At 38.2% G+C, this 72,089-nt stretch overlaps 2 protein-coding genes and 1 pseudogene across 2 annotated transcripts; 1 reads left to right on the forward strand and 2 right to left on the reverse strand.

Annotated features, from left to right (window-relative positions):
* Positions 1–18,604: 18,604 nt before the first annotated feature.
* LOC113295689 lies at positions 18,605–22,898 on the reverse strand (annotated as a pseudogene).
* LOC113299178 (golgin candidate 3-like) lies at positions 22,883–32,247 on the forward strand. Its single transcript, XM_026548142.1, has 15 exons — positions 22,883–23,320; positions 24,133–24,231; positions 24,724–24,840; positions 25,481–25,645; positions 25,879–26,017; positions 26,101–26,165; positions 26,849–27,019; positions 27,167–27,280; positions 28,164–28,307; positions 29,318–29,614; positions 29,721–29,786; positions 30,382–30,584; positions 30,667–30,721; positions 31,104–31,289; positions 31,714–32,247. Exons 1-15 carry the CDS (start codon positions 23,090–23,092, stop codon positions 32,077–32,079), a joined length of 2,418 nt encoding a protein of 805 aa, XP_026403927.1. The 5' UTR covers positions 22,883–23,089; the 3' UTR covers positions 32,080–32,247.
* A 1,086-nt stretch (positions 32,248–33,333) lies between these two features.
* LOC113295690 (RNA-binding protein 2-like) lies at positions 33,334–34,600 on the reverse strand. Its single transcript, XM_026544017.1, has 5 exons — positions 34,484–34,600; positions 34,052–34,301; positions 33,894–33,955; positions 33,731–33,812; positions 33,334–33,533 (listed from the first exon to the last, which is right to left on the reverse strand). The coding sequence occupies exons 1-5, from the start codon at positions 34,598–34,600 to the stop codon at positions 33,334–33,336; spliced, it is 711 nt and encodes a 236-aa protein (XP_026399802.1).
* Between the last annotated feature and the right edge of the window lie 37,489 nt (positions 34,601–72,089).

Raw genomic sequence — 72,089 nt, forward strand, 5'->3', positions numbered from 1 at the left:
ACAGCTTCAAAATGCAAGAAAAACAGTGAAGGAAAGTAAATTTAGCAGGGAACAAAATAGAACTGAAATTATAAGTGATTGTAAAGGATTTGTGGTTAAGCCAAGGCTTAGAATCCACCTTGTGACCTAATCAAGCAATGCAATTCTAGGTTGAGTTGAAGACCTTGAGCATATATTAGAATGGGAGGAAAATCAGCTTGCTCACTGATATGCCCCTAGTATTGACTGTCTTTTGACAGCACAGTCAATCACAGGCATACCATAGCACTGATTACTTCCCATTGCTCAAGCAAAACAGGCATCAAGATAACTATCCTAGCAATACATCATTCAACAGTGCACTAGGCTTCATCTGAGCCTTAGCAAGTGATAAATTAAAACATGATGAACATAAAGAGCAATTGAAATTGAAAGTGAAACAACAACAGAACATGAACAATTGAGGAACTGGCTATTCCAGTCCTCTTGGTGGTGCTCTGGCTAGTCCAGGCATATCCCCTCTCATACACACCCACACTTCCTATTTATACCCACAGACCCAATTTCCCAAAACTACAAAATTAGGGTTCTTCCCCCAAAAATCCCCAAAATCAATCAGTACATAATTAGGGTTTCTCACCTAATTCACTTAATTCAACCATACCCCTATCATCTCTGTTCTTCTCCATGCTTTTTTCAATTGAAAATTGGGGACAATTTCCCAAATACCTAATTTGGCAGAGAAATTAGGGTTTCGGATTTTACCTTCTTTGATGCGATTTCTCTTCAATCCACACTGACCCATCCTTCCTCTTGTTCTCCTACTCCATTCCCATGTGTCAGTTTGTCTCTAGCTTCACCTAATTTCTCTTCCATGTCCATCAATTCTTTTTCCCTAATTTTCAAAACCCTAGACTAGGGGAAATCAGTGAATAGGAAATGATGGGCACGTTAGAGGGATTTGTGAGTGATGATGATGGTGTTTGTTGGCAGTTGGTGGAAGTGGTGGTTGTGGAAGTGGAGTTGGTGGTGATGATGGCGGACATGGTGGTGGTACGGGTTCTGCAGACGGGGGAAGGAAGAAGAGATGGAGAAGAAAGAAGAAGTCGATAGAGTTAGGGTTAGGGGGCGTTTGGCTAGGGGTATAGGGTGTTCGATACTTGGGTGTTAGGCGGGTGCAGCGAGGTTTGATGATCTGCGACAAGGAGCGATGGATGGGAAGATGGTAGGTGGATACAACGGCGATACGGAGGTAAGCGTGGAGCGACCGTCGGATGAAGGGATGTAGCAAAACGGACGACCCAAGATGGAGATGGGCGTTGCGATGTAAAGCGGGGGTTTCGGAGTTTGATGTGCGATGATGGAGCGACCGTAGGATGCTGAAATGCTTCGATCTGACGGCTGAAATCCGAGACGGTCTTGGATAGTGGAAATGTGTTTGAGTAAGGGTTTTGGGCCTTGGGTATTCCAAGCCCATATCTTCTTTAAGGACAATTCTTCTTCTTCAAGACCATTCCTATCCTCTTGGTTTTGTGCACAACGTTCTTCGCGGCTTCCTTGCGTAACTCCTCCCGGCTTTTCACTACTTTTCTGCTCTATTCCGCTCCGCAATTCATCCAAACTTTATTTATTACCTAAAAATATAAAATTAAGTAAGAAAAATATTTATTCTTGAAAACAATGAAAATACAGAATATGGGATAAAATGTAGAATTAATGCACAAAGGATGAGTTAAATGCCAACAAAAAGGGATAAATATATGCACTTTTTAGCACTCATCACAAACCGGCGGAAGGTCTCTTGCCGAGATTTTCTGTTGGAGTTTGTAAACTCTGTCGGTTGCTTAAGTCCGCGAACCTAGTCTGCGAACTTAAGAAGGTTATATATCTGAAGATGATTTCTGAACTTAAACTTTAAAAAGACTAAGGAATGCAGTTTTCAAACCGTGGCTATAAAAGTTCATGAACCGATTTAAGTGAATCAAATCATTTTTGCTTCAATTGTGTCTTGTGTAGTTACATAAGATTTCCTTGCAATTGAACAACTCTCTAACTAGTTCATTTGAGTCATTTGAACTAGTTATAGTGAAGAAGAACATGGTTGATATGAAATGCTCATATGTATAAACTTTTGGTTAACTATTATTGAACCAACAATGTACACGTTTAAGCGTGCAGTTCATTTGTGTATAACAAGCTAAGTTTTCGATCTAACAGTTGAGAAATATTATCTTGAATCTAAATCAGGTTTTCATCTAACGGTGAATATTGATTTCTTTGTTACCAAGGCAAAACCCTAATTTGAAAGACTATATAAAGGAGACATCTAGAATTGTGCAAAACTAATCCCCACACCTTACGTGTGATACTAGTTTGCGTACTAGAGTCGGTTCTCCTTTAACCTTTGGTTTTCTTCTTCTAAAACTAGGTTAACGACTTAAAGACTTCATTGGGATTGTGAATCCAGACCGATACTACTTTTATCGTAGTTGTGTGATCTAATCTTACATCTTCTATCGTACGAGTACAATCAGATTGATTGGCTTGAGATTTGATATCTCCGATAGGCAAGATATAAAAAGTAATCACAAACATCTTCGTCTCATTGTTTGTGATTCCACAACATCTTGTTTCGCTACCATACGATTAAGATTGTTGTGAGGTGATTGATTAATCTAGGTTGTTCTTCGGGAATATAAGACCGGATTATCAATTGGTTCCTGTTCACCTTGATTATTATCAAAAGACGGAACAAAAACTTTAGGGTTTTTCTGTGGGAGACAGATTGATCCTTTGATAGACTTGTCTGTGTGAGAAAGATTTGTTTATTGTCAAAGCCTACGATTTTGGGTCGTAGCAACTCTTAGTTGTGGGTGAGATCATCTTAGGGAATCAAGTGTGCAGTATCCTGCTGGGATTAGAGGCGTAAGGAGTACAACTGTACCTTGGATCAGTGGGAGACTGATTGGGGTTCAACTACAGTCCAGTCCGAAGTTAGCTTGGAGTAGGCTAGTGTCTGTAGTGGCTTAATACAGTGTGTGTTCAATCTGGACTAGGTCCCGGGGTTTTTCTGCATTTGAGGTTTCCTCGTTAACAAAATTTCTGGTGTCTGTGTTATTTCAATTTCCGGATTATATTGTTTTATCTTTATAATTGAAATAATACAGGTTGTGTGTTAGATCAATCAATTGGAGAATCCGACCAAACGGTTGTTGATTGATATTGATTGACACTTGTATATTGGTCCTTGGTACTATCCAAGTTATTCCTTGTATTTGATTAGTACTCGCAGTTTCTGTTTGAGGAAATCAAATCAAGAGAGAGTTACAAACTCGTTGATACACTTTTAACTGATTGAGTCTTTTTGATTCTCTTAAAAGTATATTCGAGTTTGTCCATACAGATTGCTAAGCGAAATATTGGGTGGTGTTGTTAGACCCCCGCCTTTTCAGTAACTGCTACTTACAGGGTCAGCAAGGTATTCAACCTTGGAGCTTGCCGACGGTAGGTTTTTTTTTATAGTCGACAGTGTTATAATTTTTTACCCTGCCAGCTGTAATTCAATTTTTTTGTGTCTCCTGATGCCTTTTAGTTATTTGAGTTTTTATTACGCCGGAAGGTTATTTGAGTAAGACCCTGCCGGATAAACCATAACCGGCAAGAATTGTAGTTATAGACCCTTCCGACTTTTGTGTCGCCGGCAAGGTTTTATTTTCCGACCCCGCCGACTTTTGATTTTTTTTAAATTGTTCTTGTTTAGGTCGCAAAAGGGAAAGAATAAAACCGCTACTCCTCTTTCAACACATCGAGGGGCATTCGTTTGGCCGGGAACGCCCAAAATCCGTGTACGAAATGATTCTCAACCACCATCAAAACCAAGTGATTCGGATGAAACTCCAGATGAAGACCAATCAATTCCATCTGGTAGAAGAGGTGATGATGATGATGCTGATGAAAGAACTTCGGCTGCTGGTGATCAAGATATGCCACATGTTGGAGGAGGTAATGATGATGATGGTAATGGAGATAAAGAAAAGGATAGAGAAGATGAAATCGTTGAAGAGGAAGAGGAACAAGAAGAATAAGAAGCTGGAGAACAAACCCAAGCTGCAACTGCAACCGAAGGACCAAAGAGGGTTATCACTAAACCAGCTGATTCCCACATGCCTCCCTCTCACTTGATGGTTAGACTGAAACCAGGTGTGCCTCCAAAGGGAATCCCAGAAGATGGTGGATATGTTCTTTTTGGATACACAGACTCATGGGCATGTCAAACCATAATACTATTGTAAGTAATCTCAATCAGTCTTTGTTTTTTTATTTAAGTGTATCTATCTTGAATGTGATGAGGTGCAATCGATTGTCAAGAACTCCGGGTTGTGGCATGTGGTGGAGAGTTCGAATATTGAGCATGATAGAGTTACCGTATCTGCATTCTGTGAGAGGTTCTACGGAGAGACTGATATAATGTTATTCCTACTCGGTGAGATGGCGATAACTCCCGATGATGCTCATCAAATTCTAGGCCTCGAGGTTGAGGGCAAAGCAACAAGTGATGGCTTCGATAATAAAATTTCTTGGGAGGGTATCTTCAAATTGAGCAAAACTTTGTTCGGTTGGGATCAGATTGAGACGGAGTCTATGCTTGCGGTGAAGGATGATCATCTAAGCAAGAAGTTTAATCTGAAGAAGTTGAAGGACACATTATCTGGGAACAAGAAAATCTATAATGAGGAAGGAAGGGTGGACTTGGTGCGAATCAATGCTACCGCGTCGGCTTATTTGCTATACGTCCTGGGCAAATGTACCTTCCCCGACAGTTCCGGAAGCTTGGTCGACGTCAGGTATATGCAACTATTGGATCCCTTAGATAAGATGCATTAGTATTCTTGGGGTACTACGGTGGTCGCCTTCTTGAACAATGAGTTGACAATGGGTTCAAGGGCACTCATTGCGCAAGTTAACGGAAATATATGTCTCTTCTAGGTAATTAATTGTCTAAATCATTTATATTTGCAAAATTCTCGTAAGATAAGATTCTTACTAAACTTTGTGTTTGCATAGGTTTGGATATATGAGTACTTCCCTACTTTGGTGAAAGCCAACTCCTACATCAAAGTGGATGAGAATGTTGCGATTGATAAGCCAAGAGGGCAAAAATACAGTTTTAAGGGTGGTCAGGATAAGGAAATGCCGCAACAGCTTATCAAAATCCGAATCGCCATCGAAAAATTGACTGCGGATGAGGTAATATTTGATCCGTATCGAGATGCTAGAAATCAAGGTTTAATCCAAAGGAGAGATGATGTTGCATTATACTACGGTCCCTTGTTGTGCACCCATGGATATTCAATATACGATCCACAACGGGTAATGCAACAATTGGGTTACGTCCAAGAAGAACCCCATTTCGATGCTGAGCGGACTTTAAAGTGCTAAGGGAGGACTGCACCACGTCCCAAAAAATTATTAACGTCGCTTACGCTCCAGCTCAAGTTAAAGATCATTGGAACGAAAGACGTGGCCGTAAAGTCGATACCAGTCTTTTGGACGAGGTGACACAAGGTCATGAAGCTCATGAAAGATACATGTCGTGGTACTTGGGTTGGGCTCGTCCTACTGTGATTAAGGAAATGACTGCTGAAGAATTGGATCGTAAGAGGAAGATGGCATCGAAAGAGCCATCAACAAGTCTTAAGTTCTTTGTAAGTATTTTAGAGTTGATCTTAATGTTTTAACATTACATTATCGAATCATTATATTAATTGTTTGTTGTTTAATTGAAAATAGAAGGAGCATTTGAAGAGCCTTGTGAGGGTGATGTGTTGCGCGAGAGAAAGAGGAGAGCCTTTGTCGATTGAAGAGCAAAGCAAGCACATGACTCTGCTAGCAATGTTGATAATGAGGATGACACCGAATTGTTCAAGCAAGCTGATGCTGAAGTAAATAGGGAAGAAAAATCCAGGAGGGAAGCACAAGCCAAGATGAATGCTGACAAAAAGAGGGGGCGTTCCCGTGGTGGTGAATGTAGTAGTAGTGGTGGTGCTCCTAAACGAGGTCGTGGTTGCGGTGGTAAATGAATGCATTCCTAGTTCATTTCTTTATGTTGTGGTAGACAAATGTTAAGGTTAATGGTTGGACAAATGTTTTTTTTAAGGTTTATGGGACATGTTTTCGTATTTTGGACAAAAAGTGTTGGATTTCTAGTTGTTGAATGAATGGTTTGTTTAGCTATGTAAAGTTTCAATACTTACGCCGACATGCTTTTGTAAAGTTACATTCCCGACTAAACCACGACCGGGAAGGTTGCGAATTGTCAGACTGCCGGCCCTGACAACGGAATTAGTGTAGTTACCAGGGTCGGCAAGGTAAGCAGATGAATACCTAGCAGACTGTTTTACAGCCGGCAAGGTATTATGTTATCGACCTTGCCGACTATGTGCTGCTGAAAATACCTTCTCCTGATGCCTAAAATCATCATAAGGTCGGCATGGTTATAAATCACGACCTTGCCGACTATATTATAGCCGACACGCTAATGACCAAATACCTTTCTTACGGTTATACAGAAGAAAATGAACTCCTGATGCCTAAAATCATCATAAGGTCGGTATGATAACAAAATTTCGACCCTGCCTACCAAACTTAGTCGGCATATTGGGGAAACAAAAACCTCGCCGGCGAATTCAAAATTTTGCAAGTACAATTGCATTGATTGACTACCATAACGGCCAAATTTGGGTACCATCCTATAAATACACTACTTCTCTCTACAAAACAACACACAACTATTTGCATATACTCTCCTAAGATCATATCATTATACACTCCATCTAACTCACCCAATAGCTCTCTACATACAACAATAGCATCATTTGATTCAAATGAAGATTTGGCAATCACCAAAGCTTGGTACGCAGAAACTTGAGTTAGACATGATTCCTCCGTAAGGGTGGATACCGTAACCTTTTGGGCTAGGGTACACAACAAATTTAGGCAAGAATTTGGGAATCCTAATGGAAGAAGTGTTCAAAAAGTCCATGATAGGCACCTAGTCATCGAAAATGTGATACTTGCTTATTTTTCTCTCCAACCCCAGATTTTCAACGCTACCAACTTCAACTTGTCCATTGAACAATTTGTAAGTGTTTTTGTGGTTTATTTTACGTGATCCATGTTATTTGATCTTCCTACTAAACACCACTAACAAATTAAGTTTGTGTTTTGTTTTTGTAGCATGAAGTTGTCAAAGCGCGCTACTTGGAGGAAAAGGGGAAAGCATTCACATTCGATGCAAGCTATGAATTCATGGTCTCCGAAATACCGGAGTATGCCCCGGACTTCATGCAGGCCGAAGATGACTTTGATTCCTCCAACTAAGATTGATGGTTTTAGTGTAGGTTTTGTGGGTAGATCTCTATGTAAACCCTCACGAGACTATAACTCGTCCACTAGGGTCGCCTAGGGGTTCAAAGGCTTGATGCACATGCTAAGTGCATTCGTTTTTCCGTCGACAAGGAGTTATATTTTATGTTTTAATCAATGTAGTAACCAAAATTGCATGAATAAAGTGAATTGCATCTATTAAAATTCAGTTTTCTTTTTGGGGATAACTAAAGTCGGCAAGGTTGTAAGATTACTACAGTGCCGACTAAATGCTAGCCGGCAAGATAAGAAAGTTAATAAATGTCGACTACAGATAGCCGACAAGGTAAGAAATCAATACCATGCCGAATACCGATACATTTATAACAGTCTTCTATGTGTCAAAAATAATAAAGCCGACATTTTCTTCATTCGTATACCTTGCCGACCGTTTTAAGTCGGCATTTTCTTCATTCGTCGACCTTGCCGGCCGATATTGGTCGGCGTGATCTTCGTTAGTCGACCTTGCGACTTTTCATACTTTCAGAACTGAAAGTGTTGATTTCTTCTTTGATTTTGAGTATGATTTCATACAACAGATTTGCAATCCCCTTTTTAGAAGTGTTTCGGTTGTGTGCTTTCATTTTCGTTGCAAGAGATATTCTCAAAAAAAAAAAAATCATCAAAAATCATCCCACAAAAGTTCAATCAAAACAAAATTTTGTAGCTTAAATTCATAAGTTTTAATCTATTCAATCAATTTAAACTTAATTAATTAATTTAATCAGAATTTTAGTGTTAATTAAACAAGGGTAATTTAGCCATTTAGAAAATACATGGTTAAGGGGTGGCTTGGTTTACTTCAAAATGGCCCAGATTTTGTCTCATTAGGTATACCCCAATTAATCTGGGTATATCCCAATCAATCCAGGTTAATTTAAGGTAGAAAGGATTATATGGAGTTTAATTTTGATTTCTTATAGAATTAGGGTTTTCCCCTGTTCTTCTCCAATTAGTAAATTGGGGTTCCTGAGTTTAATTAAGGTTGAAGAAGAATAATTGGACGATGGTGGTTCGAAGAAGAGGTGGGTTTGATTAAGTGTGAAATTTAGTCACAGAGTTGAAGGGGTTGTAAATTCAAGGAATTAGGAATTCAAGGGTAGTCTGAGAAGAATTGCGTTGCTGTTAATTTGGATTTCTGGAAGGAAGATGATCTGGTGATTTAGAGTTAGGGTTTTGATTGGTGTTTTGAAATTGGAAGAAGTGCAAGGTAATCAAGGGAATTGTTACTGGTGAACTGTAGTTGCTGATGGTGTTATGTTTGGAACTGAAATTGCTGAAGTAATAAAGAAGTTGATGCATATATGTAATTGGTGAAGTTGAGAAACTAAAGTTGTAAGTTGAGTTACAGGGGATGAAGACATTTTAGATGGTGGTTTTCAAAGAAGCTTATAGTTCAATGGATTATGATCTTGGCTTGAGTTTGTGAAGAAGTTAGGCAACGACTCAACTGAACAGGTGGTGCTGGTATTATTGAATAAGGGATGTTTGTATGAGTTGTATGACAAAGAAGAAATAATGCTTGGCTTATGAAGTTGCAAATGAACTGAGATATGTTATACAATCAAGGTGATGTTTGGATTAGCTTACAAGACTTGTAATAAGATACAGATGGGGTTGTAAAGTGATTTGTGCTTAATTGATAAATGGTGGTGTGATGAATGTATGGGTTGTATGTATTGAAGATAGTGTTGCAGTTTAGGTGTTCAATTATGGCAGAAGGTATGCAAGACATGGAAGGGATTATGATAGTATTGTTTAGTGCAAAGAATGGAGCTGATTTGTATGTGAAGTATACTGGTGATATGTTTACTAGTGTTACAAGGTTGTTGTAATGATGTTGTTGTTGAATCTGGTGGTGTTTGAATATGAATTAGGAATGAGGTTTCCGCTGAAGATGAAGTGGGTTTGTAATGGAATCTTGCAGGTGTTTCTAAAACTGAAGTTTACAAGTATGCAGTGGATATGGCAATGAGTTTCTGCCCTTAGCTTTGTACTGGGAAGTGATACTAGTGGTGTTACAGTTGGGGATTACAGTTAGAAGGATTATAGACTTTACCTATCTGCTTTTGTGTTTTGATTATGCATTAAAGTGTTTGGCTCTGTTCTGCTCTTTGTTAGCTGAGTTAAATGTCTGAATTAGATCTTGTTCTGTCTGACTCAGTTTGTCTGACTGAGTCGACTCACCTGAATCAGTCTATATGACTGAGTTGAACCATTGACCCTGGACTTTGACTTGACGTGGACTGCTAATTGACCTCATTGACCGTTAGCAACTGTCAGTTGACTCAGATGGACCGGGCCTTAGATAAATGGACTTGTTTAGTGACTTGGGCTTAGGAATAGTTTTCCTATTTTGATATATTGGACCTTATGGTCTGAATTAACCTTTAGTTCCTTTTACAAAGTTGTAGATACTCTTTGGACTTATCAAATGGATTATAGATTCTACCTAATGGAACTAGTAAACCTTTATCATGTTAAAGATTGATAATGAAAGGGTGTAGAATCATAAATGGGCTTTGAACCATTAGATAGTTCACTTAACCTATAACTAGACAATTGTATGAGATTATACTACGAGCCTTGTGTGAGCCTTTTGGCTAATCTCTTAGAGTGCTTCTGTGATTAACAGTTACTCTTTATTAACAACGATCGATTCAAAAGACGAACCAGTGGATTGTACCTCTCGAGGTGGGCGAGGCTTGTCATCAAAAGAGGTAGGAATTGAAGGAACTCTCTTGTATTCATTATTGTTTTACAAATTCATTTTTTGTGAAATCCATGCATATCTTTGTTACTATATGATAGTGTATGCATGTATTATATGTGTGTAATACAAACTAGTTTTCTTTACATTTTGGGATGGGATTGGATCTTTAGAAACAACTAATATCTGTGTTTTGAGAGTATTTACTTATTTTAAAAAAAGTGATTCTTTCCATTGACTGGAAAAGTGGTTACAATCTTTACTTATTGTTAGCATGAAAGGGAGAAGGTTTCCTTTTGATTGGTGATGTGGTTGCCCAAAAGTTATATCTATATTTATGCGCTAAAGGAGTGAAAATTGCTGCCAACTAATAAACTATAAGGTGTGTACTCGTGTCACTGAATATTATTTTCCCTATTTCTGTACGGGCAGCGCATGTCTCATACATGAATGTTTACTGTCCTTTTAAATTACTTTCAAAAGTTATTATATTATGTTTTGATGTTTGGAGAGAATGATGTTGAGAATCTTATGTCTGATTGTTGGATTTGACATGTGAGAGGTATAGGGTTCTTCATGTTAAAGTTTTTTCCGTCGGCTATAACGTTAACACCATTAGATCTCTTTAGATACTTGCTATGTAGAGTGCGCGTAGAAAAAGGTACTGGTAAGGTACTTATATTTTATGACTTCGAGGCCGGAAAACCTCACGATGCTTTAATGATCATTAAAGCTTCCGCAACAGTCATGCTTTGGTACTCTGAAGGAAGACGTCGGTCAACTATTATTTATGTTGTGAATGTGTGCCGGTTTATTGGTTGGTAAAACTTTATATTTCAATACAATTATTATTATTCTAGTATGTTCTATTTGTATTTCGCGTTTTAACGGTTTTCAATAAAACCTGCATTGTTTTTTTAAATCATTCTAGTGATTACTTGAAAGTTAGTTGTTATTTCTACTGGGCACCCCTTTTAGGGATGATGTGCTCACCCATTCCCACTTTCAGTTTCAGAAACAGATCAAGATGCGTACGTGGCGATAAAAGCTTCGAGGAGTTGGTTTCGTTAGTTGGTTAGCTTCTGCTATGTTTATTTTTGTGTTTATATTCTATTTGTAAACCAACTCATTATTAAATATGTATCACTTGAGAGGAGTTCTTGTATTTATTTCAGAGAGGGTTTAGATTCGAGTTAATCTTTGTTTAAAACTTCTTCCTTATTATTTAAATAGATGTATTAGATCGTTAGTGCCTCATTTTATACTTAATCTCTTGGATTAGTCATCTGCTAGCTTAGGGGGCGCTACACCATAGACGATCACACGAAGTGTGAACCGATTAGTTGTATTGTCTCGACTCAGTCTATAGACAATCACTTTTGGAGAAAAGACTTATAAGTGGAAAAGTTTTAGATTGAGGTATATTTGGGTACCCTCGTCTTTTCACTATCTATTTGATTTGCTGATTACATTGAGAAACATAGATATAACTCTTGGATATATTTTCCTTGATTGAGTCTGACTGTCTAGTTGATTTTCTTGGAATTATATTGGAGTTAGTCTATACAGATTTCCTAACGAAATATTGGGTGTGGTTGTTAGACCCCTGCTTTTTCACGACTTCTAATTATGAGTATATAGTCTAAAGATTAAATAATATTTATGCAAATTGATTATGAAATATAACTAGCTCACTCTATTCATGTTAACTGATCTCTCAACCATAGTATCTAGAATATCCCTCGAACCGAAAGGATTTGGATGCGCCAAGGATGCCGACAAAATCCCAAAGTTCCCATGCAAAGGCATGGGTGATACCTAGTTTATCATATTTTTACATATAAGGATATTTCTACCATTAAAATCTTTTATTTGATGATATCATCAAACATCCTTATCTATATTACTCTTTTTTAAGTGTCATTTTAATAAAGTGGGCTATTTTTTTCCAAATAAATTTCAAGCCAACGGTATTAGGGTAATATAAATTTAGGGGCGAGAAACGGATGGGGGATGCGGATTTGGTACCACTGGCGTCTAGTTTATTGAAATGATGGGTTTCTAAAAATGTACTCGCGTCCATTCCATTAACCGACGAGTTTGATACCCGCAGTCGCAGGTGAACGGATAAACCGAATGGATATGGATGGATTGACGGATTTAAAACATGGTAATAAAAAACTAATTTACTATTAAAACTTAGATTAAGAAATATTAAATTTAAGTAGTACCAATTTGTATAGCACTATAAGAAATCTAAAACATAATCAAACAAGATTAATTTGACGTTTTTCCAACAACCAAAATATTCAACAATATCAATCCTCTTTTGATCAATCCAAAATTGATATTTCTGGAATATATTGTAGGATTTTTACTGCATCATCAAAATGAAAATTCGCTCGTTAATAAATTACCAGAATATACTTCTCTAATCAATTAATATATTAAAGAATGGATTTAAGACTACTCTTGCAACAACAAGATCAACACAATTTTCTTACTGACAAAATGCAAAACTGCAATTAGAAAGATTTTGATCGTGACATAATTTAAGAAAGTGTTTTAATATTAGACTTTGCAAAGTTCACAATTCTTCAGTAGCAATGTGTTATATATAGAGCACCTAGATTTTTTCAATAATATCCTTCGTATTTATGTGTAATAGCAAAAATTATCTCTCGGGATGGGTGACTAACGTATGGATGATGTACCACTCGCATCCACCCCATGAAAACAATCGGTCTTAGAAATTTACCCATTCCGAATCCACTAAAATGGGAGCCATGCATTCACAATTAATATTCAGATGGGGTTGGGTAAAATCCACGAATATGGTCGAACAAAAGACATGTCCTATCTAAGTGGAGTAAGACCACTTATGGTAACATTCCGAAACGTATTTCAGAAATGCAACAAGATATTTCTAAACTTAAAGCAACGAACATGGATGGCAATAACATAGAAGCAGTTGTCGATCTCAAGAATGATATCAGCTCTTTAAATGATATTTTAACTAGCTCCAACGGACAGAAATCCAGAGACAAATTCTTCAATGAAATGGATAGGAATTCTAAATACTTTCATATACGGATTAATAGAAGGAAAGCTCGCAAAAAAATTGATGCCTTATTAGCTCTAGATGGTTCTCGGTGTAGAAATAGAGAAGCTCTTGAAGATCTTCTTTCTAATGATTTTAAGAATATTATGACTTCTTCTAATCCTTCAAATAGTGATAATTTTCTCAGATTCGTTCCTTCTTGTATCACTGAACAAGATAATAGAGCATTGGAAGAACCCCAACAGAACAAGAGATACATGATGCACTTATGACCATGGATCCGTAGACTTCTCCAGGTCCGGATGGTTTCCCACCAGGGTTTTATCAGTCGCATTGGAAAATTGTTAAAGATGATGTATGCAACTCGATTAAGTCCTTCTTTCATTCAGAATTTCTTTTAAAGTAGTTGAACAAAACTAGAGTTTCTTTAATTCCTAAAATTCAAACTCCACAGAAGCCTGAAGATTATAGACCTATTGCATTGTGCAATATGGTGTATAAAATCATATCAAATTTTTTTGCTTTAAGGATGAAAAAACACATTGTAAACATTATCTCCCCAATGCAAGCAGCTTATGTTCCGAGAAGATTGATTTCAGAAAATGTTTATCTTGTTCAAGAAATTGTTCAAGCCATGAAGAAAAAAGAAGGAAAGAGTGGTCATCCCGCTCTTAAAATGGATATGTCCAAAGCGTTTGATAGACTAGAATGGAACTTTTTAATTGATATCCTTAAGAAATTTGGTTTTGGATCTAAATTCTGTCAGCTAGTCTATCAATGCAGAAGTACTACTAGTATTGAGGTGTTAATCAATGGCTCTCCTTCTAAATCTTTTCACCCATCTCATGGGATACGGCAGGGTGATCCTCTCTCGCCATACTTATTCATCTTAGCCATGGAATCTTTCTCAAGATTTTTAGCTCACTACGAAACTACAAGTCAGCTCACTAATGTTAAAATTTCTCGTTCAAGTCCTAAAATTAATCATCTCTTATTTGTGGATGATTGTGTTCTGTTTTGTAAGGCAAATCTTTCTCAAACTAATAAACTGCTTCAAGATATAGATGATTTCAGCTCATTTTATAGACAACTGATTAATTTTAAAATCAGTTGTTTATTTCGGTGGCAATATGGAGCCATATGATTGTCAAGATATTTACGGTTTACTTCAAGTGAGATAGATGGACATAAAGGAAGAAAAATATCTTAGTCTCCCCTTTTTTGTTGGTAGAAGAAAGAAGATTCCTTTATCAGTTCTGATTGATAAATTGAATGCTAAATACTCTAAGTGGAATGCTAACAATATGTCAGAGGCAGCTAGAAGTGTGATGATACGAAATGATACCAATGCTATGCTTATTCACCACATGACAAGCTTCAAGTTGCCTGCTGTCACAATAAACAGGATGAAGACAACCCATCAAGCTTTTTGGAGAAACAAAAAATCAATTAGAGGAAGACACGTTATCACTTGGAAGAGAACCAATAAACCTAAAGAAGAGGGTGGCCTTGGATTTCGAGATATGAATATCTTCAAAAGAGATCTCTTAGAAAAATTTGCATGGAAAATCAGCTCAGATAAAACGAGTATTATGGCTAAGTCTCTTATAGCAAAATACTATCCAGATGGGGATGTTTTTGGTAACCATAAAACGTACTATTCTACACGGTCATAGAGAAGTATCAGTTCTGAATTAGATTTTGTTAAAATACACAGTTGCTGGAACTTAGGTAATGGGAAAAATATTCTTATCTGGAAACACCAATGGATTCCAGAAATTCAAGGTCCTCCACAACCTAAGCAAGGATGTATCTCTCATCAGAATTACACGCATGTTAGCCAGCTATTTTTCAAGATTCTACTTCCTGAGATATCTCTCTTCTTCATGAACTATTTGATCCAAATACTGTGAGTATAATAAGTCTAACTATTCATATAAATCTGGAAGATAAAATTATTTGGATGCTAGAGAGGAATGATAACTTCTCGGTCAAGTCTTGCTATCGTAAAATGTTTGAAGAAACGTACAATTATCAGACAGTTGGCACTATAATGCAGAAGATTTACAATACAATATAAAAATTTCCTACCATGCCGAGAATTTCTCAGTTTTTATGGAAAGTTGTATCAGATTTACTCCCTACAAGAGTTGCTCTTGGATCAACTGTTGTGGGTACGGATGACTCTTGTCCTTTTTATGGGCAGCATCAAGAATCTGTAGCTCATATTATTATGAATTGTGACATCTTTAGGGTGGTCTGGTTCTCCTCCATTGGTTGGTCTTCAATAATTTCAACAGTTTGTCAGAATGGATCTGCAGTTGATTTGACAGTCTTTTCAATTACCAGATCACATAGTTTGAAGTTATTAAAAGACATATAATATCTCAGAGTATATGGACTTCAAGATGCGACAAGCTTTTTCAAAACACTAATCCAATTCTGGAGAAAATTGTTCGTGCTTGTAATGTTCTTTTTGAAGAACATGCTAGTAGACAAAAGCCTATAGACTTTAACATTGTTAGAGTGGACATGGAGAATGTTCGCTGGATTCTTCCTCTCTTAGATCATGTTACAATTAATTGTGATGGTTCCCTTGGGAATACTAACAAGTTAGGTGGTATTAGACTAATTATTCGAAATTTTACAGGAACTCAACAAGCAGCCAAATGCATCCATCTGACGAATATCAGGAGCGCGAAACAAGCTGAAAGTCTAGGTCTTTGGGAAGCAGTTAATTGGACAAAGAACTAAAGTTGGAAAGAGTTAACTTTGAACTTGATGCTAAAGTGGTGGTTGAGGCAGTGATCAAGAACCAGGGAGCAGCAGATTTGAGGCTTAGTAATGTTATTAAGGACATAACTCTTCTTTTTAAAACTTTTACTTCTTGAAAGCGTAATTATGTTCCAAAGGAAAGAAATAAAGTTGCAGACATAATTTCTAAACTAGTTAAAGTAGAGAGGAAAACTTATGTACAGAGTAATAACTAAAGTAGAGAGGAAAACTTATGTATAGAGTAATAATGCTCCAGAATTGTTAATCATTCTATCTAATAATAGAATCTTTCGGCTTCAAGAAAAATAAAAAATAAATATGGTCGATTTGCATTCCTAAATAAAGTGGGGAAAGAGCCAAATACATAATTCTCACCTCGTGGAAAAGATATACTACCAATTTGTAATATTTGGGGTCATCAGCGAAAAACCGCTGAAGTAAGAAACTGGAAGAGTAGTAAAAACAAGGGCGTTTTACACTTTTACGAGAACACATTTAGCGAACCCCTCCATTAATTAAATACACACAATTAGGGTTGCACAACAGGTAGGATGGGTAGGATATGGCCTATTTCGCCACCCTACCCGCTTAAAGGCGGGTAAGAAAAATTTACCCTCCACCCTACCCGCCATTAGCGGGTAAGATCCTACCCAACCCACCAAATGGCGGGTATAACCGATTTTTTTTTGTTTTTTTTTTTTCTGGAATCTGGACCTGTATATACAAAAAGAATGCTTCCCAAAAAGGAAAAAACAAGTAAATAAATCTTGCCACAGCAAAACAAAAGCCTGTCTATCTAAATATGTACCCAATGATACTGCCAATCTAACTAGGTAAAAACGAACAAACAAAAGCATCCTGCTAAGCAGGAAGCCATCTGTAGTCTCGACTCTCAAGAAACAAAAGTTCTATTCTCTTCAAAATCTACGATCAATCCCGGCATAATTCCATGTTCTTCACTTAACCTTCACTTAACCTTGTTCTCCATACAACAATATCATCACCAAAAGCTCTTCATATGATCTTCTTCTTCAATCATCATCTACGATGATGGAATAAGCACTAAGGTCACCAAATAAATCTACATAACAACAAATAAAGCCAATCAACATGAAAATCTTTTTATACACTACATATCAAAGCTGATGAACAAAGATTAATTAAGAGTACTAACAAACCAACAATGCAGAATCATGAAAAGAGAACGAGGTTCAAAAAACATTAGTACATCTGTATATTAGTACAAACAATTGAACCAGGACTTCACCCTCATCAGAAAAACCAAAACAACATCATACAATCAACTACAAGTGCAGTGTAAAGAGGTGCACAATGCACTATCAGGTAGTTGAAACATTTACTGTGATGTGACATAAAGACAAGTATAGCAATATGTCTCCACTGTACTAACTAACCATACCTTAAATGGTATAAAATTCAAATCCCACTCCAAATTCACATCCCACGGCACCAGAAATTTCATATTGTTGATTATGTTTATGGGTTTCATGATGGCTATCCAAATTCAAATCGTACTCTTGCACAAAACCACACTAGCAACCAGAAGTATCTTCGAAATCCAATTAATGAGCAGGGAACGTTGTTGAAGATGTAGTCTAGCTAGTAGTACACCAAACATTACAAATGCTAGATAATGTTGTGTAAGGAAAGCTTACCAATATCACAGATTCAAATTTCTTTTTCTATTTTTCTAATGACAAACTTTCCCTAATTTCAGTTAAAATTGAATGGCATGAAGACAAAAACAAACCCTTTATTTGAAACATCCAGCTCATAGATATCACAAATGTTACAGGAAAATACCACAGAAAGATAAATTCAACAACAACAAGTTTTTATACCGACTCTACAACGGTATCCTCGTTCTCCTCAGCTCCAAATGTAGAAGGATCCATGTCTATAGGTGTCCGCAACCAGTTTTGCAGTAAAATTAATTCTTCTACAGTTCGGGGCCGTAAAGAACTTCGAAAGTAACCAAGTATTCGCTTTCCAGTACTGAAAACAGATTCACTTGCAACTGAAGAGATGGGAATCGCAAGTATATCTCTTGCTATGAGTGACAGAATGTCAAATCTAGCAGCATTACTGTACCACCAAGTCAATATATCAAATTTTGAACCTTCTTTCTTGTCTTTGCTTGGTGAGTAAATCGGCTCCAATAAATATCTTTGCACCTCTGATTTGTCAAAATTCTCAATTGTAGACAGTTGGTTTTTACGTTCTTCTCTACGTGCCTTGTGTTTTTTCTTTCTATGTAACGTAGAACCAGAACTCTCTTGACTAGGACTACCATCAGTTTCACCTTCAGACTCTGGCGAGGCTAACAAAATTAATTAGATTAAAATTCCGACGGAAGTGTTGTCCACCTACTTCTTTGTCGACGCCGTTACTAACGAACGGTTAAATACTTGATATAAACAAAGTGTAACCCAATTTTTAATATTTCAACCAATAAAGTTATGCCAATAAGAAGCGAGGGTTTCATCACCGTTCGATCGTGAGAGCTTATTTTGTCAAGGCTTCTAAGGGAGAAGAAGATTTGGACATTACCAAAAAAGCAAGTAGAATGGGACATTAGGAAACCTAAACCATGTCTGCAATTTCATCCCCACCAAAATTAAAAGAAAAACTGGTAGGATAATCACTAGAAGTCCTTAACATAGCCTAATCAAGAATCATTACAACCCCGTGATATTTTTTCGAGACTGTTCGTCTACAGTTTGATGCCTTGAGAGATCTAAGCAGAAATAGAAATAAAGAATTCAAGGTAATATACACGAAGTCCTCCAGTGTCCAAGTTGCCAAACACCAAATTTGATTTCTTAATATTCTTCACCAGTAGTTGCCACAAGAACATTCACCGTTCCTGAAGTGGTGAAACCGCCTACCATCTCTTACAACAATTTCTCTCTCAACCAACTTTGATATGAACTTGAAGGCAGTGTGACAATCCCCACACATCCTCAAGTTCTTCAGAACTCTGACAGTAGCTCCACGAGGCAACTTTAGAAGCCCAAACCCTACTGCAAGTCTCTCACTATGAGTAGACAAACCATATTCCTTCTGCTCAGATTCCATATCGTGTAACACATACTTGGTATCAGGGACATAACCCAATTTCCTCATCTTAACGCCCAGTTCTCTAAGATAAGTATAGACTTCGTGCACCTGTGGGTGGCTTGTGTCATCTACCAAGAAGACATGAACTTTGTTTGCCACCTCCAACCAACTACAGCCAGGTTCCTTCTTGACCCCTCGTTCCCTCATCATCATCCTTACTTTTGCCATATCTTCCCTCCGTCCGGCGTCAGCATACATATTAGCCAGCAGAATGTATGTCCCATCATGCTGAGGTGTTAACTGAAAGAGCTGATCTGCAGCTTGAATACCCACTTCCATGTTACCATGAATCCGACAACCATTAAGAAGTGCCTCCCATATAGGTGCCCCTGGTTTGAAAGGCAAGTTTTGAATCAAATCATTAGCTTCTGAGATTTTCCCAGCTCGACAAAGTAAATCAATGAAACGGGCATAATGATCTTCATCAGGGGTTATTCCATAGACATTATCCATTGATTCAAAATACTTGCATCTTTCTTTGACCAGACCTGAATGGCTACAAGCAGTGAGAACGATTAAGAAAGTAATACGGTCTGGTTTAATATTCTCTTGCAACATCAGATCGAAGACTTTTAGTGCCTGAAGTCCGTGACCATGTTGTCCAAGAGCTGTTATCATGGAATTCCAAGAAACAGAGTCAATGTAAGGCATCGTATGAAATACTACATGGGCTGCTTCAACAACCCCACATCTTGCATACATTGTTATCAATGCATTTCCTGCTGAGAGGCTTGAATTGAACCCTAACTGAATAAGCTGAGCATGGAGCTGCCCCCCATGTTCCAATGCTCCAAGAGATGCACATGCGGTTATTGCACCTGCAAACGAAAAGGATACATATACATAAGGACTATATCCTGAGCGTATAAATTTATCTCTTACATCTATATGTCCTTTGGGTTCAATTCTATAGCTCCAGATTCAATGATATTGCATTTTCTCTTAATCACAAAGGGATGGGCTCAGCTATAACCTTTACTCATTCTTATATGGTATTGGTTCATTTTTTTAAAAGCCTGTCGTTGTTCCTCTATGTATTCTAGTGAAAAGTTTTAAGCCCCCAAACACACAAATGTATGCACACCTGCGAACGAGTAATCACATGGAGCAAGGCCCTCGGTTCTCATTTGGTCGAACAGCTTCAGCGCATCTTCTCCATACCCATTCTGTGCAAATCCCGAAATCATCACCATCCATGTTAGGAGATCCTTTTCTGGCATAGCATTGAACACATTTTTAGCACCATCAATTCGTCCAACGCTAACATAACCCGATAAAATTGCATTCCACGAGACATGGTCCTTCTCCAACATACTATCAAAAATTTGACGAGCCTGGTCGACTTTCCCACATTTACAGTATAACGTAACCAAAGCATTGTTCACAGGTAGTGCAAGTTTAGATGCTGGCCTCCATCCTGTCCGCAGAATAGAGCCATGGACTTGCTTACCAATAAGAAAGAGTCCAGAATTTGCACAACCACTTATTACACTTGTATAAGTAAACTCATCGAGCTCCATACCCTCCAAATGCATGCTTTTAAACATCTCTAAAGCCTTTAACATGAAACCATGTTGAACATAACCTGAAATCATCGTATTATATGCAACCTGTAAATTTTCATTCATCCCATCAAAAAGCTCCCTTGCAGATTCAATCTCTCCATTCCTAACATAACCAGTGATCATATTCATCCACGACAGTTCATCTCTCTTCTCCATTTGATCAAACAATTTCCTAGCATCACTCATTGGAGATAACAACGAAAATCCACATTTCACATAAAGAGAAATTAATGCATTTAAAACTGAAACGAATAAATCTGCTCCCGCTTTGACTACATTACAATGTAGCTGTTTACACTCTCTTTCATCATGAGCTACAAGCGCTGCCGCACTTAGAAGACTAGTGTTAAGAATTTGGTGTTTCTTCTTCTTTCATATAACGGATTACAATGATTTATATAGGAATCATTACTTGGTAAACAAATAACTTCTTTCCTAATACGACCCTTTCTCAAAACTAACATAAAGAGTCCCAATTACGGCATATTCCATAACAGTCTCGGATTCTTACTGAGCTGGGAAGTCTTATTCTGTAAGACTTTCCTAATCAATCTCTAAGAGACGTGTATAGTTGAGACTTTCCTAATCAGTCTCAGATACGCGTCTCAACACCGTGTCTCAATACCCCCTCAAGACGGAGCATGCAGGTCACAAATGCCCATTTTGGACAAAATAGCATGAAACTGAGCTTTCCCCAACGACTTTGTGAATATATCCGCCAACTGTATTGTGGTAGGAGTATAAGAAGGTATAATAATTTTTTGTATTACCGCATCCCCGACTAGATGACAGTCCACTTCAATATGTTTCGTTCGTTCATGAAGACAGGGTTCTTCGCAATATATATTGCTGATTGACTATGGCTTGTGTATGGTGAACTCCCAAATCTCTGAGTAATTGTTTCAACCATTTTAATTCACATGTAGCCGCCGCCATGGAACGATATTCTGCTTCAGCCGAGCTACGAGACACAGTTTGTTGCTTCTTAGTCTTCCAAGATACTGGTGAATCTCAAAAAAAAAAAAACCATCCCGTCAGTGAGCGCCTAATCAGTCTCAGATACGCGTCTCAACACCGTGTCTCAATAACTAGCAAACGTTAGATTATCCGGTTTAAACCCATATTTTCTCATCTCATTAAAAAATTTGACTGCATTATAACCGTCATTATTATGTGAAAACCCAGTAATCATTGCATTATAAGAAACCGTATCACGAATACTTAAAGGGGCTTCATCAAATATATACTTAGCAAAGTTTACATTTCCTAACTCAGAGTAAGCCGATATTAGAGTTGTTCTTGAGACAATATCTGGTTTAGGAATTTTATCGAACAAATAACGCGCATACACAATGTTATTTGATTTGCAATAAATATCGATCAGACGATTGAGAATGTGGCCTCGTGGCTTGAAACCAGAGGTACTGGGCAAGAGAATGAGATATGGGATTCTGGGTACAAAGAACTGTTGAGATTATTAGTCCCACATGGTTGGGTTATTTAAGATCCTGCGGTTTATAATCTATTAGGGCCTTTCCACTCATTTCCAATTGGTTTTGAGTTGGATACCCGCAGACTTTAATATGGTATCAGAGCATGCTATTTGTGTCGAGTCAGTTGACCGCACCTTTAATCTGCGTCACCCGATTTATTTGTCCACGTATTTGTAAGACCCACCGAGGCTACACGTGAGGGGGCGTGTTGAGATTATTAGTCCCACATAGTTGGGTTATTTAAGATCCTCCGGTTTATAATCTATTAGGGCCTCTCCACTCATTGTCAATTGGTTTTGAATTGGATGCCCGCAGACTTTAATAAGAACTGTAATTGTGCTGCGTACCGGTTTGCGATGGCACGGACATCTGTTTGGTGGAGAAGTATAGAAAGAGGCGGTGACGATGATGTTATGGTGATGAAATTCTTCATGGTAACGAAGATTGTCTAGTATCATGATTCTATAATGGTTCAAAATCTTTTTAGATGGAGAAAACTCAAATCCCCAATCGCTGGAAACAGGCAAAGGGGCCAAAGGGCCTTATATATATATGGGTTTCTGCGTCGATTTGAGGTGAAGAAGAAAGAAGAGAAAAGAGATGGGTAGATGAAAAATCGCATTTCTATTTTACCCCTGATATGTATTAAAATTACGAAAAAAATGGGCAAGAGAAAAAAACAATGGAAGTATTATTTTGTCTTTCAGTATTACACGATAGTAAGTACATTAGTATGAAGAGACCGTCATATATTTAGTTGTTTGTCTTTTTAGATCTACCAAATTACTACTACATTTTTTTTCGAAGAATTTACAGGCCAAATTCACGCGAGAAATCCATAATAATTTTAAGGATACATTAGCAGGACTTTGTCTGGTAAATTAGGTTTTTGGTTATTGGGGGAAATCAAGAAAGATAGATTTGAGTTGAATTGAATTGAATGATGTGGAATTCACTGGCAAATATCAAAGAAAATTTAAATCAAATCGTTCTTGAAGTTCAAGATGCTACAGATGGTGAAGAGTTTGAAATCTATCGATCTAATTCTAATTCTGCTGCTGAAGATTCTCCTATTTTCAATCGGAGAATTTCTCATCGGTTTGCCCAATCTAATAATTCTCCTCTGCGGTCACCTATATCAAGTGGTGGTGATTCAGCTCTCAAATCTGAGGTATTTTTCGTTTTCTTTTTCTCTCTTTCTTTTAGTTGAGGTTAAATGTTTAATTAGTTTGTTTTTGTTTTTCTTTTCCTTTAAACATTTTGAAATTAGAGAAATAAAGCTGTTTTGCTTAGTTTAACTGCATTCTGATAATATTGACCTCTTCAATCAAAGTGATGCCACAAAGCATTCCAAACTTTTCGTTGATGCATCTCTGAGCAGTTTGCAACCTCTTAAGGAAACTGCTAATCATAGGCATATAAACCAGTATGCACTTTTTTGTTTTGTTTTGTTTCAGTTCACTGAAACCTAGATTTTAACAGTTGAGTCATGTAAGAGAAGTTGTGCTTAAGAAGTTGAATAGACATATTCATGGAAGATGTACAGTCTTGATTCTTTGCGACTATGACACAGTTTCCTCAAGCAGAACATATAATGCCTGAAATTCGGTTTGGGAGAATCTGTTATTATTTATATAAGTACATAATTTACTCAAAGAATCATAGGCTGCCAAGGTGCCTTTGTTCATCCAGTATCCATAGATCATTTTAAAGTTGTTCAGATGTGTTGTCTAAATCTTAAAAGTCAGTCATGTGATGTTCCTTTCCGTATCTATCTCTCGACCCTAGTATGGTTGTTTGAAGGAATTTAACAATTTGCTGTTTTTCTTAGTTAACCTGTTTTTTGGTCATTGTGGTCCGAAGAAGTGTACGCGGGCTTCAAAACTGTTTGGTGCACATTAATTACATACATTTGCTGATCTGTTGTTTAATAACATTGTCATGCCCCAGAAACTTATGTTGCTAAGTTATTGTGCTTTGTAGATTGAAAAATACAAAACAGAGATTCAAAAATTCCAGGCATCTGAGGCTGAAATTAAAGCATTGTCGGTTAACTATGTAGCATTGTTGAAAGAGAAAGAGGTAACTTGATGTGGGTCAAAGGGGTTCATTTACATGTTTATTAGCCCGTTTGTAATTTCTGTTGATAAGCATGTGGTGTTTGATCAAGTTCCTGCCGAACTGAGAATTTTGGAATTCCGACTGGCACCTTTGTCAAGAGGCGAGAGTTGGTGCTTTAGGGTGTAGGATCCCTCCATAGGTCCCAATTTTTCGTATTGGCCATAGTCTCGAAGGCCTATTATGCGTATTGGCCATCCTTAGACGTTATATTTTGAGTGGTGTGCGTACGGGGAACCATGTTTTGGGCTTCTTATTTTTCAATAACCAAGTTGAAGGGAGTTTATTTTCATATTTACAGTGGGCATCTATCCTTGTAGCACTTTACTAAATATTAGCAAATGAAAAGGCCTCTTTATCCTTAACATGTACAAACTCCCATTTAACATTTTATTGTGTTAGTGATCGAGGTTTGGTTAAAGCAGTAAATGGTTAGATATTGCTTGTTTGAAACAGGAAAAACTCTCCAGATTGCATGGAGAAAATGAGATGCTGAGAAAGAACTTGGAGGCAGCAAATGCTTCGCAGCATGCATCTAAAAATGAAACTTTCAATAAAAGAAATGTACATAAGGTATTGCATTTTGCATTTATTGTTCTAAAAGAGATCAACGCGAAATTATCTATTTAATGTACATACTCTCATTTTACGTTATTCTTGTATTGTTGCTTAACTGGTTTCACACTTCTGCATAGATTCAAAGCTATCTATCAGCCTTTCCGTAACAATATTTTTTTCTGTTACTGTTCAAATAATCCATTCATTTCGTAATTCTTTACACAGTGAGTGGCCCCCTGTCTCTCTTAATATCTTGTGCCTGATAATTGTAGAACAAAAAAAAAGAGCAGGCTTAACTAATTTCTGTGCTTTAATATAAGGTTTTCACTCCAGTTCCGAGTATATGATTATGCTTAGCAGTCTAGTAACTTTAGTTAGTTCTGTATGTTCTTACCATCTGGTGTTTGTATTCACATACATAATCTTCAGGTCATGATTCCTCGCTACGATTATGCAAATTTTGAAACTTTCAGGCGTACTTTAAAAAAAAAAAAAATCCCATGAAGCTTTAGAACTTTATTCTTTCACGTGTAATGACTGCCTTGTTGAATTACAATACCATTTTTGAAGGTTTCAACTTTCAGGTTCTCACGTCTTCATCAAAATTTATGTACATTGTCAAGTCTTTGCTGATGTCTATTTGATATTGATGTAGGGGGTTGGTGAACAATCTCCCAACAGGCAACACAAGCTGACAGCTCATGTAAACAACCATTCTATTGGAAACCACACACACAAAAGTGTAATTAAACAGGACACTTTTAGCAATGGGAATGCAGATACTTTACGGTCTGTTGAAAACCTTCCGCGGAATGAAAATGTAATGGGAATTTCCTGTTTTTCTTTCGTGTAGCACTGTATATTTTGAGTCTTAAGTTTCTTTTGTTTTTTTCTTCTTCAGCTATTGGGATTTCGTTCTCTGGCTTATTATCGTGCCTTAAGTAAACTATGAAATCTCCTTAAAACTACATATAGTATGAGATGAGTATGAGAGTTAATTTAAATATACACACATATTGATGAGCTTGGTAACAGAATGTGAATGCTTTGTAGGAGCTCGCAGATTTGCTGGAAGAGAAGAACAGATCCCTGGTGGCAATCCAAGCTAATTATGATTCAGAGATAAAGAAGTTAAAGATGGAGCTTGGTAGAGAGCGTGAAAGTTCAGCAAACATACATTCAAAATTTACTGGTACTTTTTGCTGAATGTTAAGATTTAAGTTCGCTGTATCTTTTATTTTTGCTTTCTTGTCTGATTCATCTGTCTCTTTCTAGAGGAACAAAAATTGAATGAATCTTTTCAGAAGGAGCTCCTTGCTTTGAAGACGCAGAAAAACAGAGTGAGTTCTGCCTGAGACTTTTCATCATAGTCTCGCATTCATTTCTCTGTGTAGATATAAGATTCATATATTGATTACTGCTGCTGCACCAGTCATGATATCGCTTTTGTTTGTTTGAGTACGGAATGGTTTTCGAACTTATTTACGTGATGTTAACATATTGTTTATGTCTGGTGCACTAGTCATGGTATTGCTTTTGTTTGATATAGCCCATCATTGCACTTGGCTTTCTTGGACATTCAGTGAAGGACATGTTCATCCTCCCAATCATTATCCATACGGGATTGACATTATCTCAGTTTTTACCAGATATTTAGTGAGTGATCTTCTGCATGATAGACTGTGTGGTGTATTATGTTTTGTGGGTGAAAAAAATCTGTAGTTATCTTCCAATTTGTTTGAGTGACTAAACCACCTTTAGTTAAGCTGTCGGTGCAACAGAATTCATCACACTTTATCAGTCACCCATAGCGTGGGTTTTTACATAACTTGTGTTCTTAGGTGGGAATGAGAAATGCCAAACTTACAGTTCCAGGCCTTCCGGCATAGATCCTCTTTTCTTCTCTTTCAGTCATGCATTAAGAGGCTGACTGTTCAGTTCCACATCTTCTGTTTGTTTGTTTTCTCATGTTTTATATGTTCTTTTTATCATTTTTAACTGGGATTTTGTTATTGGGTTGCAGGATATGACTGAGATGAAACAACTACAAAATCAATTGAATGATAAGTTATCAGAAATCAGACGACTTCAATCAGAGCTGACGAGAAGGGACAATGAAGAAGAAACAAATGAGATTATTGAGCGATTAAAAGGAGTTATTGCCACCTTAGAGCAGGAAAACACCAATCTTAAGGTCGATGAGTTCAGTCTGTTCTTTAGTTGTATATGTGAACGAACACCTTGTTGCTTGTTGTTGCTAGTCTTTTCTTATGAAACTTGTTCTATAAGGATTAATTTTATGGAGTCCTAAGTCTACCACATATTATATCATTTGTTGTAGATAGAGAAGGCTGAACTTCAGGCTGTCGTAGAAAGAAGTCCAAAGTCTTTACGTGCTGATGGTGATGCGGATAACCCAGACTCTTCAGATAGTCGTCCAACTAAATTAAATGAGGTATTTACGCTTATGTTGGGTGTACCAGGATCACATGTACAATTGTATTAGTTGAATATCATTAGTTTTTATGGACCTTATGGCCGAGCATTCCTATGGTTTCTAATTGCCGTGCTTTAGCTCTTTTCATCCGGAGTACATTCGAAAAGAAGTTACTCTCTCTGTAAAGCTTAACCAGAATAAGCATTCATGGGTTCTTTTTGCTATTATGCATCAAATAAAAATTTAATATGCAGATTTCTTGCATTCCTATATATCTTTGAAAAATGGCAAAGATATGACAATCAGCAGTTGAAATTGCTGGAATTAGCATGAGAAAGTTGCCTTTTTGAAATGTTGGGTGTCATGAAGAAGTTATTCTTCAAGTCTTATCCACAATTTTTGTCTCTATGCCCGTGTAGCCCTCTATTCTGTTGATTGAATGAACTTGTTGGAGCTTAAATAATGGATTTGTTCCACGTTGTGCCGCTTGCCGGCTTTCAAAACTGCAAGTGCTGGATTTTTTTTTTCCTCGTAATTTTACTTGTTTCTCTGATTGTTTTAAGATATCATGAGATTACTCTGATTCAGTTGAACTTCACTAAACAAGCGTTATTTTATCTCCCATAGGTACATTAACATGACCTAAAAATTATGTTTACTTTTATATATACGTTCAAACTTATCTACTAGCTTATTACCTTAAATCGCTTGAAAGATACGTATCCCTTCTTAACACAATTTCAGAAAAGCTCAGAAGGAGAAGTTTTACATTCAATTGTAATATGCTCATCATTTTATCAACCCGGCATGTGTGTTGACTTTTTTGGACGTCTTATCCCACATACTAATAATTAAATCTAATTTTTCCATCTCACTCGCTTTACTTTATTTCATCGTGAAGGCACATTCATCTGTACAGTTCCCGCAAAAGGAAGAAATGGAGCTATCCATGCAAAAGTTAGAGAAGGATTTGAAGGAAGCTTGTCGTGCAAGGGATAAAGTTTTGCAAGAGTTGACTAGGCTCAAGCAGCACTTGTTAGATAAGGTTGGTTGTCCTCAACTTTCTTAATATGCGATAAGTGAAAATTATGCTTGTGTTTTGCTTCATTTTCGTATTCTATTTCTCTAGCTTTTATTAAAATTAAGAGTTTAAAGACCGATTGATAGAGGTGGTTCACTTTAGAAGTTGGAACTTTGTTGTTTGATATATATGACAAAGACATGTTTTTCTACTTTGACTCTATCAAAACTTATGGTTTTATCTTGTGTACTATTCCATTAACTTGTTAAAGGATGTTGGCATACTGCTACCTGATATTAGTATATATACAATTTATGTGCAGCCTAATTTGGGACTGTTATGCTTCTCTATTGTTTGAGACTTCATATTAAATATCTAATTTTGATCTTGTTCAAGTAGTGATTTAAGCAACCTAGCCAGTATTATTCTCTTGTGCTAGCAGAATTATCCACCATGAAGTGGTTTGACTGGAGAGTTTTTTTTTGTGTTTTCGATTATGTAAGTCTCATGTTGTTGTAAGTTGGGGTGGTAAAGTTCTCCAATAATTCCAAATGTATGGAGCAGAGCTTCAAGAACGTAGCGCATTAACCCGACTTCATATACCCTTTTTTTCCCAAGCAGCATCCTTTGACTTCATCTTGCTAGGGTCATTCCTGTCCAAATGTTAGTTGTATTGTCTTAGTTGGAGACCTGTTCTTTGAAAAGGTACTCTGATTTGGGTGCTTTTTTTAAAAAAACAAAAACAAAAAAAAACGATGCTTTTGATGTAATACTGGAGACTATTCAGCAATAAAGTTGGTTACCTAGCACTTCTCAGGGGTAAAAAAAGAGCAACCCTTTGTGGGTCTTACGCTGCAAAGTTTTTGGTTTTAGCATGAGGGGCATCTATAAAGATTTTTGGGTACCATTGCCTTGCAATATTTCATGTGCACGCACGAGCAAAATGTTTTGTGAAATCTGGTTCTGCATCTCTTGGTTTATCTTGTTCGTCCAGCTTCAGAGTTGAATTTTTTTTTCCTGCAATCTTTGACTAGGAACTTGAAGAATCAGATAAAATGGACGAGGATAGCAAAATCATTGAGGAACTTCGAGCAAGTTGTGACTACCAAAGTTCAAAAATATTAAGCCTGGAAAAAGCTCTACAGCAAGCGATAACAGACCAGGAAGAGGTTAAGAAGAATAATAACGATGAGCTTCAGAAGTCAAAGGAAATGGTCAACGATCTTAAGGAAAAGCTATCTAGCTGCATGCGCACAATTGATGCTAAAAACGTTGAACTTATGAATCTTCAGGGTGCTCTTGGCCAATATTATGCTGAAAGTGAAGCCAAGGTAAAATTCATATCTACTTCTGTGCATATGTTCTTTATTTAAATGGGGTACTCTATTAAGAACTACAATGTAATTATGTGTTTGCTGGTTTTTTACCTTTGCACAGGATCGCCTAGAAGGAGATTTGGCTCTTGTGAGAGAAGAATTAGCTAGATTGTCTGAGCTTTTGAAGGTATGGTTTTATAGCTATTCTTTCTTCCCAAAGTATCCTTTGCTTACAAATGTGTGAGTGTCTTTTAATTTCATTACTACATTCTTGTCTTTTACATATCCTAGACTAGATGAGCATGTTTGTCACTATCTCATTTTTTCTTTTTCCTGTTCTTTCTTCCATTCATGTTTTACTTTACACGAAGATGGTTTGATTTGTTTCTGTTTTTTATGCTGTGGTACTAAGTACCGTACTAAGTTTCTTGTCTCTTGTTGTGGATCCTTTTTCTGCTCTTTCAACCTTTTTGTACTTCTTCTAAGATGGGTATATGATGCGCTAGTTAGTTACTACTGTACTAGAAGTAGGAATATGTTGCTACCCCTTCACAAGCCATTAATATGTGTACTTTTTGGAATGTTATTCTTATGCGATGATTAATATAGTCAACTTCATAGCAAACAAAAGTAATAAAAAAACAACATTCTATTTTTCACGCTTCCTTTATATACGTTTTGTCTTGGTGTGTAATTACTTTCATTTTTCAGCATTTTAAAGATGACTAGTACCCAAACCGTAAATATTTGATTATTTATTTTTCTTTTTTGGTTTCAACTAGGATGCAAATCAACGGATAGACATTGCAAAGCATGAAAAGGATGAAACACTTGAAAAGCTTTCACAAACTGAAATGTTGCTCTTGGAAGGAAAAAGTAGAGTTCACAAACTGGAGGAGGACAATATGAAACTACGCCGCGCTCTTGAGCAAAGTATGACAAGGCTTAATAGAATGTCTGTTGATTCAGACTTCTTTGTTGACAGGTTAGTACATCTTTTATGATGTTTTCATCCACCTTAATGATGGAAGCCACCTTCTAATGATGGATGGCTAATTCCATTGCAGGCGAATTGTGATTAAGTTACTGGTGACCTATTTTCATAGGAACCATAGTAAAGAGGTAAGGATCGTTCTTCTATTAAAAACTCATTTAATAACACGTATTCAGTTTAGAATGTACATGCTCAGGATTGTCCTCTGCAGCAGATGATGTCATGCGCTGAACATCCGAGGTCCACGATTTCTAACCAGGAGATTTTTGCTAGATTAAACATTACCAGATAGGCAGATAGTTCTGGGAAAAGAATATCTCATATTAGATGCTTGGTCCTTACTTGTTGCATAATAATGTCCACCTTGATTTACCAAGTTGTAGTCAACGTAAAGCAGTTGTGCCGTTTCTTGTTTACCCGCATGATGTAATACTGAATTTCACTTTAAGTTGTGAAAAGAGTGTTAAATTAACATGCTCACAAATGGATGGAAAACTTGGAGATTGACAGGTTTTGGACCTTATGGTTCGCATGCTGGGCTTCTCTGAAGATGATAAGCAAAGAATAGGTATGGCGCAGCAAGGTGCGGGTAAAGGTGTTGTACGAGGAGTTCTTGGTTTCCCTGGACGTCTAGTTGGAGGCATACTGGGAGGAAGCTCATCCGAAGCATCCGCTCCTGTGCCCACTGATAACCAGGTTAGATTTTCTTAGTTGATGATACTGTCTTCACTTGTTAATTTTGTTAAAGTATACGCTACTTGGGAAAAAGCCCATCTGAAGCATATGTAAAGTAGAAGATTTCGACGAATTTTCTCCTTTAAATTTTAGAAATAGTCATCACAAAAGATCTTAGATTTAAGCAAGTGGGCATTTTTTTGGCCAAGGAACCAAAATCACATGTTTTCTAGGCAAGGCAAAAATATGAGAAGGAAATCTCTTATAATGGCCGTGATGTCCAGTGTAACTTGTAACGGGATGTTATGTGGACATGCTATTTTGTGTAGCATGCATGAAAATAACTCTTGTACAGTAGGATGCAATTTCAACATCTAAAGAGTAAATGAAAATACTGATGTAATAGATAAAGGACAGGGACTAACAGATCACCTTTCTTTTTCAGTCCTTCGCAGATCTATGGGTTGATTTTCTTCTCAAAGAAACCGAAGAAAGAGAGAGAAGAGAGCTCATGGAAGCCGCTGCTAATTCCAAGGGCGACAGCGCAGAGGAAAAAAATTCAAGCCTGGCAGGTAGGGCTGGTTCTGTTTTGGATTATAGAACAAAGAATTCTGCCTCTAGTTCTTCAAGGAATTCATCAGTTAATCGCCCGAGCAGCTTAAGTCCACTGCCCCCTCGAGGAAATCTTCTGCAGCCTGAAAATTCAGATACCGAGTTTTCAACAGTTCCTTTAACCACACCGGTCTATCAATCCCCAGGGAACAGTTCTCGGATCTCAGGTTTCTTTCAACATACTGAGAATGGTATCTGAACGTTGTAATTAGTTGAGGTACAGTAATTTTTCTGATATTGTATTTTTAGTTTTTATGTGTCGGGTCTATTTATTTGCTAAAGGGAAAATGATGCTCAGGCCCCACCCATGGATAACCCATAATATAAGGCCCTTAATTAAAAGAAGTTTAAATCTAGGCCCCAAATTTAAAAGATCTTGATACCCTTATGCATATTGTCAAGCCTATAATTAAATAAAATTTAAATCTAGGCCCGAAATTATTAAATCTAGGCCTGAAATTATTAAAGTACATTGCGAATGTGTAAATAGAAGTTACACATGCATATGGCAAGTGTAACCAAAAGTTACACATCCTTACGACATGTGTAATGCAAAGTTACACTTGTATATATATGCAGAAAATAGACATCAAAAATAGAACACAAAAAAAAATACATGTATTACTTTAATATTCATTAACAACAATTTTTTAGCATGTGTAACTAGAATTTACACACACATCTGTCTAATGTAATTGAGAGTTACATATGTGTCTATCTAGTGTAATTGAGAGTTACACATGCATCTGACTTGTGTATTCAGCGTCAACTCCAGTTCCAGCGAGACCATTACCACGTTTAAGCAATTAGCTTTTATGAAGTTATCTGAAACCTGAAATATAACAACAAGCAATCAATATTTATAAGATCAAAATGAACAGTACATACACCAATGTATATTCAGTTTCACAAGCATCTGACTAGTGTAACTAGTAGTTACACATGCATCTGAATTGTGTAACTGAGAGTTACACATGCATCTAACATGTGTAACTAGGAGATACACATGCATCTGGCTTGTGTAACTAGGAGTTACACCTGTATATGGAATATGTCATTCATCATGAACTTGCAAGCCTAAGTTACCTAAAGCAAAGTATGTGTAAGTAAAGGTTACACATCTAATTAGCATGTGTAACTAGAAATTACACATCTATTTAGCATGTGTAACTAGAAATTACACATCTAATCAACCATTGCTGCTCCCCCATTGCCTCAACCATTGCTGCTCCAATCAGAACGTGTATCTATAAGTTACACATCTAACTAACTAGTAATTCAATTAGAACGTGTATCTATAAGTTACACATCTAATTAGCATGTGTAACTCTTAGTTACACATCCATTTAGCTTGTGTACCTAGAAGTTACACATCTAATTAGCATGTGTAACTAATAGTTACACATCCAAAAAAAGTCAGATAACTTACAAAAGAAGACAATAACCAACCTGATTAAACTTCGGCAAGTCCCCAGCTTCTAGAGCAAAACCCCTTAAGGCAGAAACAGAGATTAGCAGAGCACAGTCGCTGAAAGCAAAACTCAGGGATGTCAAAAACATTTGTTGCAATATTTTCAGCATATAGAGGCACAAATGACGAAGCTTCAGTTGTATTTATTTCTTTGTTTCCAATGCTTTTGCAGTCATACCATACTAAGCACATTGCAGCAAATAGGTTGTTTATGGTAAATGGTATATAAAATTATTTAGACATCAATCCAGTATACTTACTGCTTATTGTAGCATGATAAGAAGTAGTAAGGAGACAAGGTAAAATGAATTTGTGTATACAGATGATGCTAAGTTTCACATAAAGTGAAGAAAGAAGAAGAGTAAGCTTTTTTTTTCACCTTGTAAGGTGTCCAACACAGTTGTTGCCTGTGCAGGATTGATAAAATCAACAAAACACGGGACAAGTGGATCTTCTCCAGACTGCAACAAACAAAATTATCCTGAGACCACGAGTACGAAAATAAAAACCTAACTATGTACAAGGATACTGGATTCACTTACATGACGAGACTCCTTGCTCACAAGTCTCACTTCTTTAAAACCTACAAAAGGAAGAAAGCTATTTGCAAGCCCAAATGAAGGTCTAACAACTGATGACAAGATGAAAAAAAGCGTAACAAAGAAATACATGAAGATATAGTCTGCAGATAAAAGGATACGAGACACTTCGCGTCGTGTACAAAATGCAGGAAACCCTTCCACAAATAAAGTGGTAGATGCATCTAGAAGAAGGGGAATCTCTTGTTTGATGCTTGGAAGTCCCATATACCTGCTCTTAGGAGGAACCATGCCTGGAAGAAGGGGAAATCTCCGAAGACCAAGCATACGTGGATCATCCATCTGATGACCAAGCATTCCTCCATCACCTAAAGATCTACCAGATTCTTCACCACTAAACGACAGAGCTTGCTGAATGAAAATTCAAAACCATACAACTCAGTACCATACCGAATATCCAGAAAACACTTTTTTGTAATGTAATGTAATTTACTTACTCCTCCACACCGCAAGTAACGATCATAAGCTGATCCAAAGGACTCAGTATCATTTTAGAGTACCTAATTTATGTAACTTCATCAAGCATATAATACCGCATAAACAAGTGTTTCTAATCTAAACAACAAATCCAAACTAAAAACATATCCAAGTAAACAAACCTTGTACTTAGCCACTTCCTCACTCACCTTAGTTTCCAGTCTTTTCAGCATGAAGTATAACAGAACGCTTCATCATAGTGTTCTTTCCCATCAATACAACAGAATCACCACGTAGACCTTTACGGATACCCTGTAACTGTTTGGATCCAACTTGCTTAATAGTTCACCAAGCATTCAACAGAGTATTCATAGATATAAGTGCTTAGTAATCCATATCAAACGGCAGGCACACACACCACAAAATCTATATTCTTAGCTGATAAACACAATAACACAGTATAATTTCTAGTTTAACCAACACCAATATCAGATTAAACCTACTAATAATCTGAACTGAGAATCATTTCAAAGATTCGCAATACCAAAAAATTGAAATTAAACCTAAAATTAGATCGAAATTTAAATAAACTTACTTCCGATTCTGAATAGTATGACTCATGTAATCAAATAATTGAACCACAGACCCCTTACGAATATCGTCATTGAACAGTTTCTCATTCAACTGAGTTTCTAACACAGCATAATGAGTCGAATCTGAGTCAGAAACAAGTAATCAAAGCCGATCTTGTGATATTACCAGTAGATTTTATATCTAAATACTTGAACTAGAGGTTTTAAGTTTGTATCGCCTCAAAGAATAGATGAAATCGCATTATGAGTTCATTTCACAGACATTTTCAAATTGAAATGTAAACAACAACAAATAAAAACATCAACAATAACAAACAAATTCGTGCCTGGATTCAATTTACTTATTTCTTCACCACTCATACTACCTACAGCTCCAGCACCACCACCAGCTCAAAAATCCTTCTCTAAATCCTTCACCTCAACTAAATTCCTACCACCATTTCATGTAATCTATCATGTATAAATGAAAATCAAAAACTAAAAGTGAAAAAAATTCAAATCAAATCTATGGGTAATAGAGAGGATGATTTACTGATATCGAATCTCAAATCAGTTATTAGATCGAAGATAGAAATAGAGGTATACAACGATTTTGACGATGAACAGATCGGAAATTTTTGTTCAATTTTTTTCCGAAAGTTCTACATCAAAACAACCAGAGTAAGTAGATGATGGTGAATCTAAGCTCTGATGTCGATTCAGATAAGTCGATTGAAAAGCATCTGAAGATTTAGGTTTTGAAATACTTTTCTGAAATTTGAATCCAAAATAAATCAACTAAAATCTCTAAACCGAAGCATCATCACAAAGAGAAGAGGATACTTACCTGTATAATTAGCTTGTTGATGAATCTGAGTTGAATCTGCAGATTAGTTGATTGAAATCTTCTCTCGGATTCGTTTATTCTACTGTAAAATCATACAATAAAACTAGAAGAAGCGTTGAATTAAACGTCATCGACGGATATCGGTGGAGCGAGAATCGTTTTCTTGCTCTCTACAATCGTTTTCTTTCGGCATGATCAAAAAACCCTAATTTTCTTCAGAGCAGAGACGAGAGAGAAGTAAGAGAAAGTGAAAATGAAAATGAAAATGAATCTGGAAATGAAACATATAGCCTATTTCATTAGGTATATATAGTAAAGGGCATTTTTGGTATTACGAATTTCTCCCAAACCCTAAACTTTATTACCAAGCCCTGAAATCTAAAGTTTTGGGCCTAGAAATATTAAAAAGTGAAAGTATGGAGTTGATAGGGGAGGACCATTTAGTGGGGCTTCTATATATTGAACCCATATAGTAGGGGGTTCTAGTATTTTTCACTTTGCTAAATTCGTTTATAATGAGAGAAATGTATTGTATCTATTGGTTTAGTAATCATTGGTTTCAGGTTGATAGAAAACGACTGTCATATCTGGTTCTGTTTGGTTTAGGAGCGCCCTGGGGGTTGAGCCGTTACATCTTAAAGATAACAATTTCATGATAACAATGTAAGCTGGTCGCCGATTTTTCCTCTATTAGTTATGGAAGAACGAAAATGATTTATACACAACGAAGTGTATGCACCGTGTGAGAGGGGGTGGGGCTCACTCATGCCTCAACCCTATCCCAATGCAGAGAGGGTGACCTTTCTGCAGTTGGATCCTCTCGGTGCATACACTTCGTTGTGTATGTAACAAAGCCGATGGAAGAATGGCACAAGCAAACGATAGAAAGGCGATATTACAAAAGGAGTACTATGGTTTGCCCCTCATTTTGATAAAAGAAAAGTTTTGGTGAAACTAACTACTCCCTTGGTCCCCTATATAAAGGCAGAGTTCTGGATTTTGATTAGCCCATTAGATGGCGGAATTCCAATTTTAAGATGACTTTTTCTTTACATATCACGTATATGTACTCTTGATGTATGGTATTAACATAAATAAGTTTGTCTTTTTGCTTCTTGTCTTGGGAATGAGACGACGAGTAAAACAGGAAAAATAGTGAATATTTATGAAATTAATTTTTTTTTCTTATTGTAGGAGAGTTGGTAACTTCCGCCTGCTTATATATCCTGGCGAGATTGGGGTATACCAGATTAGTTGGGATATACCTAATGAGACAAAATTTGGGTTATTTTGAAGTAAAACAGGACACCCCTTAACCTTGTACTTTCTAGATGGCTAATATATCCTTGTTAAAAATCTGATTAGCTTAATTAATTAAGTTTAGATTGATTAATTGAGTAGACTAAAAACTTCTGAAATTATGAATTGAGTAGATTAAAACTTTTGTCTCATGAGTTCAATCAACACTTTCAGTTCTGAAAATGTGAAAAGTCGGCAAGGTCGACGATTGAAGACAATGCCGACTAGCTATGGCCGACAAGGTCGACGAATGAAGAAAATGCCGACTAGCTCTGGCCGGGTAGGTCGATGAATGACGAGGATGTCGATTGTATTATTTTTGACACACAGGAGACTGTTGTAAATGCTTCAGTAGTCGACATTTATTGATTTCGTACCTTGCCGTCTAACCATTATTCGGCATCTATTTAACTTCTCACCTTGTCAGCTAAGTTATAGTCGACACTGTAGTAATCTTACTACCTTGCTGACATTTGACTATACCCAAACGAAAACATATTCTTGAAAGCTGTAATTCACTTTATTCATGCAACTTTTGTTACTACATTGATTGAAACATAAAATATAACTCCTTGTCGTAGGAATAACGAATGCACTTAGCACGTACATCAAGTCTTTGAACCCCTAGGCGACCCTAGTGGACGAGTTATAGTCTCGTGAGGGTTTACATAGAGGTCTACCCACAAAACCTACACAAAATCTTCTAAAACCATCAATCTTCTTCGGAGGAATCCGAGTCCCATTCACTCTCCATCATCTCCGGGGCATACTCCGAAATCTTGGATACCATGAAGTGATAGCTTGCATCAAATGCGAATGCTTCCCCCTTTTCCTCCAAGTAGCGCGCTTTCACCGATTCATGCTACAAAAACACAACACAAACTTACTTAGTCAGTGGTGTTTCATTGGGAGATAAAACAACATGGATCACGTAAAATAAACCACAAAAATACTTACAAATTGTTCAATGGACAAGTTAAAGTGGCTATCATTCAAAATCCGTTTTTGGATAGCTAAAAAAGCAAGTATCGCATTTTCTATGACTATGTGCCTATCATGGATCTGTTGAACACTTCTTCCATTCGGATTCCCAAGCTCTTGCCTATATTTGTTGTATACCCTTGCCCAAAAGATTTCGGCATCTACCCTTACGGAGGACTGATTTCTAACTCGAGTTTCCGCGTACCATGCTTTGGTGATGGATAGATCTTCATTTGAATCAAATGATGCCATTGCTTTGTATGTAGAGGTATTGGGAGAGTTAAAAAGAGTATATGATGATATGAGCTTTGGAGAGTATATGGAACTAGGTGTGTGTTGCTTTGTAGAGAGAACTAATGTATTTATAGGATGGTGCCCAAATTTGGCCGTTAGGGTAGTCAATCAGTGCAGTTGTACTTGCAAAAATTTGAATTTTGAACTCGCCGGCTAGGTTTGTGTTTCCCCAATATGCCGACTAACAAACCGTCGGCGGGGACGTAATTTTCTTACCCTGCCGGCTATGACAATTTTCATACACAGGAGAAGGTGATATTTTGTTGCATATGGTCGGCAAGCTATTTGTTTAATACACCGCCGACTAACACATAGCTGGTAGGGTAGTAATTTTCTTACGACGTTATGATTTTTGTAACACAAGAGAAGGTCATTTTCTGCTGTTTTAAGTCGGCAAGGAATTTGTTCATTACATTGCCGCCGACTAACAAATAGTCGGCAAGGTTTTAATTTTCTTACCTTGCCGACCCTGGTATCTTTCTTGTTCTGCTGTCAGGGCCGGAAGTCTGCCATTTCACAACCTTGCCGGTTCTCGTTTAGTCGGCACTGTAACATAACAAAAATTCACTCAAGACCCTGCCGACGATATTATTGAAACTTAACATCGCTAAACAAACCATTCATTCAACAACTAGAAATCCAACATTTGTTCAAAATGAGAAAACATGTGTCCCATAAACCTTAAAAAAACATTTGTCCAACTATTAACCTTAACATTTGTCCAACACATAAAGAAATAAACTAAAAATGCATTCATTCACGACCACGACCACCGCCACAGCCCCGTTTATCATTTCCACGACCACTACCGCTACCACCACCACTGATACGAGCCATCTTTTGTTCAACATTCCTCTTGGCTTGTGCTTCCCTTTTTAGTTGAGCATTAGCTTGCTGGAACATTTCGGTGGCATCTTCATTGTCAACATTGATAGCATAGTCAATGTGCTTAGTTTGCTCTTCAATTGACAAATGCTCTACTCTTTCTCTCGAGAAACACATCATCTTCACAAGGGTCTTCAAATGCTCCTTCTATTAAACAACAAACAATTAATAAAATGATTCGATAATGTAATCTTAAAACAATAAGAGCAAGTCTAAAATACTTACAAAGTTCTTAAGACTTGTTGTTGGATCTTTCGGTGGCATCTTCCTCTTACGAGCCGTTTGTTCAACATTCTCTTTCCTACTCACACTAGGACGAGCAAAACCCCAAGTACCACGACATGTAATCTTCATGAGCTTCATGACCTTCGGTCACCTCGTCCAAAAGACTCGTATCGATTTTACGGTCACTTCTATCGTCCCAATGAGAATTCACTGGTGGTGGAGCGTAACAGACGTCAATACTTTTTTGGGACGTGTTGCACTCCCCCCTTACCACTTTAAAGAACGGATCATCACCGAGATGAGGTACATCTTGGATGTAACCCAGTTGTCGCAAAACCCGTTGTGGATCGTACATTGAAAATCCTTGGGGGTAAAACAAGGGACCGTAGTATAATGCAACATCATCTCTCCTTTTCCTTATACCTTCATTTCTATCATCTCTATAAGGATCAAATATTACCTTATCCGCAGTCATTTTGTCCAAGGCGACTAGCATGTTGATAAGCTGTTATGGCATATCCTTACCCTGAGCACCACTAAAACTGTATCTCTGTCCTCTTGGCTTATTAATCGCAAGCTTAGTGTTCACTTTGATATGGGGGTTTCCTTTCACCAAAGAATGGAAGTGCTCATATACCCAAACCTATGCAAACACAAAGTTTAGTAAGAATCTTATGTCAAGTGGCCATAACGTCATCATAGTGCTTGAAGCTTGGTGCCTCATAAGACGGATAACGCGCTTGTGATCCCAAGTATCAAAAACACAAAATTAAAACAAATACAAACACTTGAAGCAAATTTAAGATAAATAGACACACTTAAATAAAAACAAAGTTTTATTGAGATTACTTATGATAACACCATGGATTTCACGTGCCCATGAGTCTTTGTATCCAAAAAGAACATGTCCACCATCTTCTGGGGTCCCTAATGGAGGCTGACCTGGTTTCAGTGCGACCTTCAAGTGACTGGGAAGCATGTGGGAATCGGCTGGTTCAGTGATAACCCTCTTCGATCTTCCGGTAGCGGTTGTAGTTGCAGTTTCAGTTTCAGTTTGTTGATCATTACCTGTTTTTTCTCCACATTCTTCTTCTTCTTCTTCTTCTTCCTCTTCAACAATTTCACCATCCTTATCTTTATCTTTATCTCCATCATTATTATCACCATCATCATTACCTCCTCCAACAGGTGACATGTCTTGATCATCATCATCATGCTCATCATCTCCTCCAGCAGCCGAAGTTCTTTCAACACCATCATGATCATTACCTCTTCTAACAAATGGATTTGATTGGTATTCATCTGGAGTTTCATCTGAATCACTGGGTTCATGTGGTGGTTGAAAATCATCCCGTTCACGGATCTTGAGCGTTCCCGGATCAACTAATGCCCCTCGATGTGTTGCAGTCAAGAGCTTTTCACCAACACGAGGAGGTATTGAAGGAGGAGTAACATTCTTCTTCTTTCCATTTTGCAACCTAAACAAGAAAAATTAAAAAGAAAAATTCAATAGTCGGCAGGGTCGACAACTATAATCTTTGTCGGCTAAACAATAGTCGGCAGGGTCGATAACTATAATACATGCCGACTAAATAATAGTCGGCAAGGTCGTATTCAACTAACATGCCGGCTTATAACAACTCTGAACACAGTAGATACAAGGATTTTTCACATAATTAGTCGGCAGGGTCTATAACCCATACAATGTCGGCTAAAATGTAGCCGACAGGGTGGTATTCAAATACCATGCCTACCTTATGACTTTAGGCATCAGGAGACACCAACATTTTTCAAAACACTCCGCCGACGGGATAAACAATTATAACCCAACGACTGTAAAAAACATATATCGCCGGCAAGGTATTAAGGTTGAATACCTTGCTGACCCTGTAAAAAGCAGTTACAGATATTACACAGCTGGCATGATATTCAACCTAAGAGCTTGCCGACTAACCCTAAATATGAAAAGTCGGCAGGGTCGTGAATCAGAGACCCCGCCGGCTGAATAACTGCAGATTCACAAATTTGACTTTTCTGACCTAATTTGACATGCAAACATAAAATTGAAGTACTGAAGTGAGTTTAAGTAGGCCCTTACTTTCTCAATCGCGCCATTTCTTCGGTTTGAGCGGCGTTGATTTCTTCTTCTTCAACGGTTTTTTTACTGCGTTTGTGTTGAACTAAATTTGCAATTCTGGGGTTATACTGATTATGTTTTCTATTTGTTTGTTTGAAACGACCAGCCCACGGTGGCTCCATGTTTGAAGATTAATCGTAATTTTCGAATCGACGATTACAACGAATTAATCGACGAGTTTTCGATGGTGGTGTGATGTAGAAGCCGGTATGGTATGGTGGGGGAGAAGAAGAAGAGAAGAAGATGAAATGAAAAAAAATGAAATCTGATTAGGGTAATAAGAATTATAATGCACAAGGATATTTTTGTAACTATGTCCATTTTAATACCCCTAGCCCTTCAAACGAGTCCCTTTAAAATTGGGTATACCCCAATTAATCTGGGTATACCCCAATCTCACCAGGTTATATATGGGGGTGTATATGTAGGGATGTGGTATTTTTTATTTGACGAACTTATGTTTCTCTTCAATTCTCGCGAAGGTAAAATGACGACTCATGTAGAGCGACTGCGGATTTTAAAATTATGGTGAAACCTACGGATAAATCTGAGGAACTCACCATGTTCCCTGGTCGGTTTTATTTACCTTCCATCTAAAAGTATTCTTGTCCGGTTTTCAACTCTGTGGGTACGACACCTGTTGTAGTTAAACGAGGGTGCCAAATTTCCCGATACATAGTTATCATAGAGCATCTCGCTAGAGTCAAAGGTCATCCTACATCGAAGTCTAAAGTTCTTCTGTTTTTCAAAAAGAGATACTTTCACTTTTTTATTTTAGCCTAAAAATAGAACGATTAATTGGGGGATATGGAAAATAATTGGGGATATTTTACTGTTCATGTCGGCATGGTTTTTCAGTGCCGACAATCAAAATCGGCATGGTTTTCCCATGCCCACATGAACAGTAAAATATCCCCCAATTAATCCTTCTAAAAATAGACCAAATTAAAAAAGTGTAAGTATTTTTAAAAAAGAAAAAACAGAGATAATATTTTATTTTGTGGATCATCACTACCTGATACAAAAATATAGTTATCTACTTATTATAGAGCATCTCCGGTGCTAGAGTCAAAGGTCATCCTACATAGAAGTCTAATATTTTAATTTGTGGGGTCATCACTACCTGATACAATTAGTCATCCTATGCAGAAGTATATATAATATATTATTTTGTGGGTCATCACACAATACACATCATTGCATGATACAAAAAATATGAAAATAATATTTTTCATCTAAAAATTCATATCCGCTACTCAAGATCTTATTTAATAAACTTTATTTGAATTTAGAGACAAAATAGTGATGTGGACTTAAGATCCAAGATTATGGAGAAAATCCTTCATCCCAACTTAGCCGTGTTATTTTTCCTTATGACATAATCCTTGTCTTGGAGATCAGAATTTCGTGGATTTTTTTTTAAATCTCAGGTGTATGGCTTTTTTAAGACTTTGACGTTTTGCTTTGTACTAGAAATGCACTTAGTGTAGGCCCGATGACGACACACATTCCAAACATTCCACTCCAAAAAAACAGGAGCGTAAAATCAAAATTATTCAGTATCTCGAGGGAGGAATGGACTTTTGAATTCAAAGTAAAGCAGATATTTTCATGTTTTAAACTTCTTTGGAAATGCTGACCCATTAGATTCTGACTTTGGAGTTGATCAACTAAAGTTTATTGCTTTGTATCGGTTTAGAAAGTGTTCGACTTCCTATTCCGGTGAGGATCAACCTCCTAGCTTTATGTTCTCTCCTATTTTTAAGGTTTAGTTATTTTTTTTAGTCTAAGGTTTGTTAAAACAATAAATTACTCTCTATCCCAAATTCTTTTGGCAATGTTAATATACATGGATATGTCATATAGGTTTGTTCCATAAAAAAATGTCAAACATTCTAAAAAAAACCACATTTCGGAGATACCCTACAAATTGGGGGATACTTTTTGTTACAGTCGATATAGATTTTCAGTGCCGATTGTTGCAGTCGGTATCGAAAAATCATACCGACCGCAACAAAAACTATCCTCAATTTGTGAGGATATCCCCTATTCTCCCACCTTCTAAAATAATTACTTTACCCACATTAGGGGACGACATCTCTTTATTTATCTATTAACTTTTCCTTTTTTTAATAAATTTGGGAGTCATTTCTTCCTCTTTTCTTTTTTAGTATATTAAGGAAACAAATTTCTCTTACGGATAAATTAGGCAAAAACATGAAAAAATAACATAAGTGGTTGGTTTTCTTAATTCTTGAGCAAAACCAAACAAAAATTATTCGGAATCGGAGGAAGTAAATAAAAAATTATTAGTTGGCGTGTGGAAACTTATTACCCACTGACACATTTAACAGATAATAGTGTCGTGTTAACCGAAAATAATTAATTAGTATTTGCCAACTATATCTTTGCGAGTAATTTAAGTTTAAATTGACTTATTATTTTCAAACTCTTAATAGTTATTTAAAAACAATTAACTGTCGGGTTTTCTTTATATATCATAACCTCTTCTCCGACTCAAATTGCCCAATTAATTGAGTTCTTAATGAATTTTGCATCTTCATGTGTCACTATAGTTTAAGGGTCGAATCCTGTAACAAAAGGTTTTGACCAAACCTTTTTGAGAAAATATAGTATCTGTCTGATTTTATATATCTAACGGTTCTAATAGTTACTTTATTACTTGTTTGGCTGAGCAAAAATCAAAATTCTTATATATATACTACTCTGTGGAAAACAAAATTGGTATTTGATCAAAATTGATCGAAAATCAAAATAACATTCTCTATTAATCTTAATGTCTGATTATTAATAAAGTCGCTATTATAAAGATTTAAGATTTATGTCTTTTTAATTTTTTCCCCGCATGAATCAAAATCATGTATTTAAAATTACGTGTTGGCTGAGAATCAGTGAATCACGCTTGAAACCATCAAAACAATCTTTTTAATTCTCATATTAGATGTCAAATTTTTGGACTGGAGTATTATATATCTTCTCTGCGATAACATCTTTACAACATGATTCGGGAAGACCCTTTTTACGAGTCTGCAATGGGAGACGAATCAATACATATATTTACTAACAACATCTGTTGATGAAAATCAAACAAAAAAATATTTACCCATGCTGAATTCACCGTGTAACCTAGACAGGGATAAAGTGAAATCTCTGGTACTTCTGGATATTGTTTTCTTCTTTCAGTTTTTGTATGTAGACAAACAAGTAATAGAGTTAGATTTACTGACACATCATTGACTATTAGGACCGTGAGATATATAAAATCTGACGGATATTGTGTTTTGTCAAAACCTTTTGCTACATGACCCTGATTCATAGTTTAATTCCGTTTTGTCTTTAACTTATATAATACAAAAATTGTAGCCTACAATTCAGCAGAAGATTTTGTATAGTTTAATCGTATACATCGTTGAAACATTAGCGACTCGTAACAAGTCACGTCACATCATGGAAAAGTTATAATAGATTTTGAGAAAAATGACTAATAGAGATTCCTTATGATCAAACAAATGGAGAAAACCTTTATGGTGTAGGTTTCAAAAGTTTGTCTTAGATGCCATTCAAGAGCTAGAGAGTATGTTTTTATATATCTTTTTATATCGTTAAAATTATTGTACCATCCATGATAATTTATGATAATAACTAAACACAACCCACAATCGGGTTAAATTCAACTTTTGTTATTTTCACAACTAATTTTATACAACCTTAAATGAGGTTGACCATTGTACTTCTACCCAATTTAAGGCTTGTTGTATCTAATATCTCATATCTGTATCTCTTTACATCGATCAAAGATCCTTAGATTGTCTGTACCTCATGGTATCAATTTCGTATTGGCCGATACATACAGTATATAGTACCGTATTAACCTGTATCGCCTACATGTATGGATACTACCCGATTATAACTGATAAATAATATAAAAGATATGTAAACGATAAGATATGATGATAGAAAATAAGATCCGTAACTTACAATGTAACAAGTTAGCTTTATTAGTTAACCTTGATAGTTAAGATTATGCACATTCTAAGTATGCACGCGATGAACACAATTCGAGATTTTATAGTTCAAGGAAACAAATGCATTCACTGTCATTCGGTGATTAATCCATTTTTCAAAGTGAAGAGTCAATGGAATTTCAATTAACATTCTCAATATCCAATACAAGAGTGTCATGATAGAATAGAAGGATCCTTTGAAGTTTCAGCGAGATATTATCTAGAAGAACAAAGTTAATCATCTACTAGTTATTCAAATTATGAAGTCGAAGTTAACATAAATTTTAATCTTTTGAAATTATTATTTTGACCAGCGGGGAAAATGAAATATGCTCAGTCACATCTGATAGGTTGTCAGCCGACCAAAATATTTCATATACTTTCGACAATAACGAGCCGAGTAGCAAGAACATGATCATTTCCACAAAGACAAAGGATTATTATTTGTTGTTAAATTTTTTCGTAATCAAGGGGCATTTATTTAATTCGATTAATGTAAACTAATGAAAGTGAAAAGGCGAGGGTACCCAAATATACCTCAAGCTAAAACTTTTCCTACCTATAAGTCCTTTCTCCGAAAGTGATTGTTCATGGACTGAGTCGATACAATGCAACTAACCGGTTCACACTTCGTGTGATCGTCTATGGATACGAGATCAAGACAATACAACAACGAAGTATGTTACTTGATAAAAAAGTTCGGACTTAACCAAACATAATAGGATTCACTTATCAAGTAAATAAGAATTAACGTTTGTGTGTGTTGATAGTGGATTTTAGTTCAGAGCTAAAATTGTAAAACCAAATTTAATGCGCTGACATCCTGCAAAGGGTAAAGCCGTTTGATAAGTGATGAGTACCTCTTCACTTTATTTATTAGAAGCATTTCAATAAATACACAGAATTCACCCAGAATGGTGCATGTAGCAACAATCCCAAATATTCTATGAATTTTAGCATTATTAATTAATGCATGATTTGCCTAGTATTTCCTGTGTTGTTCCTAGCCAAACTTTCATTATTAGCATGGCATGACGACTGAGTGTTCACTCTCAGCAGAGTAACATGAATATCCAAGTGCCAATTTTGGGACATGCACGAAATACCCGTACATGGTGCATCACTCTCTGACAAAGAGAATTTCGAATCGACGCGAAAAAACTCGATCGAATGTATTTAATTTCCTTAAAGGAAATCTGGACTGTCTGTATCAGTCTCAGAAACAATATAGACCGCGCAAGTTGGCCACATGATTTAACCAGCCTAGCCAAACCCTAGCAGGAGCATGCGTTCACCGTGATGACCGCTGGCGGGCCAACTTATGCTCTAGCCGGTCGAACACCACGCCATACTTCCCAGCGCACCAAACGCCAGCCCTGAAATAAGGTGGCCGCGCTGCTGCGGAAGAAAGCTCGATCGAGCATGGACTGTCCAAAACAGTCTTAAAACAATCATGACCGTCCAACTTCGCCAGCCTTTAGATCATCCCATGAATGATCAGAGAAGCGCTAACGCACACGTTAGCAGGCCCACTTCTCCCTCACCCGTTCGGTTTTCTCACGGCAAGGCTGTGGAGCAATGAAACGATTGCTCAAACCACGGCAGGCGTGATGCTTCTAAGGGTCGCGGAAATTCCACTAATGTCTTAAATCGATCATAACCATCCAACTTAGCCATCATGTTTGGATGACTTAGATCATACCTAGGACCATCAGGGAGGTGCACATATGTTCACCATCAGCCCAACGTGGGCCCCGCACGATCGGTCTCTCCAAAGGAGAAGCATAGCTCGCCAAACCGTTTGGCCAAATTCACGTATACGTGACTGTTTCAAAACCCTAATTAGGGTTTGCGACGTTGCATATCTTTCGTTGTTCGATCACGACCATCCATCTTCGCCAGCCTGGATGGAGGGTGTAGATATAGATTTAAGAGGTCCCAAGAGTGTCAACGTGATCAGTGTAGGCCCATCTTTGCATGTAACCGGTCGTCCTAGGCAGACTAGGACTCGACACCTCGAAACGCGCCCCCCAAAGTGGCATGTCACGCAACCTTTAATCCTTTGCGGCAATGGATTTCTGCCGCAAATCGATCACGACCACTCATCTTTGACAGTCAAATTGAGTGGCCAAGATCAAGCCTTCACGGGACGGAGAGGTATAGGCGTGCAAAACAACGAGCCGTCTCCACGCATGACTGGTCGGTCCCACCGAAATCGGCGCCCATGTGTGGATTCGGTCAATCCAAAGAGGGATGCTTGCGCACCTCCTAAAACCCTAAAATTCCATCAACGGTCGTGAATATATACCGTAAACCATCTCGTCCGTCCAACTTTGCCAGCTTGGCCGGACAACCTAGTTTAAAGACTAGGCAACTAATGAAGCATCTCGATGATCATTGTCCGCCACTCTTCCACAGGGAGTGATCGATCGGGGGATGGCTCACCCGTGTAGCCTCCAAACAATCACTCGAAGATGGTTGGACGTGATGCTGTTTTAAGACGCTTAATCCGCGAATTATTCGGTTAAGCTTTAAAAAAATGATGCTTCATACATATTGATTGTTTTCGATGCATTACATGCATCGAGCATACACGATGTTTCATAAATATCGATTCCTTAAATAAATTAGTTATTTAAATTAATAGAACTGTATGCTATTTCCTGTAGTGGGTCCCACGATCCGCTCATTCGAGACATCAAGCATGTCACAAACTGGGGGATACTTACTGGGGTATTGGTCTGGCGGTTTACAACGTGCAGCGTGCAACGCGCCATTACAAGAACGTGTCGGGAAAAGGTGGACGATTAACAGTGATGAGGAAAGTGGGCAAAGGTGTGATCGTGTGACAATCACCATTCCTACACGACCCCACTACTCCATCACTTCACCTCCTCCACTTCTTAAGAGATGAGGGTTGCGCTCAATGACTTGTATAAATAGGTCCTTCACCTATTTCCAAACAACACAAAAAAAACCAAGTGTTGTCACAACATTCAGAAAACACCCAGAACTGATAGCTTTCATTGTGCAAGCCAGTTCATCATTCTGATACAAGTCATAAATAGGCAACACCTTCACAATCTCAACACCTTCTTCGCTTCCCTCCCTAAGATCAACCCCATCTCCTTCACTTTGTGACCGAAGCAAGTCTGGAACGACCACTTCTTGGTTCAGGCCAGAATTGTATAGATTGATCTCTCGAATCAAAAGAACTCCTGTGCAGTGCATTTGTTTAGGGTTTAGATTCATTTCTCATCCACACACCCAAATTTACCAAAATCAGTAGAAACAATTTTCACCCATAAACAATTGGCGACCACAGTGGGAGATTAATCTCTCGGTTGTGAAGTCAATTTCTTCAATACCCAATCTCATTTGGATGATTTCAAAATGGTTGGTCTTAGGACTCCCCCAAAAATTTCAAATCCCGGTCGAAGTTCCTCCAATGAAGATACCCCTCTTCCTAACGGTGTATCTGATGGTGTAACCAGAAGAATCCCAACATTAATCGAGTTAGCACGAGTGCAGGAAATTCACACGAAGAACATGGACCTGATCAAAGAAACAATAAACGGCATACTCGATCTCCTCGTCAAGATGACATCAGATATGAGCGGTTCTCCTGTCAAGGAGATTTCTACACTGGGGACTGATCCTCGCAACGGTCCTCCTCGAGATAATAGTTTCACTATGAACCATAGGCCAGTGGATCAGGAAGCGACTTCTCTACTGGAAATTTTATGTGAACGTTTACACCTCTCGAAGAATCAACGAACGGAGACGTTTGTTGCAATCAACCAGATAGTCCTGGACGTGCATTTGACTCATTTGCATCCAGAAGCCTCAAAAACACCAGAGATGTCTGTGAATAATGTCACATTTACAGAAGAAGACATGATGGCGGAAGAAGGTCACAGCCGGGCCCTACACGTTACCGCACGCATCAAGAATTCAGATTTCAAAAGGGCCCTCATCGACATTGGAGAATCTTCGAACGTGATTACTCTCAAGACACTCAGGACGACCAAGGATCGAACAAGCAAGATCGTGCGACAACCTACCACGATAACAGACTTTGAAGTAAACCAAACCAACACGTACGTGTATGTCAATCTGAATTTATCTGTAGGGCCCATCCAATCAAAGGTGAAATTCGAAGTCACAGAAAAGGAGTCGGACTACCCTATGATACTGGGGAGACCATGGATTCATGACAAGAGGATCGTCCCATCGACGTATCATCAATTCCTGAAGACTATGCTGAACAAAGAAGTCGTTCGTATTCCTGCATCATTGTCTCCTTACGTACCAATATGTGGAGCGAAATTGTTTGAACCAAGAGAAACTCTGCGGGAAGAATCAGACAAAGTTCATTGCATCCCACTCCCCACGTGTGCGTCAATCCAGGAGGAGGTCCGACTTGCATCATTGAAGGCTAAGCCCCATGATGCATCTTTGCTGACAAGGCGTCCCAATTTTTCATCATCATTTGAAGCCGCGGCCCACGCTCACACTAAGAGGGAACACACTTTTGTGACAAGCCGTGACCAGAAAGGGAAAACTGTGTAACGACGCCGCTGTTAGCAATTAGCAGGGGAGACTGTTACCCAGTATCTCCGCCCAATGGAATGCTACAACAACGACGAGCCAAAAGAAGAAGTGCTTGATGATCCACGACAGCTGTAAGATGACACCAACTCCACAACTGATGAGCTCGAAATCATTAACATCGGGAAAGAGGAATCTCCTGGGCCTATCTCCATCAGCTCAACCTTGTGTACGGATGAACACACGAAGCTCGTAGAACTTCTCAAAGAATACCAGGACATATTCGCTTGGACGTATGAAGAAATTCCCGATTTAGATGAAAAATTGATTACCCATCATATACATGTCATACATGGATCCAAGCCGGTCAAACAATCTCCGAGGCAATTCAGACACGAGGTAGAGGAGGAAATCAAGACTGAGATTCATAAGTTGCTAGCTGATGGCTTCATTAAACCCATTCATCATCCAACCTGGTTGGCTAATGTGGTTCCGGTGAAAAAGAAAAACGGACAGATCAGGTGCTGCGTGGATTTCAGAGACTTGAACAGATGCTTCCCCAAAGATGATTTTCCTCTACCTAACATCGACATGTTAATAAATGCTACCAGCGGACACGGCATGTTCTCCTTCATGGATGGATGTAGCGGCTACAATCATATAAGGATGTATGAGCATGACGCAAGTAAGACAACTTTTCGAACTCTTCTCGGAAATTTTTATTATACGGTAATGCCATTTGGTTTAAAGAATGTCGGTGCACGTATCAACGCGCTATGACGGCAATCTTCCGAGACATGCTGCATAAGCAAGAGGAAAACCACCGAGATACAACATCCTGCGCGTCCAAAATCGCCAACTCCAACTCCAGTACCACATGCACGAGTGCTACAATGATGAAACAATGTCCAAGATATTCCATACCTGGATCGACGACAACAACATCGACGAGAGACGCTTTCAGAATTTCGTCTCCCGTAGAAGAAGTAGTTGCGTTACCAAAGGAGATTGCACCTGGGACTTAAGAGACACGATCCAAATATGATAATGACAAAGGAGTGTGACTGGGGACTGCTTGGCACTGCCCATCTCAAAGATGCTGAATTTAGAGAGATGAAAGCAAGCTGTTATTCCAAGATGTCCAAAGACGAGGATATACTCAAGAGAGCAGACGTAGTGTGAAAGACCAGCGATATTCGTGGATGTCTATGAAACGCAACGCAGACGTAAAGATGTCCTCATGAACCAAGCGTGACAACATTTATCAAGTCGAACTGGGGGATACTTACTGGGGTATTGGTCTGGCGGTTTACAACGTGCAGCGTGCAACGCGCCATTACAAGAACGTGTCGGGAAAAGGTGGACGGTTAACAGTGATGAGGAAAGTGGGAAAAGGTGTGATCGTGTGACAATCACCTCTCCTACACGACCCCACTACTCCATCACTTCACCTCCTCCACTTCCTACGAGATGAGGGCTGCGCTCAATGACTTGTATAAATAGGTCATTCACCTATTTCCAAACAACACAGAAAAACCAAGTGTTGTCACAGTATTCAGAAAACACCCAGAACTGATAGCTTTCATTGTGCAAGCCAGTTCATCATTCTGATACAAGTCATAAATAGCCAACATATTCACAATCTCAACACCTTCTTCGCTTCCCTCCCTAAGATCAACCCCATCTCCTTCACTTTGTGACCGAAGCAAGTCTGGAACAGCCATTTCTTGGTTTATGACAGAATTTTATAGATTGATCTCTCGAATCAAAAGCACTCCCGTGCAGTGCATTTGTTTAGGGTTTAGATTCGTTTCTCATCCACACACCCAAATTTACCAAAATCAGTAGAAACAATTTTCACCCATAAACAGTGTGATTTACTTTAATTATAATAAAACAATTATACTGCGGAAATATAAAGTAAATGACATAGCAAGATTTTGTTAACGAGGAAACCGTAAATGCAGAAAAACCCCGGGACCTTGTCCATAATTGAATACTCTCAGGATTAATCCGCTACACAAAATTACACCTAACTTCGTATAGTTGAGACCAAGCAACTGAACCTATAGTTCACCTAGTTCCGTCTGTATTCACACGCCTCTGACCTATGAATAAGTCACGCACTTGGAATAATTTCTTTGGTTCGTATTCCAAACAGTAAAGGAACAACCAATTTGTTTGGTATCAACTCTATTCAACCAAGTGATATAGGTTGGACAAAGGCTCTTCTGTTTATCTTAACATAAAGTCCTTCGTCAGGTCCTCAGATCTATCTTATGTTCAATTACCGAAGCAATTGTTTAATATTAAGCCAACAACACTATTAATCCAAAGAATTGTGTTGATTCCGATCTACTCAATTAATCAATCCAATCTATCACAAGGATAAACCAATTAATAATTGGATCCTCTTTTACCGAAACAAGTATTGTGCACACCAAAGATTATGAACCCACAAATCAGAAATATTCAATATCTTCTTCGTCTTCAAATCTTCTAAGATCTTCAATAAACACCTGCACACAATCACTTGAATCTCTTGTGATCAATCACGCACAGAACGGAGTCTGTTCACAATGGATTATCACAAGATCGTCTTTAGAACTAACAACAGTCTAAAGATCCCTGTCGAAACTCTGAACTAGTTTGAGTGAATCTTATATCATAAGAGAAGATTCTCAAGCATAAACAAACTAGGTGCAATCAAAGTTCAACCACCGTTAGTCAATCAAATCAATGAAAACAAAAGATAAACCGCAATTATCTAGTTCCCCACCAACGGTACTAATAGAGCTTCTCAATCCCAAAGAAGACTTTTAACTGAGCGGTCGTAAGAGATTTCTCCTAATTAGGTTACTCTCCTCTCCGAATAGGCGGCTACACCGGTAACAACACAACAAAGAGGAAGTTTTTTGTTACGAAGGATTAGTTTGCTAGAAAGGCAAACTTCAAGTATTTATAAACAAGGAAGTTTGGACACCAAGGAATTTCCAAAACTAAAAATATTCTCAAGATATTTATTAAAGCACAAATTCGGTTTCCATAATTGCTGGAAATGCTCTGTCCAAAAATAATGATCGAAATCTCTCAGAAAATCTCTAATTAGTAAATGCACATTACTAATTCTTATTTGGGATAATTAGAGTTTGGTACTCGGGTTTAGACCAACACTAGGCTTTGGTCTAACATTTGTCCAACGTTAGGGCTTGGTACCTGGACCAAACGTTGACCCATGTTGACTCAATTAAATACTAACTTCTGTTTAGAAAATATTAAAATAATGAATTAAAAAAAATTGACGTCTTATTTACTAAAATAACCTTCATTTTTCTAATATTTATTTACAAATCCACATCACCGAACCATGACTTCCATTGCTTCTCATCTAATTCGAACTTCAGATTAGCCTATCTTCAATTCAATCTCAAACTCAGCTGCAACATTCAACTACACAGACAACATAAACCCCATTCTTCTTTCTCTCATTAGTATCTCACAATGCCACCAGTAGCAACTTCAAATTATCAAACCCCCTGTAACTACCACCAACATTCCACTCTTCTATTTGTTGTACACATAACTCGACGTACTCAGCACTACCATCACCATTCTAGCTCACAATTCCATTCCAAATCAAACCCAATCTTCTAAATTCACTTTTAGCATATCTACAACTCAAGAATACCTCTAACTCTCAGATTCGTACTCAACAGATTCTGACCACCAAACTTATCCATAATCTTTAATCTCCCTGAGTCAACCTAAAACCCATCAACATCTTCCATACGATTTCTTGAATCGACTCCTTCATCTCTGAATTTCATATTGAGATTTGATTTCGATTTGGGTTTTGATTTCATCCCCGAGTCAATGATATTCGGGTTTTGATTTCATCTGATTTGAATTCCATTCTTGAGTCAACCTAAATATTGGGGGTAGAAATTTGGGTTTTGTTTAACACCCGAATTGAGATTTGATTTAATCAGTAAACTAGGGTTTTGTTCGTTTCGGTGAATAAAATTTTGTTTGATTCAAAAATTAGGTTTCAACTTAATGAAATTGAGATGTTGATTTGAATCACTAAACAAGGGTTTTGCTTGATTCCGAAGTTGGGGTTTCTATTTATTGAAATTGGGGTTTTGATTTGGGAGAGTAATTGATGGCTTTTTGATTGAAGAGTTTCCGGCGGTTTTGTTCCTTATAGAAATCAGGGGAACTTGATTAACAGAAACAAATTAAAGAAGAAAGAAGAAAAGGAAGCAATACCCAGTACACGAACCTTGAATTCGATTGTAACCATTAATTGAGACGTATACTATTCATGGATGTTGATTTTCTAAGAAAGAGAGATCCAGAATTGAGGCCGAGGAAGAAAATGAGTTTAGTAAGGAGGCGGAGAAAGAATAGCTAATTATCAATTGGTCTGTTGCATGCGAGCCGTAGATTAGTTGTTTTTTTTCCAACCGTTGGATATTAGATCCACTTCAAGGATAGATTTGTAAGCTCAGTATTTTACGGTTTTTTATTTCACAAAATCAATTAAAGTTAGGTCATAGACAGTCATAATGGGTCAACGTCTGGTCCAGGTACCAAGCCCTAACGTTGGACAAATGTTAGATTAAAGCCTAATGTTGGTTTAAACCTGAGTACCAAACTCCAATTATCCCTTCTTATTATCCTAAAAATGAAGTTAAATACCTTAATTAAAAGATTCTTAACTTATTTATGTTTCGATCCTGGGATTATCTTCCCTTAGCTATTAAGGAATAAGTTTGAACAATTAAAGAAATAAACATTAATAACACGTGTTCAAAGTATGTCGACATCTTAACTTTGTAAGTTCTCTTTCACACTTACAACCTTGAAACCGATTTTCCACACTTCCAAACAAGTTTAGAATTGGTTCATCTGACTTTCATGAACTATGCGGTTGATCAAATAACATTCAATCACAAATCATGGGTTTAACGGTTCTACCAAAACAAGTTCCGGTTCTAGCAAATCGGGAATCAATCGTGCATAATGTATACCTTCCATGTGAGTATTAGATAGGATAAATAAATTACAAGAATTCATTACACATACGTTTGATTCCTGATTCCACAACATAATAAACTGCTTACATTCAATCCTTGAAAATGCCGTTGTTGACATTATAATAACAAAGCCAATACTCCCCCTAAGGAAGATAGGTAGATATTCAATCCACACGTCTTTGTTATACCAATTCATATGATATGTTACTCCCCCTTAGTCTGTGCTTTAACTCTTTCGTTTAGATAAAACGTTTAAGCACCAATGTTCTTTTCCTTGGCGATACCAATAAATATAAAATCAATGCCAGTATCACTTGTTTACTCCATATATTTCTCCCCCTTTTGTCATAAAATGACAAAGAAACGAAAAACTAAAGGACAACACGAAAAGAATCTTACAAATCTCAAATTAGACTTGCAATATGTAGAGTTAGGCACGAGGGTTCCACACACCATGTTCTGATAACCAATATCAAAAACCGAAACTACAAGTAGTTTTATTTTGATATGTTACCAAGGAAACAATTGTCCGAAACAATTTTCCCATTTTAGTTTAGCAAACTAAAAATAAAGTAAGCACCTGTAGATGGGGAAAAACGATTTGCTGGTTTTTAAGGAATTGAGGAGACGACCGTATGGAGGAGACTCCTCGAACCAAGCGAAATATTAAACCTCACACAGATGCACCGCTGCAAAAGGGGTGCTTTAGATTCGAGAGATCAATCTGTAGTACTCCGGCCTAAATCAAGACAATGACCGTTTCAGAGTAAATTCGGTCACAAGAGAGGATGGGTTGATCTGTAGAAGGGAAGCTGAGAAATGTGTGGAATCAATGGTAATCAAAGATTGTGGGTGTGTGTATTCTGAATAATAAGCTCTGAGTGATTGAAATTTCTCAATTGATGAGTTGATGATCTCGTGTTGTCATTTTGACGTGAGATTGATGATACTGATGATGCCGATGATTCAATCATGATTCAGAGACTTATTTATATTGCTGGAATTTTTGACACCATGATTCCATGAAGTGTGACAGTTGATGGAATCAAGGAGTGGGGAAGTGGTGATCGTGTTTGAAGCCAGTTGCTCAACGTGTGGAGACTTGGTCGATTTTCCACCCACTACCTCGTGAATTCCTTCAACTGATTGCACGACTTGCTCACATTCCATCGTGTGTTTGAACACACGTGCCGTAGACCGCCAGACCAAAATCCTAAGTGATATCCCTCCAAGTGACACGATTGACGTCTCGTGGTATGTTAGTCAATTGATGACTTCGTGGTTTGATGGAACGATGAGTCCATGTAGTTGTTGAGTTGAACATGATGTTCTGAAACTCATGAGTTGAACATGTCATGAGACATAGGTATAGTTCCTACGATGAAGTGAGAAAGTATTGCTCATTCGATGGATCGTTTAATATTGATTGTTGAACCAATATTCCTTGGTTTGAGCAAATATTTATCATCTGAGCAAGTGTTGCTCATGTGATGAATTGTTGAATATTTGATCGTCTGAGCATCTGTTGCTCATCTGATGGCTTATTGGCAGCGTACAAAATGTAGAACAGAGCATAATTAATAAAATTAATGACCATGAGGCCGTCGCAAAATTATTAAGGTTGGAATCTGGAATGATAATCCTTGAATTCAGAAACCCTAATTTGATCAATTGATGATCAATTCATGGTTCGTCAGAAGTTTAACCATGGGACGAAGGAGGGAGCGACTACACGGGACCGTGGATCAACCATGTAGTGTCCATATGCTCACGCAAGCAAATACGAAGAACTCCTGAAGAGTTGACGATTTGTAGGTGGAAGAATGATTAAATGCTGGCTTAATCATTTATTCAAAAATGATCGTCTGAGCCTTAGGTGAGAAAACCTAATTAATTATGACGAGGCGAGGGAACGACCATGGAGTCACGAAACCGGCCCTGGGTTTTCATGTGACCGCCTGACGATCACTTCATGAAAATCCAAAGTGTTTTGAAGAGTTTTGGACCTAATACGAGCAACTGTGCAAATTAGGTCAAAACTGTGAAAATTGATGGGACCGGCTTCCGTGAGCCAAAGAGCCAATCTTGGTCGGTCAAGATAGCGTGCTCGTGTCCCCAAGGCGTCCGCATCTCAGTCCTGAGAAGTTTGATATTTTCTGGCGTGCAATTGAGCATCCATTCGAGAAAATATGCCAAAATTAGGGTTTCGACGAAACTGAGGAAAACACCATGAGATGATGAAAAATAATTATAAAATAAAAAATGAGGAGGAGTGGGACCGCCGTGGTCAAGGCATGGTCGGCCGGCCGTGACCACGGTCCCGTGGTGCCTTTTCCTTAATTTTATAATATTTTGATGATTTTATGAAAAATTCATGAATTTTGAGAAATTTGATGAATTTAGGGAGTTTCCATGAATTGAAGGAGTTTTCATGAGTTCATGGAAGCAAAATATTAAAATAATAAAAAACACGAACGTGTGGGACTATGGAGGCATGGCCGGCTGGCTATGGACCGGTCCCACGAGTTTTTCATAAGTTTTTAATATTTTTAGGTATTTTTGATGATTTGAGGGAATTTTTCCTAATTTGAGAGAAATACCATAAAATCAAGGAATTTGATGAATTCAAGGAAAAATAGGATAATAATAAAGCAAAGGGCGTGTGGGACCGGCTAGGGCATGGCCGGCCGGCTAGTGGCCGGGTCCCACAAGTTTTTCATAATTTTGTTTTATTTATTATTATATGATGATTTGTGCAAAAATACCATGAAATCAAGGAGTTTTTTCATGAAATTAGAGAAATAATAATAATAATAATAAAATAATAAGGAACCGTGGGGTGTGAGGCCGGTTGGGACCAAGGCATGGCCGGTTGGCCAATGGTCACGCCCCACACTTCTTTCCTTAATTTTATATTATTTTTTATGGATTTATGGAAGTACCATGAAACCGAGGCGTTTCCTCGAGACGAAGGAGATTTGATAAAATGAGAGAATTTTCATCAAATCGTGGAAAATAATAAAAATGCATTAAAAATATAAAACTGGCGTGGGATTGACCACGACACGGTCGTTCGGTCGTGTGTCCGTGCTCCCAGCACCTTGGTCAATATTTTTAATTATTTATTATTTTCTTCTCTATTTTGCATAGGTTCATCGTTTCGTTGTATTTTTGAAATACTCGTTCGTGCGGTGATTGATAGTGTATCGTCGTTGAATACACCTTCACCATTTGAATCGGGGCTTACTTAGAGGTATCTCAGACGCCCAGTTGTTGATTATTTATTATTAATTGTGGAATTCGGTGGAGAATAATTCACAAAACTGAGCAATAAAATGTTTATTATTAATTCATAAGATTAGCTGAAGATTCGACTACGAATTCAGAATAATAAAGTGAGCATTACCATTCCATGGGATCGTAGATTCGACCATAGAATCGGAGTAATTAAGATTTATCTATTACCATTTATGAGACCAGTTGTGGATTCGATCACGAAATCGGAGTAATGAGATAATATAGTTATTGCTATTCTATGAGATCAAGCTGTGGATTCGATCATAGAATCAGAACAATTGTTTATTTCCATTCCATGGGACCAGTCGTGGATTCGACCGTGGAATAGGAGCAATAATAGATTATTCTGGGAATTCAGTAGTGAATGTCACGACCGAATTAATCTTAATTAGGAATAATTAACTTTGTGGCTCTATACTAGCAGAGCAAGCTATCTAGGAGCATTAATTATCCCGATATGAGCTTGTCGGTAAGTCATATCCTTTATATAGTCAGGGTAAACTTGTTGTTTGTTCCTGAAGACGTTATCGCTTAATACTAGCAGAGCAAGCTGTCTAGAAGCCGTCCATCTCGTGATACTATATAGAAATAATCACTGAAAGTATTCAGTATTCATGAGATATGTCGTTGTCCAGTCGTGAGACTACATATCTACATGTACTCTGAGAGAAAGTACTCTCCGTTGAGAATTCGATGAGAGACCCGTGTCTCGATACTCACGTCTGATTGCTGAATCAGAGCTTCGTATAATTATGAGTTTACGATTTTAGCCTTTGTCGAAAATCCACCATCTACATTAAGTCCCCTGCTTACTGAGGAAAGCTGTGTTCCTCAGTCAGCATTAAATGGTTATTTTCCGGCCATAAATAATAATACCAGTAATTGAACTTAGTCGTAAGTTGAGACGTTACCGGATTTAGAGAACATAAGCAAACCACGACTTGATGAAGGCTTCAATGTCATGATTGGAGCGTCGTTTGATGAGCATAAATTGGTGTTGAACCGCTGGTTTGGACGACGAGTCTGTGGTCGGTTAGGATTCGTGGGTCGGGCCCAATAAGGAAATACTTAGAAAATTAGGTTTTGGAAATAAAATTGACATAAAAGGGATTAATCCTCTTTCTTTTTTTTTCCCCACGACCAGCTCTCCATCATCTCTGCACCTTCACGCCAGCAGGAGAAAATTCCCGCCACTGTCGGACCACCACCTGCCGCCGCCGTTGCCGTTGCCGCCGGCCGATTTCCGGCCTAACCGACCAGGTGCGTTTTTTTTTTTTTTTTTTGATGTTTGCTGATGTTGTGACCTTCATGAGTTGTTCATGTTTTGATCATGATGAAGTTATATACATGTGTGTATATTAGTGTGAGTTTTATGAAAAACCCTTGTTTTTTGAAAACGTATGTTCGTTCGATCGTTAGTTTTGCAAACTAACTATAATCCCTGATTTAGGAGAGATTTTTTTTTAGTATATGAACCTAGGTTCAGTGATAAAACTTATTTTATGATCTTTCATGTGTACAAAGGTTCTATCATAAAAGAAGTGAATTTTCAAGAAATCGGAATAATCCTTCGTTTTAAAGACAAATAACGATGACACGAAGGAAAAAATGTATGATGAACTTATGTCCAGTGATACAATTTTGCTTATGAGCTTTCATGTAAATACAAAACTTTATCATATGTATGAGATGTGAACTTTCACAATATTTTTTGAAATAAACCTTCATTTAAAGACAAATAATGACGATACGAAGGAAAAATAGTTTTTTTTTTATATATATATATATATGCAGCCGTGACATATATTGTGAAAAATATGATGATATATTTTATTTGCATGAGTTTGTTTTCGTTAGATAAAATCCTTGAGAATTTATGTATGCAAGTTGCATTAATTGTTGTTTTTTCGAAAAATCAAAACGTGGGTTTTGAGGATTCTTCAAAGATAGACAATATATTTATGATAGAATATTGTATTGTTATGAACTTCATAGGTCAGTTATGTGAATGTTCACATTATGAAAATTGTGTCCGTGATTTTATGAAAAATCAGTTTCAAAATTAATAAAGTTTCGTTCGTTTTTGTAGTTTTCGAAGAGACGAACGATTTTGAGGTGTTAACTCTACCGTTACTATCACTATTGTTAGTGGAAGTACAAAAGGTAAGATTTAATAGTTACCATTTTTGTCGTATTTACTTGATTCATGTCTCGACAACATACTGAAGTAGAATGTAATGTGTACTTTGCAGTTGTTTTAGCAAAAAATGACCAATTCCTCGGCCAACGATACTTCAAGGGACGAATCGCATACTGATGATGACATCTTCAGGGATGATGCATGCATGGAAGAGACCTCCATTGGTGAGGAAGAGGAGGATGCCACTGGCGTAAAGAACATTCCTAATATAGACGGCGCGTTCTTTGAGGAGGATCCAAAAGGAGCTGAAGCATATCTCAAATCCCCAGTATATCGTCTTCTGATCAACCCTAGGACTGTGACTCAGAAGAAATTGGTGACCCCGAAGATGATAATACAGCTTTGTCTCGAACGAGGGCTTTTCCTTGCATCGACCATAGAGTTTAAGCTTTCTCGACGCCCTTTGGAAAAAAATTCTGGATGGGCGAGGCATATGTTGGGTTTCCCTCATGTCAGGGCTATGCTCAACCAGGCACGAGTGACGAGAGCTATTCAAGCTTCGGGAGACTTGTCTATTAATCATGATGTGAAAAGTATCGTGGCTTTTCTGGCTCGTTGTTGTGTTCTGGTGGGCCCGGAGATGTGTGAAAATTAAGCGCAATAAAAACGGGCCTACAGTAATACCGCAAGTGCACGGTCGTCAGTTGTAGCTCGTGCAAGTACCGGTCGATCCACAGAGACTGGGAGTGTTTTGTAGTTTTCTAGCTATTTTGAGCTCCTAAATTGTTGTTGGTTAACTATGAAGCCTTTTGGGCTTTGGGCTTAGGGTACCTTTGGATTATAGGCTTGTTTGACAATGAAGTGAACTGAGCTTGGGCTCAGTTGGTCTTGAAGTGCACTAGGCTTGGCCTTTGAAGTGCACTGGGCTTTGAGTGTCAATGGGCTTCTAGATTAACCCAAGACTGAACTGGGCTTTGTAATGAATCTGGGCTTCAGTAGTCTTTGAAATGAACTGAACTGAACTGGGCCTTAGGCCTTAACCTGAACTGTGGCTGGGCCTTAGGCCTTTAGTGACTGGACTTTGAACCTGGGCTTTTAGCCTTTGGTTCTAAGCTAACTGTTTGGAGCAGCAGCAGACAAGGTAAAGCAGGCTCTAGGCAGACAGGGCACTAAGTCACACAGGGCCAAGGATGGCATTTACAATGACATGTACAAAGAAAAAGTGACAATGGTATATACATGGAAGCAACACAGTGCAAAAGGATGCAAATTTACAATGGCATAACAGTGATAAATCAAAGGCAATGGCCAAGGGACAAAGGAAAAGGAAGAACAGGGCAAAAAACAGTTATAAAAACAGCTATAAAAACAGTGATAAGAAGTCACAAAAACAGATAGATAACAAAGAAGAACAGGAAAGATGCTAGGCAGTGGCTGTTTTTTGGTTAAATCCTTGTCCCTAATGGAGCTAGGTGGAGGTTTTAGCCTGCCTATGTTCCAGGGCATACATAAATGGAATGGAAGGAGAAGAAGCTTGTCCAACTGTTTTACTCCTAGCATTGACTGTCTTTTAACAGCACAATCAATCACAAGCAACAGTGGACACTAAATTCCTCCATTTCTCAATCAGCTCAATTTACATGAATTCTAACCTAAACTTCCACCACTAACAGTGAACAAACTTAACATTTGAGGAACTAAACATTAAACACTAAACATAACAGTAAACTAACAGTGAACTATTGAGAAAACAGCAATGAAGGGAGACAGTAAACAAGAGTGATGAAAGAACACTAGGATGTTGAATCCACCATTAACCTAAGGGATATTCTACTCACAGCTAAGATAATTACCAAAGTGCTAATTGTCTGATTAAAGCACAACTAGTCTAAGGGCTTAGCAACACTGAACATGAGTTGCACATGATGAAGACTATCTCAGCTGGTTCATAATTTCATCTAGTCCTAGCATTTGGGATTCAGAACATACATAACAGAAACAGTATAGAACATGATACAAATATTACAGAAACATAACATAACAGGAGACATGAAACATAACATGGATAGAAACAGCACATTACATCAAATGGAGAAACTGAACAATACACAGAACATGGAAAAACATGGATAGCAAAACAGTGAAGAACAAAGGATAAAAACAGAGCATAAAATGGAATTTTTTACAGAACTCACAGTTCTGGACACACTGGCTATTCCAGGCATAGTTACAACACACCCCCACATCATCTATTTATACATATAAGAAAAATCCCAAAAATCCCCCAATTCAGTGAAATTAGGGTTTACCCAAAAATCCAAAATTCACTCACCTAACACACTGATAACAACCCTAATACGTGACCCATACTTCTAATTAGACGTACAATCAATTTCCCCCAAAAATCCCCAATTTATGGAATTAGGGTTCTTATAAAAATTTCTATTAAAATTTACCTAATCACTGATGACACTGGTAGATGTCGACCCATGCCTCCAATTCTTCTCCTGGTGCTTCTCTTGTTCTTCCCATGCCCTAATTGCTTTTCTAGCTCATCTATTTCATCAACCCCTAACCTAGGGTTCCTGTGAGAGGAAAAGATCGAGGAATTGATGTTATAGAAAGCTAGAGGAGTAGGGGAAGAGTGGGTTTCAGTTGGTAGGAGCCATGATGTCTTTGGTGAGAGTTGTGGTGGTGGCAGAGGCGGACATGGGTGTTCTCTGCAGACGGTGAGGGAGGAGGTGGAGGAGAAGAGATCGATGGATTTAGGTTTAGGGATCGTTTGTTTTGGGGTATAGATATTAGGTACTAGAGTGTTGTGCGGGATCATCAATATTTGATGTTTTGTAAGGGGAATCCGTTGGATGAAAAGATGAAGGAATGATCCAACGGCGTGATGGAGATGGGTGTGGAAAGACCGTTGGATCTGAGATACGTCAAAACTGACGGTCCAAGATGGAGTTAGGTGTTATAGTGTTAGACAGGAACATCAAAACTCGATGGACTCTGATGGAGCGACCGTTGGATGATGGAATGGATTCAATCTGACGGTTAAGGAGAGAAACGGGTTTGGGTATTGATTTTAGGCTTAGAAAATGGGTTTGGGCTTAAACAATCTTGAGCCCACTTCTTCTTTAAGAACAATTTCTTCCTTTGTGAGCCCATTTTCATCCTTGAGTCTTCCATACCGCATTCTGCACTTCTTTTCCTCTAGAGTTTCCGCCGGTTTTCTCCGTGTCTTTGCACTTTTCGCTCTGCAACTCATCTAGTCTTTATTTATTACCTAAAAATGCAAAATTAATTAATAAAAATATTTATTCTTGAAAACAATGAAAATACAGAATATGGGTTAAAATGTAGAATTAATGCACAAAAGATGAGTTAAATGCCAAGAAAAATATATAGAAATATGCACTTTTTAGCACTCATCATGTTCCCACTCACACCTTCATATGTAGATGGGGAGAATTTACTGTTACCTTAGAAGATGTGGCTGCTTTGATGCATCTCCCGATTACAGGTAATTTCTCTGGAGGTCTTTCGGATGGGGAAAAAGTGGTTTTTGACACTTTGACAGCTGCGATGGAAGAAGTGACCAAGGCGTCTGGTAGTAAAGGTTGTTATGCCCATTGGTTGACACGTTGGTGGCTAAGAGATGAAGTTTCTGATAGTCCCATCACCGGTATGTTACCTATTGCCGCTTTCTTATGCTTATGGCTATCCAGAGACATATTCGAAGACAGTGTACATTTGATGAAGCCTTTCGTAATCCCTTTTTCTATTAAGATGGCTCAAGGTGAGCAACTCCCAATAGGTAGCTTATTTCTGGGTTCCTTGTATTCTAACTTAGACTCCTTGGTGTTAGATTCCAGCGTGTCGAATGGCTTCATGAAGATTGAGTGTTATGTTAACACAACGTTTCTTCAAGATTTGATGTGGGAGCACTTCAAGAATTATGCGCCTATCCCACGTAATATCATGCAAGGACCAAATACTGATGCCCGTCACATCTTCGCCGAGAAAGATAATGCCCGAATCATGCGTTGGTCTACAAAGCAGCCTCAGTCTAAAGTACGCCTCATTGATGTGTTGGATGAAGAATCGGAGTTCGACTTTCGTCCGTGGGTGTCGGTTCCTGATTATGTTTCCCAACCAACGACTTTGAATACTGGAGAGAGCACGACTCTAAAATCTGGTGTGAACCTGAATGATGGTGAGAGATCCTTCATGTTGAGCTGTACTCCTGGTCACTTGTTATCCGTTATGCATGGAGAGTGGGTTGTAGAAGAATACAACATTGATAGGGAGGCTCGACAAATGGGTATGGATCAATGTGTTCCAACTATCCGGAGAAGGAAACCATCAGTTGATCAGCTTGCGTCTCGTTTAGATCACACTCACGTGGAAGGGAGTAGTTACTGGTTTCCTGGTTCTGATAGATTTGCATATGTAACCCCAGGTTATATAGAATTCTGGCATCAACAATTCGAGAGATTGCATGAATTAGTGACAGTTAGTCAGCCTCCAGTGAAGATTCCTCCATCTGCTCAGATGATCTCTGGTCGACCAAGACTGAAGTACCTTTCTGGTGATAAACGAAAATTATCTCCAGGATGTTCTCAAGTAAGGTTCTCCACATGTCTTTTATGAAACCATGGTAACTGTATTCTGATCATGTTATTGAATTCTTTACAGGACGGTCGTAGCGTAAGACCTCGAATACATGCAGATTTTTCAGATATTGGAGAAGTTTTTCACGACGGAGAAGGAAGGAACAAAAGTTATAAGCTGTTACCTAATACCGTGAAGTCCCCAGTTCGTTCTTTGGTGAGTTCCCAATATTTCTCACAGTGACTTTCATTGCTATTAGCATTAGAATCATGAAGCCAACGTTGTTAATTTTGTTGCAGAATTTTACTCCATCAAGTCTTGAAGGTCTTCAATTTTCTGCTACTGAACAAGCAATTGCTGATTTGAGTGACGAAGAAACTGTAAGTATTTCTTCACATGTTCAAATGGGGTGCTTCATAGATGAAAATATTGATTGAAAAGGACGTGTACATGAGGATTTCGTCATGGAGATGGAGAATTCTGGAACTCAATCATCCTCTGGGAATGGGAATGGAGGTAATTCCCAAGATTCGGAGTCGGATGGAAGTGATGTTCCTCTTGTCGTTGATGTGGACAATTCCAACCCCTTGGACACTTTGGAGACTCCTCAAGTAAGTATATATCCTGTACATTCTTCATAGAAGTATAAAAGTTCTGACTTGTAAATGAATGAATGAGAACTCATGTGAATATGTGAAAACTTAGTCGAATTTTGTCGTCAGAAAATTCAGAACCCAGCTTTTTAGTAGAAACGATGTAGAATCTTCGTCCGGAGTCGTATTTTGATGGTCTGCATGTGCAAATTCAAGACCGGAAAATTTCCAAGCTTTAAGAGAGAAGCTTTTTAAGTTTTGAGCACGTTCAGATCCTGAAAAAGGCGAAATAGTAAACTTCCAGGAGACTTCCAGAACTTTTTCAGATTGCGCGTCACTTGATATTTTGGCCACATCTACTCGCTCGTTCATCGGATTGTCATGAAATTTTGACATGTAATAGAGGACATCCATACGAAGAGAATGCAATATGACCCATCCTCAGATTCCTTGAGATTGCTCCCAGTTCGTATCTTAGTACAGGGCAGAGTTCAGTTTCTTCAGACGGACTCATCGTAAAATGTGTTTTCATGACTTTCATGTTATTTGCTCGTGCCTTGAATGTAGTATGATGAACTTTGATGATATTAACTTGCGGGTATACTGTGTTTCATAATCTCCTTTGGCTTAGTGACTCTAACCTCATGTAATCTTCGTATTAGGTGTTAAATACCGAAGTTGAGGATACTGGAGCCAACGATGACAACTCTAAACCTTCCGAAGTTATTGATGAAGAGATAACCATACCTGAACTTAGAGTCCATGAGATGGTCGCTGCTGATGTTATGGAAAACCAGATGGTTGTTGCCTCAGTGATAGAAGAAACCGAGATAGCAGCGGAGAATACCGAAGGAACTGTTGCTTTGGTCGTGGAAGCTGCTCCAGCGACTGAGAACCGTATAATAGTGTATGAATATACAAATGCAGGGGTTGCTTTCGATCCTACCTTTAACACTTCACTCCTGTATCATGAACTGGTCGGTGGATTCAGCGTTCCCATTGGATATGTACACTTGTACGAGACGATATGGAAGAAGTTTGGCCACATGATCGTTGACAGGAACTCTGGGCGTGCTTATGATTTAACCATGCAAGTAGGCGTTATATTGCGTGTCGTGAGTGATATGCATACGAGACCCAGGAATACCGTGACTCCAGATATACTCTTTGATTGGGAGTTTAACTTGGAGAATTCAGAAAGACTTGGCCTCAACGTGAAATGGCTTCGTAAGCAAATAAACGTTATCAAGGATTCATGTGAGAAGAACATACCCTTTCCCAATGATGCTGTGAAGGAGAAGGAGGATAAGATTTCCAAGCTGACCGAGGAGTTGAACAAGGAGAGGGCGGCTTTGCAAATATTGAAGGATGTTGATGAGCAAAAACCTTTTCTTGCTAATCTCTTGAACTTCTGAACTTCTGAGAGATGTGAGGTTTATACTTGGGTTTTGATATTTATATGGTTTTGGATTGACTGATGGTTAAGGATTTTCTTGTAGATTTGATAAATATTTTTTTTTACGAAATATGAACTGAATTTTGATAAATTGCTGAATTCAAATACTGATTGCAAGTATTGCAAATGTTTTGGAGGAATTGAAATACAAATGAAAGAAAATCCTAAATGTTAAATCCCAACGCCATGAATGCTTCGAACGCCCAATACCTTAAATGTCCAATAATTTCAGATAAACGCCTTGAGCCAATTTTCGTGAATTACTGGTAGGGTTCTGCCATCTGTGTTGATCAATTTGTAGTATCCTCCGGCCACGGATTCAGCGACCATGAATGGTCCTTCCAATTGGAGTTCCTTGTAGAATGAAGACCGCGCTGAACTGCTTTGAGAACCAGGTCCCTTCATGAAACTTGTTAGGATTGGTCGATCGTGCCTTGAATATCTTTCGTTGATTCGGAATTCCCTGTTTGATGGAATTCCACGATTGTGGCACATATGGACACTCGCGCAGAAGAGAGTATCCAGCATAGTGTTGATCATGCTTAGCCAAGTCTTTAGCAATAAACCTCTCGATAGAGCGACCGATTTGAAGAATTTCTGAACCCAACCATTGAGTGTAATATTGCTGAGGTGAAGTTACCCACTCGTAGCTTTTGATGACTGCTAAATTGTTCATGGGGAGAAGTCCCTGGACCATAGTAGCGTATTTGAACATTGGTAATATTGCATCAAGAGGAGGAATAAGACTTTCCTGAGCTCGAAACCTTTGACAAAGGTGTGCGGATCTTCTCCAAGTTCCTGCGTAAGCCCCATCAGAGTTTTTACTTCTTCCAGATGCTCAAACAGTGGTGTGTCCTCTGCTTCGTCTTCCGACTCGGAATCCTTGTCGATGACAGAATGTGTTGAAGGCATCGTTATCATTCCGACATGAATCCAAGTTCTTCCAAGGACCATGTCGTACCCAGGGTCTTCCCGGATTATGAAAAACTTGACCTCAGTGCAGATCAATCTTCTGTAACTTTGAGAGTGATGAAGCCATATGCGTCTCTGGAGATTCCTTCGTGGTCCCTAATTGCTATGGGAGCGTGGGTGGCTTCCTGTCGAGTAATACTGGCAGCTCTGAGAGTTTTCAAAGGGATGATGTTGACAGCGGTACCAACATCGACGAATGCCCTTTTGAAATCATTTCCTTTAATGTACACTGTGGTGAGAAGTCCCCAGTCATACATTTCTTTATCGGTGGCTGAAGATTCGGTGGTGATTTCTTGGATCAGCAGACGTTTTCCGGACACGATGTGGTTCAGTGCAGCAAACATGTCTTTCCTTTGAGCTTTCGAAAGATATAACAACTCGCAGACATGTTCGATCAGAGATTGAACCGCTTCCTTGACAGGAGGTTCAGAGATGGTAAAAGTTCTGACTGGGAGAGGGTTTTTGTGCACTCCCTCAGTCCCCAGGTTGAGCTCTCCTGATTCGACCTTTTCCTTGAATATGCGCTTCAAAATTTTGCAATCACTTGTGGGATGGCTGACGTATCTATGGAAACGGCAATATCGAGGATTTTCCATGGCCTCTTCAGTTGGTTCCTTCTTGACATAAGGTAATTTGATTGCACCATCTTGAATCCAGGCATCGAGTAGTTCATTAACTTCTTCCATTGAACAGGGAAAATCAGGTGCTTCTGGATCTTCCGTATGCTGAGGAGGGATTTTCGAATTCTCCTTCTTGTGTGTCTTTGAAGGGGTGGAGGAAGTCTGCATGTGTTGTGGTTCTGCTTTTCGCTTACTCCCTTCCGCGACAGCATTTGTTGAAGGTTGCAGGTTGTACTTCTTGTTGATCAAACGCCTGCTTCCTCGAGTGTCTTTTGAATCCTCAGTCTTTGTAGACTTTACTCTTTCCAAAAGAGCGGGTGCAGTGGTTTCCAACCTCTTCGCAGCTTCGTGAAGCTCTGAGAAAGTATGGAATCGAAGGTTCTCAAGCAAGGCCCTGTAGACCGGGAGCATGCCATTGATGCACAAGTCCACCAGTTGTTGCTCCGTGACGTTTGGGTCATGACAATCCAGAGCTTGGACTCTGAACCTTTTCACATAATCATTGGGATTTTCACTGACTCTCTGAAACATCCTTCCAAGGTCGGAGAGGGTGACTTGTTCTGACACGAAGAAGTATTTCCTGTAGAATGCGTTAACCATTTCTCCACAATTGTTGATAGTCCCTGGTGCGATGCTGTTATACTAGGTGTATGCTCTGCCTTTCAGAGATTTTGAGAATTCCTTGAGACGGACGACATGATTGTGTTCATGTTCTCCCAGGGATTCGAGAAAACGAGAGACATGTTCCCTAGCATTGCCAGTTCCATCATATAAGGTGAAGGTTGGAGAAATATAACCTTTGAGGAGTGGAATCCTCTGCGTATCGGCAGTATAAGGAGGTTGATGACGATGGACATGCGATTTTTTGTCTTTTCCACGGTTCTCCAAAAGTTGATCCAGATCCTCGCGAGTGATGAAATTCGATGATCCTTTCGCTGATGAGTTGTCTGCAGCAGTTTTGTGGACTTCATCTGAGGTAAGAGTCTTCTCTGACATCTTGTCAGTAAGAGTTTTGAGGTAATTACACGGCTCCTTCTGTGTAGCAGCCATGTCAGTCTGATTCTTTGCAAGAGTCTCCTGCACTTTGATAAGATCAGCAATGGTAGGTGGTGGATCTCCCCTGACTTCTTCAGGGTGTCGTCCGGACAGTGGATGACCTTCAGCGTGAGGAGGAGTAATGTCACCACCATCAGTGTTAGGGGTCAGAATTGTCTCCGGGATATTCTGATTGTTGTTGTTTCTAGTGCTAGCACGGTTTGTGTTAGGATTCGTAACTGAGCCCGACCTGAGATCAACCATCTTGTGAAATTGTGAGATTGCAACCGAGAGAATGATCTCCCACTGTGGTCGCCAATCTGTAGATGGGGAAAAACGATTTGCTGGTTTTTAAGGAATTGATGAGACGACCATACGGAGGAGACTCCTCGAACCGAGCGAAATGTTAAACCTCACATAGATGAACCGCTGCAAAGTGGGTGCTTTAGATTCGAGAGATCAATTTGTATTACTCCGGCCTAAATCAAGGCAATGACCGTTCCAGAGTAAATTCGGTCACAAGAGAGGATGGGTTGATCTGTAGGAGGAAAGCTGAGAAATGTGTGGAATCAATGGTAATCAAAGTTGTGGGTGTGTGTATTCTGAATATGATAAGCTCTGAGTGATTGAAATTGCTCAATTGAGAGTAGTTGCTCAATTGATGAGTTGATGATCTCGTGTTGCCAGTTTGACGTGAGATTGATGATACTGATGATGCCGATGATTCAATCATGATTCAGAGACTTACTTATATTGCTGGAATTTTAGACACCATGATTCCATGAAGTGTGACAGTTGATGGAATCAAGGAGTGGGGAAGTGGATATCGTGTTTGAAACCAGTTGCTCAACGTGTGGAGACTTGGTCGATTTTCCACCCACTACCTCGTGAATTCCTTCAACTGATTGCACGACTTGCTCACATTCCATCGTATCTTTGAACACACGTTCCGTAGACCGCCAGACCAAAACCCTAAGTGATATCCCCCCAAGTGACACGATTGACGTCTCGTGGTATGTTAGTCAATTGATGACTTCGTGGTTTGATGGGACGATGAGTCCATGTAGTTGCTGAGTTGAACATGATGTTCTGAAACTCATGAGTTGAACATGTCATGAGACAGAGGTATAGTTCTTACGATGAAGTGAGCAAGTATTTCTCATTCGATGGATCGTTAAATATTGATTGTTGAACCAATATTCCTTGGTTTGAGCAAATATTTATCATCTGAGCAAGTGTTGCTCATGTGATGAATTGTTGAATATTTGATCGTCTGAGCATGTGTTGCTCATCTGATGGCTTATTGGCAGCGTACCAAATGTAGAACCGAGCATAATTAATAAAATTAATGACTATGAGGCCGTCGCAAAATTATTAAGGTTGGAATCTGGAATGATAATCCTTCGATTCAGAAACCCTAATTTGATCAATTGATGATCAATTCATGGTTCGTCAGAATTTTAACCATGGGAAGAAGGAGGGAGCGACTGCACGGGACCATGGATCAACCATGTAGTGTCCATATGCTCACGTGAGCAAATACGAAGAACTCCTGAAGAGTTGACGATTTGTTGGTGGAAGAATGATTAAATGCTGGCTTAATCATTTATTCAAAAATGCTCGTCTGAGCCTTAGGTGAGAAAACCTAATTAATTATGACGAGGCGAGGGACCCACCATGGAGTCACGAAACCGGCCCTGGGTTGTCACGTGACCGCCTGACGATCACTTCATGAAAATCCAAAGTGTTTGGAAGAGTTTTGGACCTAATACGAGCAATTGTGCAAATTAGGTCAAAACTGTGAAAATTGATAGGACCGGCTTCCGTGAGCCAAAGAGCCAATATTGGTCGGTCAAGATAGCTTGCTCGTCTCCCCAAGGCGTCTGCGTCTCAGTCCTGAGAATTTTGATATTTTCTGGCGTGCAATTGAGCATCCATTCGAGAAAATATGCCAAAATTAGGGTTTCGACGAAACTGAGGAAAACACCATGAGATGATGAAAAATAATTATAAAATAAGAAATGAGGAGGAGTGGGACCTCCGTGGTCAAGGCATGGTCGGCCGGCCGTGACCACGGTCCCGTGGTGCCTTTTCCTTAATTTTATAATATTTTGATGATTTTATGAAAAATTCATGAATTTTG

The sequence above is a fragment of the Papaver somniferum genome, chromosome 7, assembly GCF_003573695.1.
Source record: "Papaver somniferum cultivar HN1 chromosome 7, ASM357369v1, whole genome shotgun sequence".
Taxonomy (NCBI): Eukaryota; Viridiplantae; Streptophyta; class Magnoliopsida; order Ranunculales; family Papaveraceae; genus Papaver; species Papaver somniferum.

Coding starts and splice junctions, on each gene's coding strand:
- LOC113295690 (XM_026544017.1), bottom strand. CDS start 34,600: ATGCTGAAAAGACTGGAAACTAAGGTGAGTGAGGAAGTGGCTAAGTAC. Junction 33,956..34,051: donor TACACGACGCGAAGTGTCTC/GTATCCTTTTAT, acceptor TTGGGCTTGCAA/ATAGCTTTCTTCCTTTTGTA. Junction 33,813..33,893: donor TGAGCAAGGAGTCTCGTCAT/GTAAGTGAATCC, acceptor TGTTTGTTGCAG/TCTGGAGAAGATCCACTTGT.
- LOC113299178 (XM_026548142.1), top strand. CDS start 23,090: ATGATGTGGAATTCACTGGCAAATATCAAAGAAAATTTAAATCAAATC. Junction 25,646..25,878: donor ACCTTCCGCGGAATGAAAAT/GTAATGGGAATT, acceptor AATGCTTTGTAG/GAGCTCGCAGATTTGCTGGA. Junction 26,018..26,100: donor CATACATTCAAAATTTACTG/GTACTTTTTGCT, acceptor GTCTCTTTCTAG/AGGAACAAAAATTGAATGAA.